General features: G+C 34.2%; 1 protein-coding gene and 1 long non-coding RNA gene across 2 annotated transcripts; both read left to right on the top strand.

Annotated features, from left to right (window-relative positions):
* Positions 1–44688: 44688 nt before the first annotated feature.
* On the top strand, positions 44689–49393 carry LOC102668804 (uncharacterized). Its single transcript, XR_415656.3, has 8 exons — positions 44689–45091; positions 46154–46219; positions 46811–46925; positions 47646–47697; positions 48316–48390; positions 48486–48533; positions 48709–48783; positions 49058–49393. It is a non-coding gene; the product is annotated as an uncharacterized lncRNA (long non-coding RNA).
* Positions 49394–52852: 3459 nt separating this feature from the next.
* LOC102669463 (uncharacterized) lies at positions 52853–53776 on the top strand. The gene has a single exon (XM_006586444.1). The coding sequence runs from the start codon at positions 52853–52855 to the stop codon at positions 53774–53776; it is 924 nt and encodes a 307-aa protein (XP_006586507.1).
* Positions 53777–72089: the final 18313 nt, after the last annotated feature.

The following is a 72089-nucleotide window of genomic DNA, read 5'->3' as shown; positions in this document are numbered from 1 at the left end:
AATGGCAAAGAGAATAAAGAAGGATGCTACCCAATATTTCCAGCAAAGGAAGTGTTGATCCTAGAACCGGAGCTCTGATTACCAAATGATATGAACCCTCATGGCACAAGGGCTGACTTAGGATCGTCTAGGATTAAACCTTGATGGAAAATGCGGAAATTGATTAAGGAAAGGATGGAAAATAAGGTGGTTAATTTCGTGGGTCTTAATAAGGTGGTTCTTGGCATAAAATGGATGAATGGGATGGTAAAACGTAGGTTAAGTGGTGGCTGGACAGAAATATAGAAATGGCAATAACTGAAGCTACAAGGCTCCAAATGAGGTGATTCTAAAACGAGGTGAAAGGTCTCGTTTTGAAATTCAATTTAGGCTCAAGAATCACTTAATTTGAGTGCGTAAAATGGGAGTTATGGCCACGAGATAATTCTGGGCAGAAGTGGATTTTTTGGAATTGTGGTTTGAAAGAACAAGGGTGAAGATGAAAGGAAGGAAAAAATCACTCTTTCCAGCGAGGGCAACACACAAAGGTTGTGAAAGTCCTTTGATACAGCCAAGGTGTTCTTGAATCACTCAAGAATTTAGGAGAATCACTCTCACTAAGATAAAAGAGATAAACTCCAATTTTCTGAATAAAACTCAACTTGTCTTTATTGATAAAATGGTTCAGCTTATATAGAAGCTTTACAGCAGATTTTAGTAATGACCCACTAACCTAAAATTAAAATAACTTAATGCCATTAACCTAGGGAATTAAAAAAAACTTAATGGCTGAGTGTAACTGAAATTGTGGCAACCAAAAGTCACCCCCAACAGCCAACAAGTCAGCCACCATTTGGTCTCCCAAAAGGCTGATGCCTAGGTTGCCAATTGGGCCCTTATTACAACTTGAACTAAACCTAACTAAAGCCCTTTTAGTTAATTAACCCAAAACATATTTTTGGTCAGCCAACTTTACAAGGATTGGGCCATTATTTAGACAAACTAAACACTCTAAAATTGAAACAAAGTGGTGTCATTTAGTCCTCCTCCATTTGGGCCATGATACAACTCACAACCTTGGACTTTTCTCCTTGAAACTTGGGCTTGTATTCAAATAGTATGGACAACACTTGTTGAAGAGCTTCCTTGGCTTTCCTTGCTCTAGTCCTTGTCATAGGCCCTCCAAGTCCTTCAAGTGAATCCTTACCCTTGCTCTTGGTCATGTCCTCATCAGTCTAGCTAGGGTTGGAATCTTTTTGTTTTGGGGAAAATTTAAATTTCCTTATGGATTTATATTTCATCGGTAAAATTTGTTAGAAACATTTAAATTTCTGACAGAAATAAATCTGTGCTTTCCATCGGTAATTCAAAAATTTCCTACGAAATTTAATTGTTTGGTAAATTTTATCAAATTTAAATATTTTTGATGAAATATTTTCTATGAGAAATAATTCGTCAAAAACAACGATTTTTCTTAGTGTTAGAGTTATCTTATTCATTACAGGTGTACAATATTTATAGATGGTTATTGGATATCTAGTGGGAAAGTTAGTTATGGCACACATGTACTCATTATTTGTGTTTCATATCCTACGTCAGTGGTTTCGTGAACACCGACTTATTTACATACATCAACCTAAACATATTTAATACTAGGATAATCCCTGTAACAGCAGGCCCCAAGTCGACTTTTCTTCGTTGAAGTAATACCGACTTAAGGGTGTAGAAGCAAACATCTTCCCCGTAACGATAGATCCAAAGTCAGTTTTGCAATCCCTAGAAGTAATATTGACTTAAGAGTATAGAAGCAAACACCCTCCCCGTAACATTAAATTTTGTTGTTATGAATATGCTATTATCTACAAATTCAAACTAAATACTATTTTATTGCAAGTTGTAACAAAGTTATAGTATTTAAAATTTAAAATACTATATTCTAATTATACTATTATCTTTAAATTTAAATGAAATTAAGTAATATTTTTATGCTAATTTACTTCATTAAAAGAATATAATAAAGTGATTTAAATTTATATAATTAAGTAATTTTATATAAAAATATAAATATTTATTGCATGTTTTACTGCAGTTAGAAAGAAAGATACAAAACCTGTCTTGTACACTAATTTAATAATTATTTATCTAGGAATTCAAAGAAATCTATTCTCTTGTTTTTTGTGATATGATATTGTCTTGTTATTGGTAGAAGCAAACGAAAAGGATACAAAAGTTTGAAATCTGAGGAATAAAACACTGGAGAGTGGAGAAATATGATATCTAGGTAGTTTTGAAGTTGACTAATTGTCATACATGTGAGTACTAGTTATGGATGGTGAAGGGAGCCGTGTGAAATTCAGAAACTTGTTTAGTGGGTGGTTGGACTTTGGATTTGGAAGTTCCTAGATCCGAATTTTGAGTTTCTGGCACTTTGGTAGTTTGGTTATATTTTTTCTATAAAAAAAACTTGCCTATTACATATTTATATTCTTCATAGCTAGTTAAATCACAAATTGTATTCCAAGTCTTTGATGGAATATTTGGGCATCGATGCTTAATTATCTCATCCCCGCTGACTTATCCATTGACAAATAGAATAATTGGCCTATTTTTTTATTTGTTTATTTTGAAAGAAATAATTGGCCTATATGCAAAGCAATATTTTCTTCTCACCCACATGTTAACTTATTTTAATATTAAAATATATTTTTTATTCTCATAAATATAAAAATATTTAAAATTTATTTTTATAAAATTTTAGTATGTTTTTCGTTTACAACAAAATTAAAATATATTATTTTTTAACTCGAATATAAGTTAAGGTAAATCCGAAACTATGATGATAATTTTTTATATCAATTATACATATAATTAATATAAAATATAATGTAAAATGTAATGTTTTTACATTGATTGTGCATGTAATTAATGTAAAAAAATTATTCAGATAGGTTCGGACATCCAATCTTGTTCCAAGTCAAAGAAAATAAAACATTTTAATTGAGAGAATAAAAAATATACTAAAAATTATACATTAATAAATTTTAAATAATTTTATATTTATAAAGAAGAAAAATATATTTTAATCTTATTTTAAATATAAAGCTGATTACAGTAATCAGCACTAGCAGGTCTCACTTAAATAAACAGCATTTTTACACGCTCAATGGAATTTAGTAGATTTGAGAATCATATATTGCTTGAACATTATATTGAAATATCCTCCTCGGGTCCTTGTGTTTGTGGAATAAAAATCCACGGAATTCACTCAAGATCCAAAAGGAAAGAATAACCGTAGTGCTTGCTTTTTCCTTTCTTTTCCCATCTCTTTTTGTTTATCGTTGTTGGCTGGCCTTGCTCCCAAGCAGATAGTGACACAAAAAACTAAATGCATTTTATGTGATTTCACTTTTTTATATGTCAACCAAGAAACATTTAAATGTAAAATAAAAAAGTCCAAATGCTGAAAAATAACTGGTTTGAACATAAAAGAATATATTTAAACGACTTAACAAAAAACAATTATATGAAAACCAAGATCATGGCAAGTCTAGTCCAAAAACCAAAATTTGGTATAAGAATAAAATATAAAATATTTAATTCGTTTGGGAAACCAGTTTAGCGAAAATAGAAATGGCAATTTACCCAACAGCCGTGCAAGCTGGCTAGATAATAGTATATATATGTTTCAGCACACATAAGGATGATTAATTACCTTTGGCATACCATTCCTTTAACATGCAAAATATAGATGGCTGATAATCCATGTGTGAACATGCTGAAATGTGAAAGAAAACACTGTTGCGTAGGCTTAATTAGAACTACAGTTGAAACTGATTTATAATTAATGATAATGATATGTTCTGAAAGACAGATTTAGAACCATTTATTCAATAACAGATAAACCAAGTAGGACAATTCCTCACTATTTCAAATCACATGACATTAATTATTATTTCAGGTACCCAATATAGGCTTTCCAAATCCTGATAGCTGGAAATTGGCATTCATCTTATCTCTAGTATGAAGAGAGAGCAAAGCAATATAAATATTTGTTACGATTAAAAAGTAACATAATCCAATATGTAAGTCCAACAAAGGATAACATCTTGCCTTAATGGCTTTCAATTATAAGGGGTGTCTTATGCTCAAAGTATTCAAATATAAGCTAACCGGGAGGGTTGTAGGCTGAAGTTCTCAGTACCATCATCACCCAGGAAAGTTTCACCTTAGGAATGAATAAAATTTATTTAGTTGATCATTGAAAATCTTTATATAAATTTTTTAGGAATCAAACACATATTTTTATTGATTATTTTAATTATTTATCACATTATATAATTTAATTAAGAATAACACGATATTTTCATTATAGGAAAAGAAAAATAAACTTGAAAAAGTAAGATTTTCACCTTTCCTATAAAAAAGTTTTTGTGGGAAATTGATTAAGAAATATTCTCAACAATGTTATTTTTTTAAAAATACATACTAAACATGTTGAGAAACTAGGGTTCCAAACTCATACATTCTCAGAAAACAAAAAACTTATCTCCTACCAAACACTCCTTAACGAGACTCTTCCCAAACCATGATTGCTTGAAGCCAAACTGTTACAATGATTCCTACCACCATGAATGCTTTTAGCTCCTCTTCAAAGACAATGGCCATTGCTGCTATCACTTCTACAAATTGTTGACTCTCTAGCTGATTTAAAGTAACGTTCTTGGTTGGTTTCCTAGAATAAGATGGAAATTAGAATAGCAATACGATACTATGTCAACACTACTACAAAAATGACCTTCAACAACGTTGGTTTAATGACGGTTCTACAAAAACCGATATAGTAAAAAATATGTTGGATTTCCCCTATAGTTGCTTTTTGTTTCACTTTTTCTTTGTTCAAATATATTCAAGGAAAATCCAGTTTGCCGGAAAGCGCACCGGATCGTCAAGTATTTAAAAATTAAAACGGATGAATCCGAGTATCGAACACAGGGAACTAATGTTAGCCTGAATTAAGTTTAGAAATGAAGCATTGTTGAGAGAACATGTATGATTGAAAATTTCAAACAGAATTTAAACTAACTTTTATGCTAAAAACTATAAAATGCAAAGTAAGTAAAAATGACAGCAGTAGGTAGAAATGTTGGGTCTTTCTAACAAACAAGCTGATGGATATAAATATATTTCTCTAATCAATCATGCCCTTGTGTTCTATGTTGTAGCCTAAATTACTAAACCTCGATCCCTCGTCAGACCAAATCAATCCAAGCTTCGTCCTCAGATTCCTCTTGTTGGACTAGCCCCAATTGAGACAGTCCTCTTAGGTTTAGACTAACTTAAACTGAATTTTGTCCGCAGATCCCTCTTGTAAGACTAGACTTAGCTCAAGCAGCTTACGAAAGTTTAGCCTAATTTAGCCTAAGCTTAGTCCGCAGATCCCTCTTGTAAGACTAGGCCTAGACTAAACAACATTATTGTAACAACATAATTAAAACCAAAACTTAATCCACAGCTCCCTCTTGTAAGACTAAGTTTCGATCCTGCTTCGATCAAGTTCTAAGGCAACAATACATTTCCCAATGCTAAAGTCACCTAACTATGCACACAAATGGATGATCAGACCAAAAACATACAAACATTAACCATTGAAGGAAACATTGAAAACATAAAACATAATCAATTAGATATTAGGTATTTACATAAGTTGTTCATTAGAAATCCCCAACTAGGGTGTTTAGCCAACCATTACAGAAGAAACCCTAACAATAATAAGCTTACAAAACCTAGGTATCTCTGCAAAAGTTGCTCCTCTTGCTGGCTCTAGAGCTCTTTTCCCGAAGTAGGTACTGTGGTGTCTGTGGAATTCTGTGCCCTGGGCATTGTACCCTAATTCTGCACAAGACAGACTTTAAATAGGCTCTGAATTCGTGACGTTGCGCTTAGCGCCACCCTCGCACTTAGCGCGGGTAAGTGGATTCGGGCTTAGCGCTAGTCGTGCACTGAGCCTAGCTGAAGACACCTGCTGCGCTTAGCACACTGATCTCGCGCTTAGGGCGCGACCTTGATGCTGATGCCCTGCCAGATTCTCCTTCACGCTAAGTGCGCTGAAGCTGTGCTTAGCGGTGGATGCACGCTTAGCCCAACTGTTGAGCTAAGCTCAACTGTCACTTTTGGCACTTCATGACTTAGCCTCTTTTTCACCTAAAATTACACATATTTCAACATTAAATCCAATGGACATATTCTAGAGACAACTTTATCCATAAAACAAAATTTATTTACAAAAATCACTACAAAATAACCATAAATTGGGGAACTATACAAGTTTTGGAAAATGATTTCTATACAAAAGTTAGTTGTATAAGGTGACTAACAAACTCCCCCAAATTTACAGTTTTACTTGTCCTCAAGCAAAGAAAGAACAACTCACTTGTCCTCAAGTGACAAAGACAGTGGTCAATCAAAAGAAAATGGTGTTTGATTCATAAAGGAATTCAACCATATGAACTGAGTATCATGGAATGCTTAAATCAATCACTTTTCACAAGCATGCAGTTTTTCAAAGACAAGAGCATACACATTAGAGTCATAGCTGAAATAAGTTAGTAAGCATGATAGAAATCAAGGAGGGATCATCAACCAAAACCTCACAGTCATTGTTTCACTCAAGCTCAAGTATTTAGGCTTATTCCATCATAAACAACCAACACAAGTTCCAACCTTTGCATTTCATCTCATATCATACAACAATGAACACACAAAATTGAATTCGAAGGACTTTCTAGGCTTGTAACGGGGTTAGGCTGCCAACAATTCATGGTTTTTCTAGGATTCAAAAGTTTAGGTTCTAGGAGAGCATTCATCCATATATAAACCTTCACCTTTTTCATTCATTCCTAACCCCTACTCGCCCTTTATTTAGGCACTTAGCTTTCATTATTTTGCAGCATACACACTTATTAATTTTATTTGTACTTACAGTTTTTTTAACACAGAAGACAATATATACATAAACAGTGTGTATACTATTTTCTTTTGATCATTTCAATCCTTACCCAGTGCCTCCCCCAAATTTGGGACAAATTTACCTTGATAATAACTCCCCCAAATTTGGAACAAATTTGCTTTGAGCCCAGCTTCTGTGGATGATGCTCTCCTACAACCTAAGATACGGTAGCAAAAGATACAACTGAATAGGCTATAGGTTCAATCAATCAATCAATTCATTCAGCTTAAACTGGGTGCAAGGGATAATTCATTCAAATATATGGTCAGCTTTTTGGTTAAGTGGCTATTCATAATCAAGCATGACCTTCATCATCCTCAAATTCATGCATCCAGTCCATACTTCAGAGATTCACACAAAAATAAGTACTAAATGATAGTCCTTTCTCTCAAAATTTAAGGATCACACTCTCACCAGGATACGGTTAATGCATTCCTTCACAATCAATCTGACAACCAACTAACATTTTCAGACATACTTCCAATCACATGCTCATTCTCTTCTAATGTCTGCAAACTTGATCAAAACAATCATCCAATCATCCCAATCCATTCAATTCATACATTTGCTCAATCAAATCATTTTCAAACACTCATTTCATACCAAACAAGCCACTACATACAAAGTTCAACCAATTCATTGTTCAATCAAGCTTTTTGTACAAGCAAACAAACAACTACGCTACTGAAATTTAAATGCTGAAATTTAAAGAATTGAAACATAAAAGCTGAAATTTAAATGACGTAAATCATAAAATAACTAAAAATAAACTAAAGTGTTTAGAATGCAAAAATTTAAACGTCTTGCTCCTCCTGTGGCTGGTTTTCATTAAGATCCAGTGCTGAAGCTGCTAATGAATCCTGTATAGGTTGCTCAGACTCAACAACTGGTGCAACATCCTCAGGTATATGTGCAGGGGCTGGAGATGGCTGAGGAGTCTGATCTGGAGTTGTCTCCTCCTCTGCTGCTGGTGCTGGTGCTGGTGGTTCCTCAATGTTAGGCTCTTGGGCTGTAGAGGCCCCACCCCCTCCAGAAGAAGAGGGCTAGTCTCCTGGCCAGGCCACTTGAGTCTCAAACTCCTTCATGCTCATAATGGAGGGCAAGCCCAAGCCCTGAAGGCTCTGCATGATGATGGATTGTCCCTTGTGGATGCTCTGGAGCATGGAGTGAAGCATCTGTGGTGTAAAAATAAAATCTGTTGGTTCTGCAGATAGAGGAGCTGGAAGTGGTATCTGTGTGGGTGCAGGAGGAATAACTGGAATCTGAGTGGATGAAGAGGGAGGTACTGTAGAAGAAGAAGGTGTTGGTGCCTCTGATGCTGAAGTGGAAGGGGCCTCAAATCTCTTACCCCTGGCCTTCTTGGGTCCTCTGAAAGTTACTGTTGGATCATTAAGATTTCAACAATTCTTCTTAATATAAGCCAAACTAATGGCAGGACTCAGGCTCTCCAGGGACCTCGAATCTGACTGAACTCCCCTAGCCTTACATGAAGCTGTGATCAAGGCAGGGAATCCTAGTCTGGATGTGTCATGCTGTGCTATGAGGGAGATCTGGTGGGAGATGTGGTACCCCACATTCATATGCATCTTCATAATGATGCCATAAATGAGTTTGGCTCTGTCTAGGGTGACATTAGATGTGTGGGAAGTGGGGACAAGGTTAGAAATGAAAAGAACGCTCCAAGTCTAAGCAAGCATGGTCATGTTCTTCCTTAGAATCTTCAAAGGTTGCCCATCAGAATTAAGCTCGAATCCCCTCCCTAGGATACAAAGCTTAGCAACCAACTCCTGAGGATCAGGCCTCAGGAGTGCAAATCTGGAATATGCACAAAGTGTTTCCTCCTCTTCCATTACAACAGGGGTCTTCAAAAATGTGTTAAGGGTATCCTCATTAAACTTAATTAGATGACCTCTCACCCTCACCTGCTTAGGTGATTTGTCCTCGGGGTCATAGAGGTTTGCATAGAATTATTTTACAATGGCAACATTAATATTGTCGTCCACAAAGTCAGTCAACTCCTCATCCCAATGGCACCTCTCAAGTTCCTCCTTGAACTCATCAAACTCTGTATAGTAAACCACCACATTCCTCTCTGGTAAAAGCTTACAAGGAACCACAACGCCAGTGTATCTCTCCCAAGCCTCTTGGGAAGTGAATCTGGATCTATCAAATCTGGCTTGGGTAGGTGTAGAGGGTGCCTTTCTTTTCCTAGAAGCCATTTGTAAAATATAAGACAAAACACAAGAGATTAGTACAGGTTTATTCTCAAAAAAATAGAAAAATAAAACTGAAATAAGAGCTAGGTGCTTAGTGCAGCATGCTGAGCTTAGCGCACCTTATAAAATTAACTTAAGCGCTAAGCGCAACAAGTTGGCACTTAGCTCGAAGACACATAAAACATTTTTTTTCTACAGAATAGGCTTAGTGCACAGCTGCGCTTAGCCTAAGTCTACAATTTTAGAAACAGTAGAGGACTGGGGCTTAGCACAACATACTGGCGCTTAGCTCAGCCTCAACAGAAAGACACTTAGGCTTAGCGCACAGGCGTGCTTAGCCTTATTACAAAGATAAAGAAACAGAACCTAAGTGGCGCTTAGCTCAGCAAGCTGGGCTTAGCGCCTGAACTACTCTAAGTATCTCAGTATACTATTGACGCTTAGCGCACAGGTGCGCTTAGCGTCTGCATCATTTTGGTTCAACAGCCATGATGAACGCGCTTAGCGCGACATGGTTCGCTTAGCGTGATCATCAGAAATTCTAAAAAAATTAACAGTTGCGATGAACAGGCTAAGTGCAACAGGTGCGCTTAGTGCGTTCATCACAATTCCCAGAAATACACACAGGGGTTTTCACCCCTTTCAGCCACATTGCCCTTAATGGGCTTCTAAACTACCTAAAGTCCTAAAATACTTAACCCTAAAACTAAGTAACCTAACCTAACAACAATACTAGTCACTAAAACTATAAATCAACTATCCTAAGGTTTGAAGCATGAAAAGTAAAAATAGAAATGTGCTAACTTACTTGGATTGTGTTTGAAATGAAGCAAGAATGAAGCAGAGAAGCAGTAGAAACACAACAGAAAGCAAAAGAAATGCTCAGAGATGAGAAGGTGCAAAGGTTTGCGCTTAGTGCCACCCTCACGCTTAGTGCGGGTAAGTGGATTCGGGCTTAGCGCCAGTCGTGCGCTGAGCCTAGCTGAAGACACCTGCTGTGCTTAGCATACTGATCTCGCGCTTAGCATGCGACCTTGATGCTGATGCCCTGCCAGATTCTGCTTCGCACTAAGTGCGTTGAAGTTGCACTTAGCAGTGGATGCACGCTTAGCCCAACTGCTGAGCTAAGCTCAACTATCACTTTTGGCACTTCATGACTTAGCCTCTTTTTCACTTGAAATTGCACATATTTCATCATTAAATCCAATGGACATATTCTAAAGACAACTTTATCCATAAAACAAAATTTATTTACAAAAATCACTACAAAATAACCATAAATTGGAGAACTATACAAGTTTTGGAAAATGATTTCTATACAAAAGTTAGTCGTATAAGGCAACTAAGAAAATATGATGTCATTTTTGTAATTAATTACAACTTGTTAACGACAGTTATCACAAAACCATTGTTGAAACCACATTTCAACATCAGTTTCTTCAAAAATCGATGTTGAAAGCAAGAGTTTAACATCAGTTTTGCACAACCATCTTTGAAAGGGAGAAGTTTTAAATGATTGCACTCTCATTGTCTCATTGCCTCACTTTCGCATACTCTTACTGCTTCTCTCTCACACCCTATTCACTCTCCTTCTGCCGTTGTCTTTACAATCATCTCTCGCACTCTCCTTTTATCTGTTGTCACCGTCGAAGCTATCTCATACGCCGTCAATGTCTCCACTTGAAGCTCTTTCACTCTCTGTGAAGGTAAGAACACCGTTGAACCCTCTTTCTGTTTCTCTCTTGAATATATGTACCCTACTCTTATGCCCCTTCGCAATCAAGTCATTGTTTTTGAGGAAGGTAAAAACCTTCATTGTTCATGACAGATCCACTGTCGGAACAACGTAGTAGCTTGCGTTCATGGAGGATGGTGTAGCAGAGGAGCTTAAGGTGTTCGAGGTCGTGGATGGAGTATAGGAAGCAATGAATGGATTCAAGGAGGGAGGCAACAGATGGTTTCTAGAAGGGGTGTAGGGTGAGGGTTCAGGTGTAGTGGATGATCCAACTGGCGGAGTGGTGAGTCAAGGCTTTATGCAACGACCCTCGAGGATTTTGGAGAAGTGGTAGATGGCTTTAGAGTGGAGGCCAACATCTAGGGCGACAACACGAAGATGAAGGAGGAGCTTTATATGGGCGAGAATTCGGGTGACAACTTCAAACTCTGAGCTTGAGGTGTCATGCTCTCTAATGGCCAGCACACGCTTCTCACGATGAAAGATTTCATTGGACTAACACACGCTCTCGCGACGGAAGGCGACAGTGGCTAGGCGTTTGCCGGTTTGGTGATCTGGCATCTTGAATGGCCATGTTTAATTGTGCTGTTTTTTTTTCTTTTCCTTCTAGGTGAGAAAGTGAAGAGAAGCAGAGAGATCTTGAAGTATCGATCGTCAATGGCAGTCAAAGTTTATATTGTGTATGCACTTTTCAACCCTTCTTGTTTTCACTAATCATTCATTCTTTGTGTGATGTTCGTTACAAAAGACTACAACATTGACTTCAATAGTTCAATCATCTTGTGTTTTATAGGATATCTAATGGTAAATGACAACCTTAATGCTCTTAATAATATTATAATTATATTTTTGTGATAAGCATTTCCCCTTTCTTTTGTATTATTCCCAATAATGTTGCTCCTTAATTTCCTATTTTCATTTTAATCTCAATTGAATTACTTAGCAAGTTTCTGCGAGCTTAATTTACAAAGTGAAATTTTTATCATTACTTTGATAGGTACTACACAGTGCATGGGCATAAGGAAAGACTAGCAAAGGCAACGGTTAAAGAGGTTAACTATATGGAAGGTGTTAAGGCCAAACTATGGTGGACATGTGTTTAGGAGTTCTAATCCAATTCATTCATTCATTCCCTTTTTTTCTTTGGATGAAATTGAAGCATTGTTTTTAAAGTATAACTTAAAACCATTAATGTTCTTGCTACCTTGTCTTATGTCTTAAGCATTTTGTTAGCCAATGCTTCTTCATTGTGACCATATATATTTTCCATGAAGTTGCTACCTTGTATTAGCTAATCAGGAATAGATTAAAACAAAATGTTATGCAGGTAAGATATTTTTTAATTTATGTTATTCACTTATTATCTTCAGGTAAGATACTATGGTGCAACAAGTGGAGGCTTGAATCAACAAAGAACTGGGGTAATTCTCTTGACTCTTGAGATTATTATTGTCAAACAAGGAATAGTTCATTTTCAACTTACTTTTATGTACCAAATCTTAAAGTGCATGCATCTCACTATAAGTTGACAAACATTTAGGATAAATAGTTATTGTCATGAGTTGTTTAAGTTTCCTTGTAAATGCAATTAAACAACATGCAAGTGGGGCCATGACTACCATTTTTAGTGTGATTTTTCAGGTTTCAAGAATCAAAACTATGTACTCTTCTTCTAAAAGTTTTTGGAAGTACACTTGATCACTACTAAATTCCAGCTAGAAGTCTCTTTTGGGGAGGATTTTGGGAAAACTTTAGTGCTAAAGCCTTGTCGCAACCTACCTTATGACGGGATGACGAAAGCAAATAAAAGAAAGCACGTTTGTCTCCTAGGGAGAAAACAAGTGGGATTTGCCACCAACGTTTATTCGAGGAAAAAGTTAGAAAAACCATAAGAGATTTGCAAATTTTGAAAAGAAGGGTTCGAGAGGTATTTACGCATAGGGAAGGTATTAACACCCCACGCCCCCGTCACGAAGAACAGAAAACTTTAATCGAGTGTGCAATAAAAATAACGTGACTACAAAATTAATTATTTTTCCAAGAGCGGTGAATTTCTTTTCTTTTACTATATTATTTTTATTTATTTAATATTATTATTATTATTATTATTTTGAATCAACAAGGGTGTTGCCCTGGCTCCTACGCATCCTTAGGTACAATGAGGAAGTCAGACCTACATAGTTCTTTAAGTCTAAATGTTTGTGTGTTGAATTGATTTTATGTTTTTTTAAGATTTATTTTAATTGCAAATAAAGAGTCATTAAGGCATTGGACCTTGAAATGACGTTTTAGATTTTGAAAAATGAAGGGAGTCGTTAAGGTGTTGGACCTTGAAAAGATCTCAAGTGATATTTGAATAGAAAAGATTACATATATAATATCAAGAGGGATACATAAGGGTACAAAGATTACATCAAAATCTTAATAAAAACTAACCGACTGTTGCACAGGGTACAAGGCTTGCAAGAGAAATGATGTAGGAAACGATCCACGGTTCGATTCGGCAGTGCCTCGACTTTTCTTTTTTTCTTCTTCTCTTTCTCATTTCTATGTTTTTCCCCTCTTTCTTCAATTCTCAGACCCTTAAACCCTTCCCCTGCTGGAGCTCGCCTAGGCAAGCTGGTTGTTTAAAGTTGAAGGTATCAGCTCGCCCAGGCGAGCTAGAGCTTAACCAAGCGAGTGGCTTTCTTAGAGCTGAAGAAATTTCATGGCCTAGGGGAGCCAAATGGTAGCCTGGGCGAGTTTAGGTCCAAAAAAAATCTAGGAATTGACCATTTTGCCCCTTCCTTGTGGCTTTTATTTCTAGAACTAACAAACAACCATCAAAACCCTACGCGACCCTTGGCCTTGCACTATAACCGGTTCCAAACACCATAATTTGATTAGCAATGATCAAAACATCATATTCGAATGATAAAAACATTATACCCGGATGACATTAGGGTCTGAAAGTTCTCCCTCTTTACTTATCTTTTATTGAAAATAAAAGATAAGTAAAGACAATGACACTAATTTCATTCGAGCGATCTGGCTATTCAAAACCGGATGCTAGAGAAAAAATTGAAACTAAAAAAACAAAAGGACATTGAAGTCCTGTAACACCAAATAAAGGACCTTGAAGTCCTATAAAACATAAAATGGAAGACAATGGAGTCCTATAGGGCATAAAAGAAGAGGACATTGACATTGAAGTCTTGTAAAGCGTAAAAACAGAAGACATTGAAGTCTTTGAAAAGCATAAAAGCATAAGACATTGAAGTCTTGTAAAGCATAAAATAGAAGACATTGAAGTCTTGTAAAGCATAAAACAGAAGACATTGAAGTGTTGTAAAGCATAAAATAGAAGATATTGAAGTCTTTGAAAAGCATAAAAGCAGAAGACCTTGAAGTCTATGAAAACATAAAGACATAGGATGTTGAGTCCTATGGAAGATAAAGGCAAAGGACATTGAGTCCTATGAAAACATAAAGACAGAGAACGTTGAGTCCTATGAAAACATAAAGATAGAGAACGTTGAGTCCTATGAAAACATAAAGGCAGGGACTTTGAGTCCTACGAAAGCATAAAGGCAGGGACTTTGAGTCCTACGAAAGCATAAAGACAGAGGATGTTAAATCCTATGGAAAGATAAAGGCGAGGACGTTTAGTCCTATAAATGCATAAAGACAGAGGACATTGAGTCCTGCGAAAAATAAAGATAGAGGACATTGAGTCCTATGAAAAATAAAGACAGAGGACGTTGAGTCCTATGGAAGATAAAGACAGAGGACGTTGAATCCTATGGAAACATAAAGGTGAGGACGTTGAGTCCTATGGAAACATAAAGAAAGAGGATGTTGAATCCTATGAAAAATAAAGTGGAGGACATTGGAGTCCTATAGGGCATAAAAACAAGGACATTGACATTGAAGTCTTGTAAAGCGTAAAACAAAGGACATTGAAGTCTTTGAAAAGCATAAAAGCAGAAGACATTGAAGTCTTCGAAAAGCATAAAAGCAGAAGACATTGAAGTCTTGTAAAGCATAAAATAGAAGACATTGAAGTCTTTGAAAAGTATAAAAGCAGAAGACATTAAAGTCCTTGTAAAGCATAAAACAGAAGACATTGAAGTCTTTGAAAAGCATAAAAGCAGAAGACATTGAAGTCTTTGAAAAGCATAAAAGCAAAATACATTGAAGTCTTATAAGGCATAAAATAGAAGACATTGAAGTCTTGTAAAGCGTAAAAACAAAAGACATTGAAGTCTTTGAAAAGCATAAAAGCAGAAGACATTGAAGTCTTTGAAAAACATAAAAGCAAAAGATATTGAAGTCTTGTAAAGCATAAAATAGAAGACATTGAAGTCTTATGAAAACATAAAGATAGAGGACATTGAGTCCTATGGAAACATAAAGATAGAGGACATTGAGTTCTATGAAAACATAAAGATAGAGGACATTGAGTCCTATGAAAACATAAAGACGAGGATGTTGAGTCCTACGAAAGCATAAAGACAAAGGATGTTGAGTCCTATGGAAACATAAAGGCGAGGACGTTGAGTCCTATGGAAACATAAATACAATGGATGTTGAGTCCTATGAACAATAAAAGCGAGGACGTTGAGTCCTATGAAAAATAAAGACGGAGAACGTTGAGTCCTACGAAACAAAAACAAAGGACATTGAGTCCTATGATCATGCCAATAGGTACTAGTACCCAAGGGCTCAACCTTATAAGAAAGCAAAAGGTTGACTCTTTAAGAGAAAGACAGAGGACATTGGATTTTGGAAATTAGTATATAAAGAGAAATCTATGCACTTATAGCCTGATGTGAAACATGAGTTTTGGAATGCAGAGGCATGCAACCTTCATCTTGAAATGCAGTAAATGTGGACTTTGTATCTAGAATTGTAAAAGGTTTTGAATCATGAAAACTGGGCAATGGTCATGACATTCTTTCCTTTTTTGTGAATTTGATTTTTTTTGCCTTTTTTTTGTGTGTCAAAAAACACAAATTGATTGTCTCTTTTAGAAAGACGTGATAACTCATGCGACCTCATCCTATCTTTTGCAAATCTCTTTGGGGACTCCCTCAGAGTGTACGTTTTGTTTGATTTAGTCACTTGACAACTTTGGATTGACGACAGTGGAGCCGTTTGATATTTAATCAATCAATTGAAATATTGATCCTAGGGTTCGTCCCTTTTTTTTGTTTAAAAACATTGATTATTTTGCACAACAAGAAAATATAAGGCTTTGGGATCGATCATATACACCATTAAAGGATGACAATGGATTTTTACACTGGTATACGACCAAGTGAAACTTTCCTGATTTAATATCATAGAGTGATGCCAAGGGTATGTCGATCCCGCTGAAACTTGATGACATGGGCTGATCCTGAAAGAATTTATATAACGAAGGCTACCCTTGCATGAGAGACTAACATCAGATGTACCCTACTATCACAATTGTCTTTGGGCATCTCCCATGAGCTCCTGGTCAAATGAGTTGTCTTCTCAAATGTGCAAGTGCAAACCTCAGGGGTTTTTTTTTTTAACAATCACAAGTGCGTGCGGGTTCTATTCCAAAATCCAAACTCAAAAGCAAAATTAGTCATTCCTTGATCCACATGGACTTTATTGGGCTTGTAACATGATCAGGGGTAAAAAGGCTATGAAAGAAAGGATCAGAGAGGCTCAAAGAGTGTTTCAGGGTTATATTGAGTAAGAACCTTGAGAGCCTTGCTTGTACTTTTATTCATTCCAACTTTTTTTTTTGGGGGTTGGGCTCTACTCCTTTTGTCTTATTCATTAATCTTTATTACACTTTTGTGCCTTGTAAAATTTAGAGATATATTGTCTCTTTTTTTTTTCACTCACCTTTGGCGGATTTGCTTTATGCTTTTTTTTTCTTAAGGAAAAAGTGATAAGCTTTCTTGATTCGAATATTTCTTGCCCGTTCAATGTTTGCCACTGGATATTAAAATCCAATTAGATGCACAATTGCTGAATGAAAAAATAACATCAAACAGTACAAAAAAACATCAACGAACCATGAGAATGAGAGTCTTGCAATCCTTTGAATCTCCTAAATCCAATGGGTACTTGACAATGTGCTAGTTCTATTAATACAAGTTAACTTGAAAATTAGTTCTGAAGATTGTATAAGTTTGGCATTTAATCCTAAAATTTAAAAGAAAAAAAACCCTCTGTTAGTCCCTAAGTTTGCGAAAAGTCATTCAAATTAGTCATTTTGTAGTTTATTTTCCATTGTTGGTTTGCACCAAATAATATTCAAGTGAAAATATTTTGCAAAGCCAAACTAATGAAGGATTTTTAAATCTCAGGAAATGAAATGCCAAACACATACAATCTCAACGACTAATTTGGAAATAAAGTGTTAGTCAATGCGTATGACCTAACTGATTTGCATACAAAACTCACAAGAAAATGAAATAGGTAACTACAGTGGTAAAAACACAAAAAATAAAAATAAAAAAAGGTTACTACTATCTCAATAACCATTAAGCCTAGGTAGCTTTTTTTCCATTTCAAAACCATTGTACACAGGAGACTCTGATGTAAGCTCCTTTGGAGCTTGTAGGCCTAGGATCTTCTTCATTAATGGATTCCTTTGCTTTTTGGAAGATGAATGGCAGCAGAATGGAGAAGGAAGAGAGAGAGGAGACGCCACTTCAAGGAGAAGATGAGTCTAGAAGAAGCTCACCACCTTAGGAGGCCATGGATAAGAGCTTGGAGGAAGAAGGAGATGAATGAAGGGAGAGGAAGAGAAGAGCACGAAATTTTGTGCTCTAAAAGAGCTCTGAAATCTGAATTTTAATTTTCAAATGATCAAAGTTGAAAAAAAAAATGCACACACAAGGTCTCTATTTATGGCCTAAGTGTCACACAAAATTGGAGGGAAATTTGAATTTCTATTCAAATTTCACTTGAATTTGAAATTGAATTTGTGGAGCCAAATTTTGGAGCCAAAATTTCACTAATTATGATTAGTGAATTTTAGCTATGGTTTGGCCCACTAATTCAAGATCAAGTCCAAGATTCTCCACTAAGTATGCTTAGGTGGCATGAGACATGTAAAGCATGAAGGACATGCACAAAGTGTGACTATATGATGTGGCAATGGGATGTAGCAAGCAAATGCTCACCTCCCCCTCTAAAATTTAATTGGATTGGGCTTCTCCTAATTTAATTAAATTTATTTTCCAACACACACATCAAATATTCACTTAATGCATGTGAAATTACAAAACTACCCCCAATACAAAAATTAGTCTAGGTGCCCTAAAATACAAGGGCTGAAAAATCCTACATTTCTAGGATATCTTACCTACATTATGGAGCCCTAAATACAAGGCCCAAAAATAATGAAACCTTAATCTAATATGTACAAAGATAAGTGGGCTTATACTTAGCCCATGGCCCCGAAATCTGCCCTAAGGCTCATGAGAACCTTAGGGCCTTCTCTTGCATCTCTGGCCCAATCTACTTAGAGTCTGCTATCCAATGCCCTTCCGGGGTAGGATTGCATTAGACTCCTATGAACCAATTGTATTCATAGAGATATATGATCACTACCCTTTCTCTTCTCTCCCCCACCTTTTTTCACGTCAGAATTATTAAACAAAAGCCTCAAGTAAGCCATGTTATGATCCAAAAAGACAAGGAAAAACACGAGTTATCATCAGTACAAGAAAAAAACCAAATCCAACTAGGCCCTTGAAGAGAAACATTATTAGCCAAAAATTAGATGAGACTCTCTAGAGAAATTGATCAACCAACTATATAATTGAAATGATAACTGTTTATTTCTTCCTCTACATTCCTCTACCATCGTTGTTGGAATCCATTACAATGGTCAACCTGCTTGTAGTTTTGGTAAAGTCATTGCAATAGCATCAAAGACATAATCAACATGCTTGTAATTTGAACCTCTAAGATAGGTTTTGTATTTGCAACACAATAGGATATAGTGAATTTGCGTGCATTTGCGTGTGGGACTAAAATGAACAACTTGAGTCAGCAAACAGTTACTAAGAATTATTGGAGCATGACACTTTAAGTCATCATGTATTGGAATAAAATGGACAACATATTAATAACAAAAGGGAAATAACCAAAATAGTTTTAAAGATCGTAACAGAAATTGTAATGGACTTTAATTCATCATGTTTTGTTTTCTTTTTGCTTTTTATTTTTCTTAATATTTTGGCTTGGTCTTACACAAATAAAGGCAAACAAAAGTGTTTCAATTTGTCTATCTTAATTATTGAAATCTTTAACAATTGGTTTTGGTTGTAGGTACACATTTTTTACACAAACTTATTGGAAGTTTTTTTCAACCAGTGTACTTGAGTCAACAACTTTGTATTATATAGCACTCTCATCATTGCACTCGTTGTTGTTGTTAGTGAGCATCTTTCGAGATATGTATTTGTTTGTGAATCTTGAATTGTCCGTTTGGACAATTTGAGAAGAGTCATTTTTATAGAAGATTCATACGTATAGGATAAGTCTATTTTCTTAAATTTGATGAAATTTTGGTATAGTGCATTTCACTTTGTTCTTCAGGTGCAAACTTGAATGTGGTCGATGATGACATGAGGTCACTTTCATGTCGTGTACTTGAAGATCAATGCAAAATGCTGCCGAAATTTTGTCAAATCTAAGAAAACATAGTTAACCTTTACGTATGAATCTATTATAAAAAATGTCTTCCTGAATGGGATAGGGCCACACCTCTAATGAAAAAGTGAGGTTTTCATGCATGTCGGATAACTTAATGAAGTTTGACAACAAAGGGAAAACATGGATCGAAGTTGGATAAATTCATCATGCATTATCGACAACTATGAGAATGGGGTTGAGCAATTCCTTCAATTTACCAAACATAATGCACAATGCCTGGGTGAAATTTTTTTTGTCCATGTGTTAAATATGGGAATGGGAGATGCCAATCAGTAAATGACATAAGATCACATCATATATGTCACAGGATCATTCTGAAATACACAAAATGGATATGACATGGGGAATTTCTAGACAAGCTAACAGTTTCTCACACTGAGCCAGTAGATTTAGAGGTCGAAGATTGTACAGAAGACATGATACACGATCTTAGGCAAGATGGTTTTCAGCAAGCACATGCACCTTTCTATGAGAAAATAGAAAGTGATTCAAAGAAGCTATTGTATTCGGGGTGCATAACTTTCACAAGGTATTTAGCGGTGTTAGCGCTGGTGAACTTGAAGGCAATATTTAAGTGGAGCAACAAAATTTTCAGTGAATTGCTTGTGTTATTGAAGAAGATGTTTCCTAAAGATAGCACGCTGCCAAAAAATCACTATGAGGCAAAGAAGATTTTATGTCCTGTGGGAATGGAGTAACAGAAAATACATGCATGCCCTAATGATTGCATATTGTATAGAAATCAGTTTGTCAAAATGCACAAGTGCCCCACATGTGGGGTATCAAGGTACAAAGTGAAGGATGACGAATGCAAAGATGATGCAACCACAGATAGTGGTCGTCTAGCAAAAATGTCCTGGTGTCTTCCAATAATACCAAGGTTCAAGCAATTATTTGCTAATGGACAAGATGTAAAAAGCCTTACATGGCATATAGATGGCAGGAAAACAGATGGATTGCTCCGACACCCAACTGATTTTTTGTAATGGAAGACAATTGATCATTTGTATCCAGATTTTGGGGACGAGCCAAGAAACCTAAGGCTTGGTCTTGCTTTGGACAAAATGAATCCTTTTGGTAACTTAAGCACCAACCACAATTCATGACCTATTTTGCTGATGATTTACAACCTCCCTCCTTAGTTGTGCATCAAGCTAAAATACATTATGATGTGTATGATGATAGCGGGTCCAAGACAGCCATGAAATGATATTGATGTGTATCTGACTCCGTTGATTGAAGACTTGAGAAAATTGTGGGAAGACAAGGTTGATGTGTGGGATGGGAATCTTCAGCAGACCTTCAGGTTGTGTGTGATGGTATTTTGTACCATTAATGTCTTTCCAACATACAGAAATTTGAGTGGATATAGTATCAAAGGACATCACTCATGTCCTATCTGTGAGAAAGAGACGAGCTTCATCCAACTGAAACATGGAAAGAAGACAATATATACTAGGCATCGAAGCTTTCTCAAACCTTTTCACCCATATCGATAATAGAAGAAAGCTTTTTATGTAAGCCAGGAGAATGACAGTGCGTCGAAACCCTTAGCTAGAAATGAAGTTTATGATCGGGTGAAGGACATCGTAACTATCTTTGGGAAGACCCAAAATAAGGCATCATCTGAAAAGAACATATGAAAGAAAAGGTCAATATTCTTTTATCTTCCATACTGGTCTAGTTTAGATTTGCGACATTGTATAGATGTAATGCATGTTGAGAAAAATGTTTGTGATAGTTTAATTGACACCTTTCTCAACATTAAAGGCTAGTCAAAGGATGGTTTGAAATTTCATCAAGACTTGATTGACATGGGTATGCAAGAGCAGTTGCATCCGATATCACAAGGTCGGCGAACGTATCTGCCCCCAGCATGTTACACAATGTCAACAAAAGAGAAAAAAAAAATTGTCAATGTCTGCAAAAGGTAAAAGTCCCACAAGCATACCCTTCAAATATCAAGAGCCTTGTATCTGTCAATGATCTCAAATTGGTTGGCTTGGAGTCTCATGATTGTCACGTGTTAATGCAACAACTATTAGTTGTCCAATTCGCGGTATTTTGCCTGATAAAGTTAGGGTTGCCTTAACTCATTTGTGTTTTTTCTTTAATGTTATCTGTAGCAAAGTCATTGACCCTCGACAGTAGCAAGATTTGGAGAATGAAGCTGCCATTGTCCTTTGTTAATTGGAGATGTATTTTCCTCCATCTTTTTTCACATAATGGTTCACTTAATTGTTCATCTCGTGAGGGAGATCAGGTTGTGTGGTCCTATTTTTTTACAGTGGATGTATCCAGTTGAGCGATACATGAAGGTTTTAAAAGGTTATACCAAGAATCAATACCGACCAGAGGCTTCCCTTGTTGAAACATACGTTGCTGAAGAATCTATTGAGTTTTGTTCCCAGTACATTGAAACAGTTAAATCAGTTGGGTTGCGTGAAACTCATCATCACCAAACACAGGGAGGTAAGGGTACATGAGGATTCAATGTTGTAACAATGAGTCGAGAGGAGGTCTCACAAGTGCATTTGTATATTATGGATAATACACAAGAGGTTCTTCTGTACATACATACTCACAAACAATATCTGACAGCTACTCACCCAAAAATGAACATGATAAAGGTGTTGCAAGAGCATAATAGAACTTTCATAAACTGATTTAAAGAAATAATCTTTGCTTCTCACAATGCTTCCAATACATTAAGATTGTTAGTTGTTGGGTCAAATCTCAATGTCCCCACTTGGAAGGGATATGATATCAATAATTATTCCTTCTATACAAAGTCACAGGATGATAAAAGTAGCATGCAAAATAATGGGGTGAGTGTTGAGGCTGATTCTAAACACTTTTGTAGTGCATCAGATAATAACTTGGTTCGAGCATCGATGCCTTACTTTGGAGTGATTGAAGAAATCTGAGAGCTTGATTATAGTCAATTCAAAGTGGTTGTTTTTAAGTGTAAGTGGGTTAATGAAAATACCGGTGTGCATCAAGATCAATTGGGATTTACTTTAGTAGACCTTAATAAGGTTGGTTACAAGGATGGGCCTTTCATAATGGCAGAACAAGCCATACAGGTGTTTTACATCCAAGATCCGTGAGATTCAAGATTGTCAGTGGTTGTACATGGAAGACCAACTAGTATTAGTCACCGAAATTATGAGTCAACAGTTGACATTTGTGAGTCGCCTGGTTTCTCTGCACGAATGCCTTCTATAATTAAAGAACACGAGGTCGATGATGTACATGCAAATCATAATGATCATGATGAAGGTTTATGCAAGAACAATCCTACGTAACTGCGCTGTATCAAAGTAATGTATAAGAAGGTTGACTTTAAGAAACTTGGCTCTACATTCAGATCCCCTCTACATGGGAACATCACTGCAGTCCCCTCTACATTCAGATCCTAATTCAGAGTCTACATCTAGGAAGTGTAGACAAACGACAAGGCTAAGAAGGTTGACTTTAAGAAACTTGGCTCAATCCAGACCAATGGTTAATGTGAATGTTGCAACTGGGAGAGGGTCAGGCTCACATAAAGAGAAGTTCCACAGCTATCTGGGGGTCGTAGCTCAAGAAAATATTCCTATTGTACATAGCACTTGAAAACATGTACCAGAATCTTTGAAGGACCTAATATGGGATGACATTTTGGTATGTTAACTTAACATATAGGTGTATTTATGTTTTTTTTTGAATAATTGAAAATGTTGACATTCACTGACTATTAGACAACAATCTGTTATGCAGGGAAAATTTGATATCCCAGAAGCATCGAATGCCAAGAGGAAGGTGATGTCAGCTATTGGCACTAGATGGAGGCAATTTAAGTCTTCCCTGACCAGTAATTTCGTATATGCTGGAAATGAAGGTCAAGGCAAATAGGATCCTATTGTAAAGTATGGTTTTGATCCACAAACTTGGCAGCAATTTGCTGCAACCCGCAAAACCCTTAACTGGCAGGTTTGATGTCGATGTGTTTTTCTTTACATTTGAATTGAAACATATCATTTTATTAGGATTAATTTGATGGAAATTCTATGTAAATTTGCTTAGGGAATAAGGAAAAAGACTCAGGAAATTCAAAAATACAAAGACTGCCCACACATATTGTCTTATAGGGGTTATGATTTACTTAAAAAGAAGCTAATGGAGGAGAAAAAGAAGAAAAGACAAGAGACAATGCTAATTGAGAATACACCATTGATTGAGGACCCTCCATCTCCCATTGAAAGACATGTCAAGTGGAAGTTGGCCAGCTCAAAGCGATATGGGTAAATGACATCTACGGCGGCACAAGAAATATCCGATAAAATTGTTAAATCATTAGAAGAACGGACGACACAGGACAACTTTGTTCCCCATGGTTGTGACGACATACTCAATAGTACCATTAGGCAACCAGAGCATGCAGGTCGTGTTCTTGCAGCGGGGTCTGGCATGACCATCAGTCGGTATTTTGGAAAGACACCACGTGCCTCCAGCAGTTCCTCTACATCCATCAACCAACAACAGTTGGTTGAGATAATTGGAAACCTTAAGGAAAAGTGGAGAAATGAGATAATCGAAAGCCTTAAGGAAGAGTGGAGGAATGAGTTAGAAGAATAAAACAAAAGAAGTCTAGAGAAAATGAAACAAGAGTTAAAGGAGGTCATCAAACTTGAGTTATCCCAAAAGGGATCACAATAGTCACCCCCGATTGAGGCGAATATACATCTATTAGCTGCACGTGTGAGCACTAAGGGCAGCAATGCTGAAACTACTACCAATCCATTAGGGGAAGAACAGGTTGATGATGTGATGTCGACTATGGGCTTGTATGTGGAAGGTGATCATTCTACACACCAGGTGGCCTTGGGAAAAATATATGAGGGGGGGACTACTATACACAATGTGTCTTATGCAGATGATGTGGTAAGGGTGAGTGTCGATCTACCATACACAATGTGCCTTATGCAGATGATGTGGTAAGGGTGACTGTCGAAAAAGTTTATGACGGTGACGCTTAAGTCCTGTGGCTGACATCAGAAATTCAGTATGTGAGGCAGGCCCTTCACACATTTATTGCATGGCCGACAAATCTTGTAAAACTTGTGTCGCATGAGGTATTTATTTTTGTTTAACATGTATTAAGGCAATCGTAGTTTGTTAAAAATTGGTTAGCAACATTAGCTTAATTCTTATTTTCATTAACCAAATAGGATTCACAGATTCATCCAAAGAAACTGGTTAAAGCAATCCAAAGGTCGAATGTCATTGTTGCAGATGATCCCTTGCATGACTTGATTAAGAACATGTGTGATATTTACGACAGGCCTGTTGAGTTGTTGTGGTATGGTCCTAAATTTGGGATTTCAAATGTAGAAACATCCTTCTTCTTAACATATCCTGATGTAAATGAAATAATATTAGGTGACAAATGTTTGAACATTTATATTCTACAGTTGTGGATGATGTAAGTAAATTTCATATCATTGACTAATAATTAATATTCCTTATCACATCCATCATTATTAATTTTCATTTCAAATGTTCAAAATAGGTTTATGGATGAGTAAAGTACAAGGTTGGGACATGGTTTGGTGTATGGATTCCTTGAGCCTCAGTCCATACACAATGCAAAGGATAGACATATTGAATGTCAACATTACATTCAAACATGGGTGAAGGAATCACAACAAGAGTTCTACCTAGGAGCTTATTTGAATCAGTAAGTATAATTTATGATAATCTTGTAAAGAATGTTTGCATTATACTTACCTAATTTTTTTCGAATTCAAGGCCCATTGGCAGCTTGTTGTTCTATGTCATATGAACAATGTTGTCTGGTTTTGTTCGTTGTATAAGAAGCCTTATATTCACATCAAAGTTGCAATTAACAAGTTAAGTTTTAAATTAGAACTCAATGAATGTATTCTACAGTTGGATAGATAAATAGTTTTATCCTTTTTTACACCTTTATGTTTTTTTTCTAACCAGTGCAATGAAGACATTAAAGACTACCTTAGATGGTAAAACTGATCAAGCTGCACCACATTGAATTGAAGTAATGGTTAGTCATTTAATGAATGTTTATTTCCAAATGGTGATATTTTGTAACTTGGTAATCTAATAATTTAAATATTTTTCATATTCAATTTAGAGTCATGTTCAAAGTGGAGGCTATAAGTGTGGCTATTATGTCAAGCATTGGATGTGGAACATAGTAAGCAAGGTTTTGAAGAATGATTGGAGCATGGTATATTCACTTTAACAAGTTGAAATTATTAGTTTACTATAACTTTTTAATCATTTTACGTGTACGTGACTAATTTGTATATTTTTTATTTTGTAGTGGTTTGGTGATGGCACACCATTAGACATCGAGACCATAACAACAATTCACAAGAAATGGGCAGCTTATTTTAGAAGTTAAAAACATGCGATTTAGAAAGGTTTAGAACATAATAGGACAAACCACTATGGTGTATTTCATGTTTACTATAAACATTATAAACAAGTTTGTATAATTATTGACAATTATTTGAGAATAAATATACATATTTGTTTATTTCATTTTGTATGCACCAAAGCCCTTGGAAAATGCATTGTATTAGCAATGTGTAGTTGTGTCAACAGGATAAGTTTTTTTTGTGCTGTGAAGTTGCTCATTTTGCATGTCATTGTCAAGCAAAGGATTTGGATAGTGCTGATGATAGCCCAATTCGCATCAACCAACTTTAGGTTTGACAAATACCCTCATGTATGTTGATCTAAAGGTGTTGTTTTTATTTTGTTTGTTTCCAATTTTGAAGTAATTAATACTATTCACTTGCTTCTTAACATGTCATTGCTGCGTGATAATTTGCAATGTCAACGGGAGGGTGGACCCATGTCTGAGCGCTTCAAACTTCACCAATTGTGTCATTGATCATATGTTGATTTTGGTGTTGCTTCTAAGTGGATCAATTATTTAGCAGGTACAACTTTGAGTACATATCTTTTTAGAATTTAGACACACTGTGAATTTGAAGCATCCGACAGTTACATTTAAGATTTACGCATGTGTAAAAGTTCCTGTATTTTCAACCCAATGTAACTGACAGTGACAACAACTGTAGCAAAACACTTTACTTTACAAGACTAGTGTTTTGATTTTGGTTTGAATTTAATTAGGAAAAGAAAGATCATTTGCGAGTTACAAATGAAGAATGAGTTCATATATCTGAGTGAATCATAGCATGAACACCCCTCTAATTTCTCCTCATCCCCCACAGTACTTCTGCAATTGTCATTTTCATCAGCATGTTAAGGTTATCTATCCATCATGATCTCGTTTCTATTTCTTTGTAGATAGACTCATGATTTATTATTCTTATTAGAGATACACAATAAAGTAAGCCTTGTCGGATTACATGATAAAGGTTCACTTGCAAAAACAGTTTCTACTTAATGATCTGTTGTGCATGTGTTTACTCTACAGTTTTACTTTCACATGTTCTTTGGCTAATGAACATCATGCATGTGTACATATTTATTTATTTAATATTCCTTTTTTCTGTTCCTTAAAGATTGGATGTCATTTCTTTAATTTCAGGTAAAGCATCAAATTAGGAGATTTTTCTACAAACATTAAATAATGTTTGTACATAGAAAATAAGCACTTGGCAAGGTTTTTCAAATAGAGAATGACACACACACACACACACACACACACACACACACACACACTACTTGTGCAGTATTCCCTTCACTGACTTGTTACTTTGGTAAAGTAGGGACACTGGTGCTTATTAAACTTGGGATTTTCTGGCTGCTATGGCACTAATTCTTCAAAGAGAAAAATCTCAAAGGATCAACATTATAACATTGATGAAGATAAGAAAGTAAATGGCAGGGAAATGGAGAGTCGGTGTTGGACCTCAGCCCAAGATCCACTGCCAGTGGCAGCGTTGAGGACATCTACAGCGAGGATCGTGCCACTAAGGATTAACTTGTTACCCTATGGACTTTCTCGGTTGTCAGGTCCTACTCACATACATCACATGCACTTCATTTATCACTTTTTATACCCTTCATGGACTCACTGCATGCTCATGCTTATATTAATTAGATTTGATCAATAAAATTTGATGTGATGACTTGAGTGTAGTTTCTTTTTTATTTTTTCATAGAATGAAATTATGCGTGTTACTTAGATGATAGCTATGTACTACTAGTTTTATTTTAGTATGAGTTTGATTTCTATGCATTGTTATTCAACAAGAACTTTTCATGGGCTGTGGTTTTAAGGTAATTATCATTAAATTTCAGCAAAGTTACTTTAAATACTAATTTCTTATTAGATGGTGTAAAAATTGTTGACTTAGTTATTAGATAGAATGGAAATACCTCTCTGACTATGAATTTGCTGTGCATGTAGTATGATAGGAAGCAACAAGAAGCCCAACAGAAACTAGAACTCATTATTTTGGGCGTACCATTCTCCATGGGGTGCAAAAGTATGTTTCTTGTTATCATTTTGTTTTTGGTGGGAAGGTCAAATGTATAGTTGTTCCGAGTGACTTAGATTTGTGTTTGACTTTTTCCCATAGTATCGTGGTACTGGTAGATGCTTTGTTGTCCGCCACATAAAGTTTGCTGAAAATTATATACTATATTCTAGGAGCCACTTTGTCAAAGCGTGAGTAATATATTTTGTTGATTTATAGTTTTTTGGTTTGTTTGGTTGAAAGAAATTGCATTATATTGAGTATTAATTATGTGCAACACAATAGGCTTGAGGTGGCATTGCTTCTTATAGTTTATATCACATATAGGTAACACACAAGAGGTGTTGCTACATATGTTTTGCTAACTCTTAGCAGATGGTTCATTGTCATTTCTTGGCTTTTTGCTCCTTACATTTTCAACCCCTCTGGTTTCAAGTGGCAAAAGTAAGTTGACAGTTGTTTTAATTATGTCTATAAGTGTTAATGTTATATTCTCTTGATAGTAAACACCTATTTTGGTCCTACTAAAGCATAAATGTTACTGTATTTTATCCTCTGATGATTACTAAATCAGAATGTTCCTTCAATGCTAACTTTGGATATCAAACCAATTGTCTTGGCAGACTGTCAACAATATTAGTTGTTGAAAGGACTTACTGTAACATGTTTTGTCTTGGATGACCATACATAGTCTTTATTTATAATAAGCAAATAGAATCAGTTTTGATTACATAGGATTATTCTAGTAATGAGTTATAAGTACTAAATCCCTAATTTTTATCTAATAATAAATAGGAGAATAAAATATAATTTGATAGCATTCAATGACTAATCTGAAATTAAAAAAATATATATATTGACACCAAAAGACACTTTGATGTCTTTATTATTGAAGGAGAAAACTACGACAATTTTGTATTTTGGGAGGACCAAAATGAATGTTTTTTATTTTGATTTGATTGCAGTTAGGCTTTTAAATCGATCCTTTTTCATGTTTTTGGAAAGATGATGAAATTATGAATTGTGTGAACAAGTGGTTATCTTTCTAATCTGATTAGTTGGTAAACAGGACTGTGGAAGATTTTGAAGATTGGACAAGTTGGCTTCTACACAAAGGAGGAGTAGGAGTAAAAGAAGATAATAGTTGGGAGTCTTGGTGGGACAAAGAACAGGTTAACAGTGATTTTTTCACTTGATTTTTTGTATGTTTTGGGATCAAAATGGAGAAATACTTAAATTGATTGTTTCTTGCTATATTATTGTAAGGGAGTTTCACTTTTTCAACCATATTCACATTTATAATCAATGTTATTTAATTTCTCATTGACACTAGCTCTATTAATTTAATTTCTAACAAGTTCTACTATTTCTGTAGATGCATATCCAAACTTTAAGGGGTCGTATTTTTGGAGATAATTTTGAGTGCAAGGTTCTTCTTGTTTCAATATGGTGTTGTGTATAAGTTGCATCTTACCGGAGATGATACATCACTTGCGGTAAAAAGAATCGTCTTCATCCGTGAATTAGATTATGATCATGTATTTAGTCCTAACAAAAAGCATAAAATAAAATTTCTGCTTTGGTCTTGTACTAATTATATGTTCTGCCCCTATTTATGTGAAAAGGCTTATAACTTCTAGTATTTCATTGACAAAAGAGCTTATATACGACTCTTAAAGATTCTCATAAATTTTTGTAGATATATGGATTCTCATGGGCTTGGAATTGTCTTGATATTTAAGGTTTGGGCTTTTCCTAATAATTTGACTTTATTTGTATTTTCTGTTGTTGTGGGCAGCTTTTTTTTATCTTTTCACTTTAAGCTTTTTGAAGCACGTCTTTTTTTTTTTTGGATTCTGATATTTCCTTGCTTTGCAGATCTTTACCTACAACCCAAAAAAGTCTGTTGATTTTCAACTAGTGTTGCGATTTTCACAAGGAGTTGCATCTATAGGCCTTGTTGCAGTTGTGTGTCTTGTTGTTGCCTTTACTCCAGTATCGATAGCTGACCTTTTTGCAAGCATCCTTGCATTTATCCCTACTGGATGGGGAATATTATCCGTGAGTTCTGATTCATAGACTGAACTGTGAATGTTATATATTGTAGAACATTCAAAGTTATTTAATATTAGGTATTTTTAATATAATTATGAGAGAGATAAATAATAGTAGTATTATTGATTTTTTCCTTGGACTTGCTCTATAGTCTTTAATTTTAGGTATTTTTTATTTTTCTCATATTTTTATATGTATAGTTACATTTTTTATTGTCATTCAACTCTTTTTACTATGCATTCATTGTATAAAATATATGCTTAATTAAAATAGTTAATTAAAATGTAATGTATGTCTGATAAGGAAAAAAAATAACTAAATGATTACTTAATATTATTTTGTTTTATATTTATTTTATTGGAAAAAAACAATTAAATACATGATGACATTTAAAAATAATTATAGAAAATAAATCATTTTAAGACGGTTCTTAGCCAAAAACCGTCTTAGAAGGGTACTCATCTAAGAAGGCTTTTAGCTAAGAACCGTCTTCTAAGACTACTCTTCTAAGACTAAGAACTGTCTTAGAATGATATGTTTTTCTAAGATGGTTTTTTTTAAACCGTCGTCAAAAGTCGACACTTTCAACAACATTGGTTTCAAAGACGATTAAAAATCGTCGTTGTATGCACCTAAAAACTATCATCATATGTCCTTTTTCCAAAGTGTCAAGAGAGAGAATTATGAAATATGATGTGGGATCCACACAATTTTCTCATCTCAATATATATTAAAACTATTATGTTATGTGTCACGTGTTGGCCGAACAATATAGGCTTAGTTATCAATTTGATCCCCAACTTAGTTTAAATAGTTCAATTTAGTCTTCAAATTTTTAAAAGGTTTAATTTAGCCCTAAAGTTTTTAAAATGGATCAATTTGGTCTTCAAATTTTTAAAAGGTTTAATTTAGTCCCTAAATTCTTAAAAAGGAATCAATTTGGTCTCTAAAATTTTAAGAACTTGAGGATCAAATTAAACCATTTAAAATAATTTGGGAACCAAATTGATTTGTTTTTAAAAACTTGATGATCAAATTGAACCTTTTAAAAAATTTGGGGACCAAATTGATTCATTTTTAAGAACTAGGAGACCAAATTGAATTCCAAATTAATTATTAAGCACATAATATATACTAATATATTTGGTTTTTTTACTTCTCTCGTTTGCTCTTTTTCTTTTTATTTTGGATTTTTGAAAAACTATGCAATTACATAGGCAGGGGAAGACCTAAATTGAGATGATAAGGGGACAACTACAAAAAGTAAAATTCATCTAAAAATATATACCATCAACTTTAATACAAAATATTTATAATTTGATGTTTTGATATGTTAGTTTCATTAATAACTTATTAAAATATCGAATGACTTCTATATGTCACAAAAAAAAAATAGTAATTGCTTATACTAAATTTTCAACAATGTTCTTTGCAATGTATACTAACAAATAGTCAATAAAAAATTTCGTCTATAAGACACTCAAAGAGTTAGTTATTGTGCAAACAAAAACAATAAATCTTTCTAATTTGTATAGGGTCAGTAGTAACTTGGTAGAAAAAAATATTAAAGAAAATATGAGTGTTCATAACACATAATGGAATAAAAAGGATTTATGTTGTATCTAAATTATATTTAAAAAGATAAGAGAATTAAATGCACACCTGTCGATCAGTCCTTGAAGCATAAAACTTTCTTTAATAGTGTGAAAATTTTACATGTATCCATACCGACACTAACCTTTGTTGTCAACTTCTTTGACAAGCAGAACAAAGATTAAAAAAACTTTAAAATATCTTGGTGCTTCCGTTCTGAGAGAATAATAAGATAAGAAGTATGTGTGTATTTCAATGTGCATTCGATGTGCAATCTATAACCTTTCTTATAGCACACATAAGAAACCTCTTTTCCTAACAAACTGAAAAAACTAATAGTCCTCCTCTCTCTTTTTCTATTTAATAGCCATTTAAAATTTTAAACTAACATGCTTTTTGTTTCTATCTGCTAGTTATTATCATATTTAAATTTAAAAACAAAGTCCCTTTTTGTTTCTTTCTGCTAGCTATTAGCATATTTAAAGATTGAAACAAAATTTGACCAAGTCCAACACTTGACATGTGTTTTCGGTTTACAAACGTAAACATGAAGTCCTCCACATTTCTCAATAACTTGTTGTCGCATGAAATGATCACCACATGTTCATTTTTTGTTTTTTTCACCAAAACATTTCAATTATATTTATATTATTTATATTTTCAGTGCTAGCAAACAATATAATAATATTTCACCTAGAAAATTAATTAATCATTTGATCATAATAAATTCTTTAATTTAATTGATCATCAAATATTAAAATAATTTCTTTAACAGAGATTAAAACACTCATTTGGTGTAACCCCGTAGGTTTAAAACTAAGTCGGTAATATATAAATCAATGTAGGCATCTGGCAACACACTTCGACGTCCAAGTAGCATAAAGTAATATTTATTACTTACAAGAACCAAATAGAAAAATAATGTAATATTGTCTTCCATCATTTATCGCTCTAAGTTAACTCTAGAGTATAATATTTATGTTAAACTCAAATAAGTTAATAAATTTACTTAGTGAATGACTTAAGAAAACTCATTTCTTCATTCATTCAATTGTCATGACGAGTATCCTAATTTTATTATAGAGCTTAAAACTCATTACCGAGAGTTAATGAATCTCATCTTGATTAGTCATTAACTCTACAAGTATTTAGTTATATTCAATGTCCATTCAACTCGTGCTCTAAAGCATTAGATGTCCGGAATCAAAATATAACAAATGACATGTTAATTACTACAATCTCATGTCAAAGAAAGTTTTACACTTCTTCATGATAATTTCCTATTAACCGTTTAAGGTAATATTATTCAATAGAAAATCTCAATTGAGTCGGTTCAATGATCACATCTCTATGCACATCATTTATATATATATATATATATATAAATTAATAAATTAGATCTATTAATATTCATCCAATGAATATTATCACATATATATCGATCTATCCAAATTATTAATGTCTTATTTATAATAATCCTATGATCAAGAACAATTTATATTAAAAGTATAAGAGACTTGTTTCTCTTTTTTATAATCTCTATTATGATAACAAATCTTTAATTTTAATCAAGAACTTTATGAAGTCAACTATTTTTATCAAACAATATAAAATAATAAAGAAATAATAATACTTTATTGTTGGAATTAGAATTGATTACATAATGTATTAGATCTTAGACATACACAATTATTTTCAACAAAATACTGGATTGACTCAAGCTTGAGATAGAGCTTGATTTGTTAAGGCTAAAAGTGATAAAGATAAAATACTTATAAGTTGTGATAAGTTAATGAAATTTGGTGGTTTATCAAGAACTGGATATAGTCTCACTGATCAAAATGAACCATTATAACTTTTTATGTTTGATCTTTGTTTATCTCCTATCTAATTTTAAGTGACATAGAATTTGAATTTGATTTTGATATTGAAAATCTCTTTTATTTTATAAAATAGATTTTCACCATTTGAATGTGTTTTTTTGAAGAACGTTTGTCTATTTCGTTAATGTTTTCATCCAAATGATAACTTTATTTGCTTTTAAAAGGCATTAAAAAAAAATTCTAAAATGACAATTTAACTATCTTTTGTGATATTTGTCTTTATACTATATCATATGAAGAGGGATCAACTTATACAAGAGTAATAAATCACAATTTAAATTACTCATATCATATGTCTAACAATTGATTATACTTTTAAAATTAAATTAATTGAACCAATAGAGACATACAACGATACACAAAAAAAGAGGTCCGAGATAATGCAAACCCATATTAAAATGGCAATTGATGTATATACCTCCATATTTCAGTAAAATACCTTCCTTCTATATTTTTATTTCAAGAAAAAACCATTTATGTTCAACACCCTGTTGTTCAATGTTCACATATACAACAGGCCCAAAGTAAATATTGTGAAGCATCAGACCAATAAAGTAATATTTTTTAGTAAAAACTTCAGGAAGAAACGAGAACTGTGGATGCCCGCGACTACTTACCCCATGCCTCCAATAGTGCTATTGTGAGTAAGCCTATTAGGGATTGATAAATATTATTAACAAGATATTCTAATCAATTAAATTAATAAGTCAATTATATTATAAAATAATTAATATTATTATATATAATATTAAAATTTATAATATATATTTAAATTTATATAATAAATTATGTGATAATTAATTTTGATTTAATAATTAATTTATTTACATATATATATATAAATTGTAAATAAAAATTATAAGTTTAATAAAAAAAATTATATATATAATAAAAGGATGATTTTGGAATTGCGCATCTTGTACGGGTGTATCAGCAAATTGACCGTGCCCAAAATAAAACCCCAGTTCTATGCGTGGGTGGGACCCATGAGTCTGTGACTATAGTTTAGCTCCACGACTCCACATGTGAAGAGAGTCTATCCCTTAGGTAGAAGGACAAATGGATCCGACGGACGAAAATACTTTCGAACGATCTAATAAGGCTTCCCACGCTAGAAGGCATAGTGAGATTAGGGTGTAAAAGGGAAAAAGTGGGATAAAATATTGTTTGAATTTTTTATTTGTTATCTTTAAAGTTAAAGGGACCCACCATAGAAAAGTAAATATTTGTTTATTATATAAAATTTTAAGAACAGATAATAAATGGATAGTTTGCTACCATCGAGGTGCGGGCTTTCTGCTTACACTGACGGCCCAATATTACTTGGGGGGCAGATAATTTTTTTTTAGTGCAAATATCAAGTGACTTAAGTAGTCGGGGGGTCATACACGGTTCCCTCATTGGTTGTCAAAAGTTTTTGGCAGTATTTTTATTAAGTGTTAGAAAAAAATATTGTTAAAAATCACATCATCTTCACTTAAACAATCTTATGACAGAATTTAAACAGAACATTTCTGACTTTGGGTTGAATTGTAGAGAACATGTCAAAGCATAATATTGAAGTGTAAAAAAATGCAGTAACCAATATCACTTTTCTGATATTCCACTCAAATTCTTGACCAGTAGTTAAAGCCTAAAACCATTAACAATCAAATTCCTCCTAAACTTCCAAAACAACTCTGTTATAGCAAAAGTGCCAAACACATAATAGTCAATTATAATATGCTTATAATTAGAGGATTTTAAATAATAACTTCTAATAGAATAACACTATCCCTAAAGTTTGATGGATCTAAAGTTGCATCAGCGTTATGATCCAACAAAAGTAAAGAATCTCCTTAGGTAATTCCACTATTGCACTACGAAACAAATGGTTGCGGATTTTGCCTGTTCATGGCATGAATTGTTCTAAAAAAAAGGATCTCATTTTGTTCTGAATTCATACGTGTGTGCTACTAAAAATAAAAATGAAGAAACTAAAACAAACTACCTATTTCTTATGTTCTACATGAGTTGCTTATAATGATTTGTTATGCTATTTTAGTATATGCATCAAAAGGAAAAGGTCTCAGCAACCAGGGGCGTAGACCAAGAAAAACCACTACATTTGAATTTTTGACTAGTTGATTAGTTGATAGAATAAAAACATAGCTATAGATCACACATGGTATCAGATTATTAGAGAGTTCTTCTCCTTTGTTCTATAAGCTGATTGGCTAACTGCCAATTAGCATAGTTAAGCTATGATATCATGTATTTTTTTTCTCTAATTATAAGATTTTTTAATTAATTTATGTTCCTTAAGAAAAATAGTTAATTTAATGGAACTCTTTTTCTATGAAAAACGGACACTCTCTTGTTTGAAGTGTCTTTGTGTCAGATACAAACATGACGGGTGCATAATCTTTCAAGGCTAAATTTGAAGGTTTTGACAAATGTTTTACTAAAATTTGAAGAGCCCAGTGGCTTTGATTGAAGCCAACCCTACCTATTGGGATAAATTTAGGTTGTTGTTTATATATATATGCTTTAGAAAATATATGAATACTAGAGTAAGCTTTCATGCAAAGATAGATATCAAACAAGAAAAACTGCACAAATCAACTCTGGGACATTTGAAAGCAAAGGAAAATATGGGTGACTTACAAATTACAATCCTAATCCATTTCCTCTTCTGAATGGCATATTTTCAGTATGTCCAACATCTTATTTTTTGCTTGTTCATTAGGCTGCATTTGCTGAAGCTCCTGAACCACATTTTCTTTCGTGAAGGATTCAGTGCAACGAAGACTATGAACGATCAAAAACTCACAGCAGTTCATAACAAACAAGGATCAAGATTCAGAGTATCTAGAAAAGCATGTAAGCAACAACCAATTTGCAAAATCATACAAATCCAATTGAATCATAACAAATTGCCAAAAAAAGCCTTGTCAGAATAGCTGGACCACTCAATATAGTAAAGTAGGCACAATAAATGCAAATGGAGATACATAGATACAAGCAGAGGAACAAGGTAGTAACACTACCAGAACAACACTCTAGACCATGATCAAGTATGTCTTCTAAAATAACATACAATGTCAAATTGAAATAATACCTTTCAAACACAACAGATGTAAGAAAGGAGATTAAAAAATGGAAAATGAAAGTAACATTTATCCTCTGAATGATTAGTTATTGATTGAATCAAAAACTTAGTAATTGGTGTAAGGTCACACAAAAATTAAAGCCCACTACAACAAAAACGACCTATACCTACAGACAAAAACTGTCACTATAAATAAAAAATCCATAGGTAAATGTATGATAGACTTTATCTTATGGACGTTTCTTCCATCAACTTTGAGGGGACATATAATGACGGCTAATTGTCTGTCACTATAGATTTTATCTACTATGTATAGTGTGTAGGTAAAAGTCATTAACTTCTACTTACATCTCCTAACTGTAGGTAAAAGTCTTTAATATGTACATATCATCTTCAACTGTAGGTAAATGTTTAGATCTTAGAACATACATAATTTATACCTTTAAAAATGAATAAAATTTTGCATAATTTATATATAGCCATATTTTTTTTGGAAGGCAGAAATTATATATTATTAATATGAATCATAGCAGTACCAGAGGTACTGGTGAAATATACATGAACAAATTTATATATAACCATAATTTCTCTTTCAGGTTATATTACTGCAACAAGAACATTAAGCTTCAGAACACCGGCCTGCTCCCCCCCCCCAGTAACAATGCTAGTTCTATTTAGTTTATATATAACCACAGTAACAATGCTAGTTCTATTTAGTTTAATTCTCAAACTTCATATATCTCTAAAATCACACACACAACAAAAAGTGTTGCAACCTGCTTACCAGAGCAGAGTTAAAGAATCCGCTAGACCGCTTATTTGGGGAACCGAACTCCACCTTATTGTCCAGCATCCTCCCATAGGGTGCTCTGTCTTGACTACTTGGAGATGACTGATGGCCCTATTAGTTGCTGGAAATTTCATACAAATATTAATTATGTCTCCCTGGAGGATGGTGCAGGTGAGTAACTGTGATCACTTGAGTCTCTTCTCCATGAATTCTGAACTTGGGCTGCAAACTGCAAATTCCAGAGAATATGTTCCACAGAAGGCCTTTCAGTTGGGTCACCAGAGAGACACCTTACACATATCTCCATCATGGTCATTAAGGATTTGTTTGACGAATGTCACTAGCATCAGAAGAGTAACTAAAACCTGTCCCTGTAGGAATGGAAAGCCTTGAAAGTGCAAAAGAATGTGATTACAAAGCCCATTTAATCTTGACATCTACATAGCTAATAGAAATGATAATAGAATGGAAGAATTTAAAAACAAAATCATAATAGAAAGAAGAAAAGTATAAACATATTTTTTCCCATGAATACTTCAATTATAATGCAGACCAACCTTTAAATAAGAGAAACATTAAAGCATCAAATTGGTTTTCAGCCTTGATGATAAATTTTATTTTCATCTCATTTCCAGATCCCAAAGAAATAAGATAAATCGGGGTGTACAATCATTCTCATTTTTAAGACCAATATAATTTTTTCTTTTAAAGTCATTCTCAATTAGCAAAACACTCCAGGTTGTCCTTGATGGTAAAAAAAACATGAAAAAGTTAACAGGTAATCTATCATGAGGGAGCAACACTTAGAACAGAAAACTTGAAAGGAATGATAGACAAAAAGAGGATGTAGATATAGTGAACGCAATAAATCATGAAAGGATAGGCTTTTGGAAATTATACAACCTTTCTGATGACCTGCTGATCGAGCCACTTTAATCGATCATGCAAGCAAAGAACATCACCCTCAGGCTCGGATCCACCTAACTTGCTACTTCCAGACTCATTAACATCTACAACATCTGCAGCAGAATCGGATGGCTGACTATCCATTTCTGTTGTCCAACTGCCCACATTACATGATGCTTTTACTTGGTTCTTACCTCTATAGATAAGCAGTGCCAAATCAAATTAACATGACAGACTAACCATTGATATTCATCCACCTAAAAGAAACATTACATTATATACTTACCTGTTAGGTGACTTTTGGACTTTGTAATTTAAAAAAGAGTTCCCCTTGTAGTGGTCATTCATCACCATTGAAAACTCAAATTCACCCTCCACCTTGGGGGGCAGAGGAGGGCATTATAGATATGCAATAAAGAACAGCTAAGCTAGCATAGGGAGTGCTCTAACCAAAAGCTAAAGCAAACAAGGCAACAAATAGTAGCAAAAGTTCAAAACACGATCACCATACCATCTGACCTTGTTTGGCACTTTTCTTTATCTCCAAAATCAGTTTCTTCTCCTGTGACTGCAAATCTAGTCTCTCTCATTCTATTTCTCTAACTGATTTGTCCAGCATTCTCTTATTTTTCCGCAAAAGTTCTGAAAGCCACAACTTTATTACAATCGCGTACAATGATATCAACAGAGAGTGCATTAGTATATGAACATTACATTGAATACCATCATGTCAACCTTAAAGTGTACACAATGAAGGCTATGTAAAGGTGTTCATCATTTGCATAAAATGGGCAATATGCCATATAGAAAATAGCTCAGTAAAATTCTGATTGTGATAGATACAAAAATTACAACACAACTCCTCAACGTGTTACTTTTCATGCTGTCAAAAATACATTGTACTCACACATGAATAAAATTGACGAGTAACTTGAGCAAACTTGATATTATGCCGAAGAAAATGTTAAAATATTAGATGCAAACTTTAATGACATAAGTAAAATTTAAGCAACAGAATCGAAAGAAAAAACACGAAAAAAATAGAATTTTTTATTTTATTTTTCTGAATGAATGTAATGAAATAGTTGAATTATAGGAGGAAACAAAAGAACCTACGGGAGTTTTCCTCTTTCCAAAGATGAAACTCATGATGCCTTAATCAAAAGATGAAACTCAAAGCACACGAGAAGACGCAAATTGAAATCCATGTACCTTGAAAATTGAGAGGAGGCAGTGATAGGATTTGAGAATGTGGTGTTGGTGGGGGTGGGGGTGGGGGTGGTGCTGGTGCTGTCACACTTGTCCTCACCACCCCATTGGCCTGAAGAAGAAGAAGAAGAAGAATGTTTGTGCTTTCGGTAAGTGTTGTTAAGATTCTTGGGTTTTGGCTTTGGGTGGAATATGCGACACAGGTTTGGTCTTCTGCAGGTGCTGCAGCCTAGTTTCACGGACACGGTGTTTAGAAGAAGCTTCTTTCTGGAGCCAGACATTGCTGTGGTGTCTGTGTTTCCGTGAGTACTTGCTAACATGAAAAAGAAAGAAAGGGAGCAGATCGAACAATGAGCTTAGTGTGGCTTTTTTATTTATGGGGATGGCTTGCTAAATGCTAGGAATGTGAGGAGGAGGGTCTTATTGGAAAAGTATGGATGGGCATCCAACATCCGATGAGTCATTATACACATAGCAATAGATAAACGAGAATAAAATATATTATAGATATTATGATGTGATATAATAATAATAATAATAAAATTATGAGTATTTGATTAAGTGTTTAAAAAGTGATACTTATGTATCATGCTTGGTCTTATTAATTGGGTTTGCATGTGACTTAGAGTTAAAAGGTCCCTACAATATGAAGGTTTAATTTATCTCTTTTTAATACTATTTTCTTTAATTGGAATATTCTCATTTCATCATATGAAAGAGGACTGATTGGCAGTCCAAAATATCGTTACGTTGGAATGAAAGAGATTAGAAAGTTTTGAAGGAAGAGATTACTTTACAAATGATCACTTTTTAATTTTTGGCTTGATTTTGACTTTATATAAACTCTAATATATCATCCTTATTTATAGTAATAATTTTTCCTAAACAAATGGTTAGAATTTTGCCAACTATCACTTAATCCAATGGCTACAAATAATTCTTTAAAATTTTCCTTATAAATACAAACTTACTTACTCATTCTAAAATATTTTATAAGTTACTTTAGGATTATCTTCTACAATAGATCTCTCTATAGAACATTCTTTTAGAATCTTATCTTAACATGTCTTTTAGAATCTTTTAGAACTTGAACTTTTTGATAAAAACCCCAAATCAAGTTTATATTTCAGTATGCTCAAGGTTTAATTTGGCCAATTTTTTTCTTGACAAAAAAATTTAGGGAGTAACATGGTGCTTTAATTCAAGGGGAAAAAACTTCCAAATTCAAACAATATTTATAAAAGAACTTATATTATCCTCCTTCTACTCTATTCATCACAATCAATAACCAGGCTTTTGCTTAATATATCAGTGAACAAATTAAAAGGAAACTTTTATTATTTAACTTTCTTTAACAAATCCAGAGAATTGTTTGAAGAAGCTAACCTGATTCGAGCAGAGTACAAAAGCATGAGGAACTTTGAAATTAATTTACGTGTCACTTGCAAACTAAAATCTCGAAATTCAGAATTTAGCTAAAGGCTAATTAAGAGATTTTTTTTCCTAATAAATATGTCCTTGCCATCCATAAGGAAATTGATGACTGACTCCACTTATTCAAGTGCCTTTGTCCAAATGTTGTGTCCTTTGCAAGCCTGAACCTCTTAGGAACTGCAATACGAAGATGGCCAAGGACGGAGTTAGATAAAAAAAAAAAAGAAATATAGAAAGTAGAAAAGTATATTTGCCCCAATTTTCAAAGTTGTCTGCTCTACTTACGCATCAAACTTTATTAATTGTCTAGTTGACTTTTCTACCCAAACTTACATATATATATATATATATATATATATATATATATATATATATATATATATATATATATATATATATATATATATATATATGAGTCTCGAGTAAGAAATCTATATATAAATATGAGTCTCAAGTATGAAATCTCTCTCTTTCCTCTCAATCACTGATAAGTATTCCATTACAATTAATTGTGCTCTGCATGGGATATATCCACCCAATAATGCCTATAAAAGGACAATCCAATGATTGTCTTTGAGTTTATACGTATATTTTATATTGAAGATTTCAGCTACTCGGATAAAAAAAAGGTTCTTAATTAGGTATGTTCTATAACTTAATTTTCCGTATTTAACATTCAAACTCAAATCTTTTTTATCAAACTAAACAATTTTACGCCAATTACTCCTAACTCAAATTCTAAAACCTTCTTCCTATTTCTTTTCACTCCATTTCTACGCAAATAAACAAACATCAATAAAATAACGATTTTCTTAACATGTGAGTGTTTTAAATAGACATAATAATTTGTGGACATTAAAAATTGGTCGTAGTAGTTTTGTTTTTTTGGTACAAGAGTTATGAAATACTCTGATATTATTGTTGCATTATAACTGCTAGAATTTTTTAAAATAAAAAAAACTAAATTATACACTAACAAATTCCTGAAAAAGGAATATCCTCAACCATCATGTCAAGTAACTCAGCAACATCTTGTACTCTATAAGCCATGAAATATTCAATTTAAGAACTCCAATGGAAGGTTTCACAGCTATTTAAAAATCTAACCTGTCATCAGAACTTGACAATGTCATATCAGAGCCACTGGATGTCCTATAATTAGAACTCAATTCAGCTCTATTGATGATTGCTTTGGAAGAGACATCCTGTGAAACAACAAAAGAAATGGATGAATGATGTACTTAGAAACTAGAAAGTACATAAATATCCTATCATTGGATTTCAGAGACACTCTTTATATACGAGAGGATGTCTTGGCTTTAATCTTCTGCCCCTCTGAGATCTTGAAAGTTATTTACAATTAGTCATAAATATCTTCTAACTAAATCCAGTGATTAAATACGAGTAAATTGTTAGTTGTGCAAGTGTCTTTTACAGCTGATTGAAGATAAACTGGTGTATATATGTCTAATTAAGGAGTAGGAAATAATATTATTGAATTATTTACATGAATTATGGAGCAATTAGTTACCTAGTTTTTCCAAATTAAAATAAAAATAAATAACACTATGGCAGAGAGAGTGATAAGTATGTAGCATACCACTAAAGGAGGTATATCTTCTCCATCTTTAAACTTCGACTGATGCTCTGTAATATGCTGTTCACACCAGAGAAAGACAGATACATAGTAATGATAAATCCTAGCCTTTTGAGGCTCTGTAAGGAACAATTCATTAAGCTGAAACAGTCTGCATAGGTACCAGCCATATAACAACCCATTCCTGTACTCATACCAGAAACAAAGGAACTGTTCTGCAGCCCTGAACTTCCACTAACTGTAGGAAGGAAGTGTTGCAATTGCAAATTAAAGATTTAAATAACAGCAGCATAAAAAAAATGTAGCTGATGAAGATGAAAATACAGCTCCTAATAAAGTTCATTTCATTTTTCATGCTCCTATTTTCGACTAAAAGATCAAAGATGACAAGTTACTATTTAGTTAGTTGGTGTAAGGTCACACAAAAATTAAAGCACGCTTTTGCAAAGTATGATTAATGAAACTCTAATGAACCAGTTCAAATACTTCAACTTACTTTGTAACATTGGAGGGAACAGTATCGCAAGTCGCATCGAGCACATGTGTACTGGGAAAACTGCTTCTGACACGTGTCATGAATTTCATAAGTGCTCTTACTATATACTATAAGAAATAAAGCTTAGAAGATAGAAGAAAAGAAGCCCGAGAAAAGATTAATGTTCATTGCAAATGATAACACCACATGGAACTCAAAGCAATCCAAAAATATATGTTTAATGTTCATCTCAGTATATAATAAAAAAAACTTAAATTTAAATATGTTTTTCATCTTTAAAAAATACTCAATTTTTGTGATTGTTTTCTCCTTTGTTATTCTTTTCTACAATTTAAATTTTTTTTGTCTCTACTTTACTGTTAGATTTAGTCAAATGTTTGTTGATGTGTCGTTTAAAATAACATGTCACAAGTCATGTGTGAAAAAAAATAGATTTTTCAACTTTTTAAATTAGTTATACTTAGAACCAAGGTAAAAAACTTATTATTATAATCGATGTAGAATAATATTTTTTACATCAATTCAAAATATAATCGATTTAAAAAGTTAAAAAATTTAATATATTTTATATCAGCATACATATTTATTTTTAATCAACACATCAGCATATGTGTGCACGTGACGTGTGTCTTAAGTAAACACAAGCAATCATTTGGCAAGAACCTCACACTAGGAAGTAAAGATAAAAAAAATTTAAATTATAGGAAGCAACCAAGGAAAAAAAATTAGAGAACAATTGTAATTTGAATATTTTTTAAAAGGAGAAGAAAATCACAATTAAACAGAAGATTATCTCAGATTACTTTGTACAACTGTAGAGCCTGTTGTCCTTTTCTCTATTTTGTTTCTATTCATAACTGTGTTTTGTTATTAGGATCCAGAATCTGCTGAGGTGTATGTATATTTTTTGTTATTCCCTTTTGTATCTTTTCTTTTCACAGGCTGTATATATGTACGTTCCCTTCTTCAATACGAGATAAGGAAAACCAATTCCATTCTTCTGTCTTTTAGTATTTCCATCATAGCCTTGCATTTTCTTTTATGGTATAAGAGCTTCTCCTTGGAGCTCTGCTAATAAGCCTTCCTCTGTCAAAATATCAGACACTTCCCACACAAGCAATCCTGATGTTGTCACGCACTACTAGAAAAAATACTTTCAACATCGCTATTTTAACATCGGTTTTTAATAAAATTGATGTTAACTAAAAAGCGGTGGCATTTTTGTAAATAAGTTGATTTGTTAACATCGGTTTTTTTTTTAAAAAACCGATGTTAACGTTACGATAATAATATTGATTTTTAAAAAATTGAAGTTAACAAAAATTGATTAACATCGATTTTTTTAAATAACTGATGTTAACATTACCACGAAAATTGATTAACATCGATTTTTTTAAATAACTGATGTTAACATTACCACGAAAATTGATTAACATCGATTGTTTTACATAACCGATGTTGATGTTGGAATACTAAAAGCCTCTTTTGCTGGGGTGTTAACCAAAATCTTCAAAACCAATCCCTTTTGGTTCTTCGAATCCCTTCGCCACCTTTATTTCCACCCAAACAGTACCACACACACGCTCCCTTGCACTCCTCACTTTCCAACCCTCAATGATCTAGATGCATTCACTGCCAGCCTATTCAAGTGGGACCCATGCACCGTCCTCCCACCCGCGGCACCCTCGCGACCTCCTCTCCTCGAATACGCAATCGCTCCGTCGCTAGTGACCCCAACGTTCCATCCCGCGAGCTCGGGTTCACGGTGAGCATGCTGGTGGGCATGAAGGACGAGGAGCTCGACGACATGATGAACAATCTCTCCTAGATTTTTCGTTGGGACCTCTTCATCGGCGAACGCAAAGACATCAAAGCCGCCGTCAAAGTCGAATAACGCCGCGTTGAAGATGACGACATCAAGCGCCTGGTAATAGTTCCTCCCCTAAAAAAAGCATCCTAAAAGATTAATGAAGAATTGCAAAATCATATCATATAATTCAAAAAAGAATGCGTTAATTCTAGACGAAGGGGAAAACTAGCGGGATAACAAATTCTAGTACTTATAAAAGAGCATGCAGGGAGAGTCAACAAGTTGGTAACAAATGTCCACCAAAGGGGGAAATTGAAGATATATTGTTCTTAAAAGAAGGTAATTAGCGATCCAATTGTTAAAAGTATTTGTTTATGATATTCACTTAAACAGGTGATAACAAAATATGAAAAATTTATTATTATATAACATTAAGTAAAAAAAATAATTAAAAGTTATTAGCAAATAGGATAGGTGATAAAAGTGTATTTAACATAATATTTTTGGGTTAACAGTATAATTTATTTCCCGATGAAAATTCAGTTGTAGTTAGTTAATTTGTATATAATTGTTTTAAGTTGAGATGTGTTTGGAAAGTGGGATGGTTTGGTTGAGCTGAGTTTGGAAAGTTAATTTGAGAGGAGGTGGGTCTCGATGCCTCACAGTATGGCGTGTTTGGATTAGCTTTATAATGAAATTTATTAATTAATTATTTAACAGTGGAAATAAAATAATTTTTTTATTATTTTTGTTGGCATCACCATAATATTTGTGGAAGTAAAATTGATTCTTGTGTTATTCATGCACAGTAGTAGCAAATGATCATGTGAGAAATTTATATTATGCACTCTTTTGTATCAACAAAGGCAGAGGTGGGTTTCCATAGGATGCAATCATGCTTGTTATTTATATTATCATATTACCAAACTTGCACAAATCATGATTAGAAAATTTTAGTACTATTTTATTTGTTAACTATGCATCTTATTTTTTATTGGGTGTAGAGTGTAATGCACGTGAAGAAAAATAATTATTGGTTAAGGTAATAAAAATGTTTCTTTTAGATATATAATGTAAACAAAAACTAATAATAAATTAACAGTTAATATTAATCGATAAAAAAAAACTGATGTTATTTTAATACTAACACTTGACATGTTTTTTTCCATTTTCTTGCAGAAGAAAGAAAATAGCAAGAGAAGGAAGGATGATCATAATTTAACTCGGAAAAGTAAAGATAAAAAGGTACTGCTTCCATTAGGACCCTGGGACTCCTAATTTTAAGTTTCAGCACATGCATATTTAAGTGAGAGAAATTAATCTTTTATAACCTACTTCTATGGGTAAATCCTACCTAATCATCTACAGATTGGTGTTTCCTTTTGTTATGTGGATCACGAGCTGACCTCTGGACTTCTAGAAGTTTCATTTCCAAGGAGCAAATTTGCTTGAATGTTTCATTTGGAATTTGAATTTTGCTTACATTATGTTCCTTTTACCCATGTAAGGATTTCTCAGCAAATTGCATGATGATGGTTTTATTGTTGTTTTAGTTTTTGAATAGACAAAATATTGTAAGTGTTAAATTTTCTAACCAGGAAGAAGCTAGCATGGCGTGTTGTTTCCTCATTTTTGGCTTGTTAAATAGGGGATGGTTTAATTAGCATCTTGGCTGTAAGAAATATGGGAAAGTGAAACAGAGCAAAAGTAACAAAAAGGAAGAAAGCTAACGGAGTATTAGTGCATTTGTGAAATACTGGAAACTCTAGGTTCTTTCTTTATTTTAATCATATTCAGTGTGACTTTTAGATGCTTAGCAAGTCTTTTTTTTTTCAGGAAAGGGTTTTTGATCCTGCAGTAAAGCCATCTAACTTCACTGCTCGATCCAATGTGTCCCCATATGCTCCCCCAATGATTACAATGGACAATGATGATGACATCTCTTATACAGGTTCAGTAACTTAGTTCCATACCTTGTGAATTTTTTCATAGCTTTGGATGCTGTGGTCTGCAAACATGGCAATGCAGGCTTCTATGTCTCAATGTCTCTTAGGCACTTTTTTCACCTTTAAAACATCTTGAGTACTTGCGTTTCTTTTGTAAATGTTCAAGCTTCTCTTTTTTATTTTTCTTTTGTAAATGTTTAGGCCTTGAATGAAATCTCCACAAATCTTTTCGCTTTCCAGGTGAATTGACGCTTGTCCATAAATTGAATTTCTGAATTATACTTCTTATTTAAGTATTTGTATCAACCATGTGGCTCTCAGTGTTGGGCAATTTATTTTTCCTAGTTCTCTTTTTCCCTACTTTCTCTCCACGTCCTTATTCTATAATTTATAATAATCATTATCAATGCATATTTTCTTCAAATAAATAACCCAAAAAAATGTTTATTTCCAAATCAATACTGAAGCAATGTTTATAAACATGCCTCAATTTTGAAATCAAGAACACATAATTAAGTTAAAATACCAATACAAAGAATAAAGTGTCATTACCTTATATTGACAGAATGAGAATAACATTTCTATGCTTAGTTTAGGACTGCTTACATAAATGTAGATAATTGTACCCTGAGTATGTTTATGTTTTATATATACTCATTGAAAATCTTACTTTTTTGTATGATTTTCTCTATTTTCAAGTAATTTTTGAAGTTGGTTCATTTCAGGAAAAATGATGACTACAAAGAGATAAATGTTCCAACTGGGAAAACTTATGAGGTATACGTACAAGGCTTGTGAAATTTATTAACTTGTCTTTTTTTATTATGATATTAGCAAGTTACGGTTGTGACCATACTTGAATTTTTATTTATACTGCACACATACAACTGCTAAAACAAACTATATTGAAGGCATTTTCCTCATTGATCATCAAAAGCCAAAGTGGCATAGTCTAGGCACACATTAACCATAAGACACAATTAACAAATCAATAGCATAGGGATGTGAATTGCAAAATGCAAACTACACAAAGGAAAGAGATCAACATTGGAGGTCTTGAAGCAGAACAGAGGAGATCACAAACCTGCAGAAACAGATTAGACATGGGAGAGTCTCAAGGCTTAAGTACCACTCAATGTGGGACTCCTAACAGCATTAGTAGAACTACTAGCATGATTGGCATTGTTGTCAATTTATTTAATTTATACATTATTTCTTTGCACACTTTATAAACTTTTTTGTCTTTGTAATTTGTGCATGATTTAGTGCTACTGTTATCTCATTTGGGATTTTCTACTGAATGAATCTATGACTCTTTTATTTGTTATTACTCAAGAAAATGTTTGTGCTATTTTATGATGTTAATATGATAGAAGTTTCTCTATCCTACTTCAGGTTTTACTCTCTGTTGATGCTGTAAACTCATACATTGCATAGGATTTTTCATTGGTACAAGGCAAGATAAATATGGTATTATTGTTGTGCTGCTGCACCTTGATTTCAAAATGTTATGATATTTTCCATTGGCGTCCCTTTGTAGTGATCTATCTTTTATTATTTGTCAGGATATTGGATTTAGTTTGGAGTTTGTAAGTCCTACTGGGGAAAAAACTGTAAGTTTGAATGATATTTCTCTTTTGTTATCTGTATCATATCCTCAATTGATTTCTCCATAAGCATTTCTGATGTTATTCTTCATCAGCCATTCTCATCTTCAATTTCTTAGGCCCTCACCCAGTCCATTTGATATGTATGTACTCATCTTAGTTTTTGTGCCTAAAATGTTAGGGGAACTTTTGCACGTTAATGGCTGGAAGCTATAAACTGATATGGGACAACACATACTCAACGTTTTTCAAAAAGGTAATGTATATAGGCATGTTGAAGAATTCAGTGAGATGCAAACTATCACATGATTAGATACTACTTTATCAAATTACATAGGAAATAAATGCAATGATGGAAGTTGGGGTTGAAGTGTGAGCACTCTAGAGAACCAATTAAGATGGTTGCAGTTGAAGTGTTTGGTGTTGCTTTGTGCAAGACAATGATTTAATTTCTAAAAAGACATTTGAAAAAGAGTTTTCCTTGAAGTATCAATTTTCACATATTAAATCATTATAATACTTGAATGTAGGTTTTATTAATGATATCAATCGAACCAGCTTCGACGCTTGAGGATGAGGAAAAGTAGACTTCACAATAGATGCAACTTTCGAAGGAAATACTTCACGTTTTTTGAACCATAGCTGTGATCCCAACTGTGTTTTGGAGAAGTGGTTAGTGTCAAATACCAACATACTCATCCTAGGCTGCATTATTTTCTCTCTTTAGAGATTCTTTTATCATCTATATAGTTTTCAAATGGAACAAATTACTATTAAAAACTGCTTTGCAGTATAACCTGATATTATGAACTGTAGTTTCCTTGATGTACTCAAATAAGATATGCTCCATAGGCATGATTTAGATTAGATACTGAATTGCTGGTTGTTCATTTTAATTGCTTAAACAGTGACTGGTCTAGATAATTGGGTCAGTTTGTTTAAACTTAATTGTTGAAATAAATACTTATTTTAATAAAATAAGCAGTTTTTTTGTTTATATAGTGTTTGTTTAAACTGCATTTGCTAAAAAAAAACAGTTTTCTACTTATTTTAAGAAGCAAATATTATCTTCTAATTAAAAAAGCACTTATTTTAAAATTACATTTTTTAAGTATAAACAAATTGGTCCAATATTTATGTGTCAATCATGTATCTTCTTTGTTAATGCAAGACAAATTGACATGGGATGCATTTCTTTGATTATTGGGTTTTGTTTGAGTATTGCAATATTCCATAGGCTTTCCTGAGTCCTGATGTGTTTCTAAAATACTGAATTATTTTTTCTTCTTATACAGCATTTGAGAAATACAATCCCTACAGTTACCATTTCCCTTCCCTTCATTACACTTTGTGTTAAAGAACGAATTTGTCGTCTTGGATTCCTCCTATAGGCTTATTTTGATGGTTCCTCAGTTGGTCTAATTTTCTCACCATATGGTTAGACCTACAAATATGCTTGTTAGACATGATTCATTTGATGTGAGGGCACCTAAGTCTAGAAGTAGTCCAACCAAAAGGAGTTGTGATGGGAATTGAGATCCAAGTGGGTTAGGAAGGATTCATAGATGGATTAGAGGTGTTTATTATTAGGAGTGTATGCAAAATAACTTCCTATATTAGCAATTTTGTATTAGATTCATATTAGAAACTGTTTGATGGGAGTTATTCACAGAAAGTAGCAGATGACAATTATTTATTAGGACTATATTATATCTTATAAGAAGGTGTAATTGGGCAAGCAGATTTAGTTACTCTTTATTATCATTATGATTACTTTGCTTCACAAACTAAGATGGAAAAGTAATGTTCTCTTAAGAATCTTAACCAAAAAATGGACCTAAATTCAACGGTTCCAATTAATTATACTTTTTTTGAAGTTTGTTTACATAGTTGGTACAAAATTCATTTTATGGAGGGGGATGAAATTGTATTAAATGTAGTGGGGGTGATTTGGTATCTTGGTGCAACTGTGCAAGTGCAACTTAAATTAATTGCTTGAGAGCCGATAATATCAAGAGAAAGTTGTTTTAGGCTTTTAGCAGGAAGTATCAAGGGAAATGAGGCTGTCAAATTTCCTTCGCAAGTGAATTCTATGCTCTCTTCTTTTTTACATGTGTTTGTTAATGCTTACGCATAAAATTCATCTTTCTTATACCCATGTTCTTGATATTGCATGTTGTTCTCAGTTTGGAATTAGGTGGTGTTGCTAATATACAATTCTTGACGTGATGATGATATCCATCAATTTTAGGCACTAATGATAGAAGTAAATCCTGAATTTATGTTAGTTATGATGTGATCGAGGTCGTACCCGAATCAAATAAACATTAAAATGTAGTAACTAGGAAGTGATCCTAGGTCGTTTCCCAACGAGCAATGATACACCAAATGTTCATGACAGACAGTAGGAAAATAGTAACGAATTGGGGGGGGGGGTTGTTTGCTTTTGTAAATTAAACAGCGAATAGATGTGAATTAGAAAATATCATAATTAAAACATGTTGCTTCCCCTTGATTCACAAGCAAGTCTCTTATCCTAGGTTACGAGAGTTTATCCTTATTCAGTTCAACCACTTAATCCAATCCTAAATTAAATTACTAAGCAAAATTTAACATAAGACATTCATTATGTGATTAAGCAACACATACACCAATTACTCATAAATGATCATTAAGCATGAACGTAAATTAAGCGCAGAGACAATTAATCAAGCACTAAGCATGCATGAATTAATAGCAACAAATTCAGAGTAATTAGTGAAGAGGAAAAACTGAACAGAATTTAACAGTGATAATAGAACCTCAAAGAGAACTATGCTTGATCCTCAAGAGAAAACAACGTTGTGGACTTATCCTTCCATTAATCAATAGAGAACAAAATTATAGATTGAAGAACGAAATTTTATTGCTAAAACGAAAAGTCAGAAACTGGAATTGCAAAAACGAAAAAAAAGGAGAAAGAGAAGAGAGCCTAAAACTAAAAACAAAAATAGGAGAAAAGAGAGAAGAGAGAGAAGAGAAGAGAGCCTAAACTTGAACCTTAGTGTTGTTATATATAGTTTTTCGGCCCCAAAGCTTACAGATCTGTTTTAAATCCAAGCCCATAAATAAAATAAAATCAAATCTAGATAAGATAAGATCTAGATGAAATAATATCTAGATGAGATCAAATCTAAATAATATCTTAGATAAGATAAAGTCTAGATAAGATTTGATAAAATTGTCTGCTCTCTTCAAGTCCGAGCCCAATTCTGGATTTAAGCCCAATTGCTTATAATTCTCCTGAAATTAAATTAAAAACACAAAATTAGTCCAATAGGCCCAAATGATAAAACTGCATGATTAATTTCACAATTAAGACTAATCAGTAATTAAAATGGTGCAAAAAGGGTTAAGAAATAAGAGAAAATAATGGCACATCATGATGCTTATAAGCCATATCCAAAAAAAGTTTATATTATTAGCCCTTAACTGCTGTATTGATGAGCGGTTTATAGTCTCTTGCTTAATTGCTTAACAAGTAACATCATTGATTAGTAGAATTTTTTTTATGAGAAGCTCCTGCTTTGCAGTTGATTGACATATGTTGTATAACTAGAATAAGTGGGCATATCTGTTGTAGATTATCAAAAGAATCTAGTTTTATCAAAAGAATCTAGCTTTGCAGTTTTTTGAAAAAATCGATGTTAACGTTTTGTATATTAACATCGGTTTTTTTTACAGAAAACCGATGTTAACGTACGTGAACACATACGTTAACATCAGTTCTTCCGAAAAACCGATGTTAACTGTCAACATTAACACATACGTTAACATCGGTTCTTCCAAAAAACTGATGTTAACTGTCAACATTAACACATACATTAACATCGGTTTTTCAAAAAAGCCGATGTTAACTCTCAACATTAACACGTACGTTAACATCGGTTTTTCCAAAAACCCAATGTTAACTGTCAACACTAACACATACGTTAACATCGATTTTCTGTAAAAAAAGAAAAAAAAAACCGATGTTAACGTACTTTAACATCAATTTTTTCAAAAAACCGATGTTAACTCTCAACATTAACACATTTTTTTGGGTGTAATTCTTATTATCAACATCGGTTATTTAAATAACCGATGTTGTAAATTTAACGTTAACATCGGTTTTTTTAAAACTGATGTTAACGATAATACATTCAACAACGGCACTTTCACCCTATAATCCTTGTCTTGACCCATCTAGCCCCTATTATATTCATCCTAGTGACAACCCATCCTCTATTTCCGCCACCCCAACTTTGATTGGCAGCAACTACCACTCTTGGTCTCACTCTATCAAAATGGCCCTAACATCTAAAAACAAGATGGGTTTTTTAAATGGCACAATACCTGTCCTAGCTACCACTGATCCCATTTATCTGTCGTGGGAATGCTATAACACCCTTATCATCTCTTGGTTGTTAAACTCTTTGTCACCATCAATTGTGCAGAGTGTTATTTTTCTTGACCGTGCCGTAGACATATACATAGACCTTCAAGAACGATTTTCCCAAAGTGATTTTTACGGTATCCGACAAGGCTCCCGATCGGTCTCTGATTACTATACAGCGCTAAAGTCATTGTGGGAGGAGCTCGACAATTTTCGTCCCTTCCATGTTTCCACATGCTCCACAAAACTTTATCATCAACAAGACTTCATAATACGTATTTTGAAAGGCTTAGATGATCATTTCTCTGTTGTTCACTCTCAAATACTTCTGATGGACCCATTACCGTCTAGTAATCGTGTTTTCTCCATGGTAGCTCAACAAGAGCGTCAACATTCTTCATCATCCACCATTGATGAACCAAATGCCTTCATCAATGTTGGACAGTCGACATATGGAAAGGGACACGGCATAAGAGGACCTAGCGGACCAGCAGGAGTCAATGCCCGAACCAATGGTTCTAACAAAAAGTGTATCTACTGTGGCTGTACCGAACACACAGTGGACGTCTGTTACTCCAAGCACGGGTATCCTCTTGGTCACCCGCATTACCCCGGACGACCAAGGTTTCACAACCGGGACAACTCTCCTTCCTCTGTTGTCGTCAATAGCGCTACACAAGAAGTAGATTCACACATTCATTCCTCGATTAGTCAAGACAATGATTCCAACGAGTTGGGCTTTAGCCTAACTAGAGCCCAATATCAAGGACTTCAAGGTCTCCTTCAGCAACAAAAACCAAATACAAATGCTAGTCCATCCACGGCTTCTCCTTAGCCTAAGCATGTCAATATTTCTCAAGTGTCCAAGTCCAATTCTAATGACTCTCCTGAAATGTTTTTTGGTACCCATTTTTCTTTTTGCACCACTACTAACCCAAGCTCTTTGTCTAATGCACACACTGCACATTGTTTTTCTAATTGCACCCCCTGGATTATTGACTCTGGGGCCACAGACCACATTACATGTTCCTTTGATAATTTTTTAAGCTTTTCCAAAATACAACCTGTGCGTATCCACTTACCCAATGGTTCCATTGTTTTTGCTCATATTTCAGGAAATGTGCAGTTATCGCCACATTTCATTATACATGATGTTCTTTATGTTCCAAACTTCAAATTCAATCTTATTTCAATCTCCAAGCTTTTGTCTTCACTAAAATACTCTCTCACTTTTTCCAATTCTCATTGCCAAATATAGGAAATGAAGTCCTTGAAGATGATTGGTTTGGCTAAATTGAAGCATGGATTATACCACTTGCAGATCAACAAGGATATAAACCAAGTCATTCCTAAAGCTTCCTTCATCAATAACTTCTCCACCCCACCCATTACCAACGCTAACCTTTGGCACTTTAGACTAGGTCACCTTTCCGGTAAACGTCTCAATGTTCTTCATTCCACTTTTTCTTTTATTTCTAAACATATTGAAGAAAATTGTGATGTTTGTCACTTAGCTAAACAAAAGAAATTGTCGTATTCTCCTAGTATTAATAGAGCTTCCAAGCCTTTTGATTTGGTTCATATGGATATTTGGGGTCCTTTCTCTCAACCTTCCATTCATGGTCACAAATATTTTTTAACTATCGTGGATGATTTTAGTTATTATACATGGATAGTGCTTCTAAGATCAAAAGGAGAAGTTAGAACACAAATTCAAAACTTCATCGTTTTAATTGATAATCAATTTCAAATCACAATTAAACGTGTTAGATCCAATAACGGTCTTGAATTTTTTCAACAAGATAACAAAATGGTCGTGTCGAAAGAAAACATCAACATATTCTTAATGTTGCTAGAGCTCTTATGTTTCAATCTCAAATTCCAAAATATTTTTGGTCATATGCTATTAAACATGTTGTTTATATTATTAATCGAATCCCATCACCCATAATTCAAAACCAAACCCCTTATAAATTATTACATAAAAAGAACCCAGATTTTTCCATGTTGAAAGTTTTCGGTTGTTTATGTTATGCATCCACACATCCTCCTTGTAAAAAATTTGATGCTCGAGCTAGACGAGGTATTTTTTTGGGTTTTCAAACTAGAACCAAGGGGTATGTCATCTCAGGTTTAAATTCCAGAGAAATTTTCATGTCACATAATGTTTTGTTTAATGAGATGGTTCTTCCATTTACTAAAATTCCTTCCAATGAACTGTTTCATAAACAAAGCCTATTACCAGCCACTAATTTTTCTGACTACACCACCCCACCTCAGCCCAACTCCACATCATCCCCACCTTCAGCCGACGACCCACATATCCCACAACCCTTCATCCAATCACCTCTTACCTCTCCTATACCTCCTTCTCCATGTAGCAGTTCCAAATCCACACCAACATCACCTCCACTGTCGAAGTCCCCACCAGAACCCCAGCACACCCGCCGCTCCACTCGACCTCACCATCGTCCCCATTACCTTGTTGACTATGAGTGCAACGCGTGTCCTCGTGTTCCCATCCATGGCTCAACACAATCAAACCAATCTTCTCCAAAGACATCATATCTTGTCCAATCTGTTGTTAATTACTCATGTATATCTCCTTCTCACAAGTGTTTTTTTTTATGAGTCTCTCTTCTGAGCAAGAACCCATAACTTTTCGCGAAGCCGCAAAGCACCGTTGTTGGCAGGAGGCCATGAAATCTAAGATTCAAGCTCTGAAGCTCTGGTTCGTAATCAGACATGAGACATTGTTCAGACGTCGCCGCATGTGAGACCTATTGGTTGTAAGTGGGTGTATAAAATCAAGCATGGTTTAGATGGGTTAGTTGAGCACTATAAGGCACGTTTGGTGGCTAAAGGCTATTCCCAGATTGAAGGCATTGACTACCTCGACATCTTCTCTCCTGTTGTCAGGATGAGCACGATTCGGGTTGTTCTGGACATAGCTTCCGTTTCTCATTGGCACTTGCAGCAACTTAATGTTAGTAACACTTTTCTATATAGGGATCTCAATGAGGAGGTGTATATGACTATCCCTCAGGTGTCTCTGGATATCAACCATCTCAATGCTGAAAACTGAAGCAATCTCTTTATGGCTTAAAACAGGCCAACCGCTAATGGTTTGCCAAGCTATCCAATCTACTGCAGCATTATGGATTCATGAAGGCTCACGCTGATCACAACCTTTTCACAAAGGTAACAGGTCATACCATCACTAGACTTGATTTTAGATGTAGGTCTTTTAAACTCCAAACCATGTTCCACACCAATGGAAACCTCTCTTCGCCTCCACCATGATTCCAGTGAAGCTCTTGCTGATCCTTTATCCTATAGGCGGTTGGTTGGATGTTTGATATACCTAACCAGTACCCGTCCGGACATTGTTTTTGCAACCCAACAGCTCAGTCAATTCATGATTGCTCTTACTCAAACTCATTTTCAAGCTACCTTGAGAGTTGTTCGTTATTTAAAGGCTACTCCTGGGAAGGGATTATTCTTCCGAAGAAATAATTCTTTCCAACTATCTGGTTTTAGTGATGCAGATTGGGCCACCTGTGTTGACACTCGTCGATCAGTCACCAGATATTGTTTCTTCGTTGGTAATTCTCTGGTTTCATGGAAAACAAAGAAGCAATCTACAGTCTCTAGATCATCTACAGAGGCTAAATATAGAGCCCTCGCCTCAACCACTTGTGAACTACAATGGTTATTTTACTTACTTAGAGACTTACATGTTCCCCATTCCAAACATCCTGCACTATATTGTGATAGCCAAAATGCCCTCTACATTGCTACAAACCCAGTGTTTCACGAACGGACTAAACATCTGGAAATTGACTGCCATCTAGTTCGACAAAAACTTCTTTCTGGACTCATGAACCTCCTTCCGGTTTCCTCTTCCCACCAACTCGCAGATATGTTCACTAAAGCGCTTTCCCCAAAACTGTTTCAATCAAATCTTTCCAAGCTTGAGCTTCACGATATCTTTGAACCTCCAGCTTGTGGGGGGGGGGCTAAAAGGAGAAGAAAATCACAATTAAACAGAAGATTATCCCATATTACTTTGTACAGTTGTAGAGCCTGTTTTCCTTTTCTCTATTTTGTTTCTATTCATAACTGCATTTTGTTACTAGGATCCAGAATCTCCTGATGTGTATATTTTTTGTTATTCCCTTTTGTATCTTTTCTTTTCACAGGCTGTATATATGTACGTTCCCTTCTTCAATATGAGATAAGGAAAACCAATTTCATTCTTCTGTCTTTTAGTATTTCCATCATAGCCTTGCGTTTTCTTTTACTTTTTTAACTAAAAATATATTTAAGCATAAAATTAAAGTATAATAAGTTACAGATTATCCGAGTAGGGTTCAGCGAGGGCGTAGAAAATTTGCCGGAGGTAACTATATTATCAGCCGACCATGTTCCAAATTGCTGTTGGATTTCGAAATATTCAGATAATGTTGAATTTAAATTTTACACATAGGCCTTCATTCTGTTGTATCTGCAAGCAGCGGATGAATAAACATAAAGTAGAAAAGGAATTTAGTGAAGTTAGTTCGACTGGGACAAAGAAAATAGCCCCTAAACCCAAACCCATCGCTTCTTCAATTAAGTAACTAACATTGCTTCTTGAATCTTTTGCTAGAAATTAAAATACTGGAATGAGTTGTGGCTCTCTTATTTCTTACTTATAGCATCTTCAATTAATTATTAGAGGTCTTTACATGAGTTATTTAACTTTAAGTAAAATTGTTTAAGTTTTTTTATTGGAGTATATAATGTGGAGTTGCTTATATAAATATCTTCCATGAGAGGTCTTACATGAGTTGTTTAACTTTATGTAATATTATTTAAGCTTTTGTTTCCACCGGAATAAGTACCATTGTTTATATAAACAATTATTACTTAACAACATTATACCATAAATAATATATTGTCAACATCATAAGGCCCATAAAATTAATTTAAGTATTCACTTAAGCAATCTTAACATTGGAATATTTTATTTAAAATGCTTAAATCTATATGGAATTGTAAGGCCCACAAAATTATAATAAATAACCCATATAAATAACTATGCATTGTGGACAAAGTTATAAAAATTGGACCTGGTCAGTCCAATTCGTTCAGGACTAAGTGTCCTAGACGGTCTAGTTAGGTATAGGACTTGAATAACAAGTGACTCGGTTTAGCCCAATTTGACCCGATAGGGTTTGGTGAAACCCGATGACCTGAACCGAGTTGGCTCGATTTGACTCGGCTGAGAAGGTTTTTTTTTTTGTTATTTTTTTTACAAATCCTATAACATATTAAATTATTAATAGCTTATTATTGAATAACGTATAATATATTCTTATAATTCTATTTTTCTTTATTTTGATAATAATATATAATAACTAATTATTATATTGGTTATGATATGATTGAATATTTATGTGTTTTATACTTCTTCATTGTACTTGTTTATTGTCATCCGATAACTTTTGTATTTAGTCTTGAAAAATAAGAGTTTTCTTAGTTATTTAATTATAATAAACACAAAATAATTTATAATAATAAATGAATTTATAATTTGATCATGATAATAAACTTAATTTTGGAGTATAAAAATATAGATTGATCACATTTTGTTTGGTATATTACATATTTTAAATTTTTTTTAATATATATATATATATATATATACACACACACACACCAAGTCAGCGGGGTCAATAAGTGATCCACCAATTGAACCTCTGATCCACTAACTCAGTATATCAACCGAGTCCATGGTCGAATCAATTTTCACAACACTGATTGTAGATACTCTTAATAGTTAATTAATTTATAGATAAAATTAAATGAATACTAGAATATACCATTATTTACAGTAAATTATATTTTTAGTCCTTCAATTTTTCTACATTTATAGTTTTGGTCTTCAAACTTTTAAGCAATGAGTCAATGTCTCAAAATTTTTTAAAATTAAAATTAAAAAATCATAACTATTTTATTAAAATATAAAATTTATTATATTTTTTAGTTCTCAAATAAAAACCTTAAAATACACTAAAAGAAAAAATAGTATGAAAGTTAAATAAATAAGTCGTTATTAGTTTAATTACATAAAAGAAAAGAAAACTACTAGCTGTATTTTCTTACAAGTAAAAGTGTTTTATGAAAAGGGTTAGGATGGATTTATCGTTGATCTTATTTATTTTTAATTTTGATAACGCAATTTATTTGCGTGCGAACCCAATCCGATTAAAATTTAAAACATGTGAGACAATATCATGGCAATTCGATTTGTGGATATAATTTATCAATATTAGTACTCTATATAGTTAAATTATAAAATTAAATACCAATTATGAATGAAAAAAAAAAACATATTTCATATCAATAACATGATTATTAAAAAACTACTGAGAAAAATTCATTTTTGACGTGGTAAATCAGATAAAATTTCAACCAAAAATATTACTTTGAATATTTTTCTATAATTTTATAAGAAATTTGTACTCTAAAATAACATTTTCTTTTAAGAAATAAACTTACAAACACTTTTCATTGCAGTTTATACTTGTCGCTAAAATCGTAGTGTCTTCCTTAATTAACTAAGAATTGTCAAAATTAACATATATTTTTAAGTGTTCATTTTTAAAAATTTTGCTACCAATTCTACTTATTTAGAATATATTTGTAAAAATGAATCAATATTTAACATATATTTGTAAAAATGTAATTATTATTGAGAATGAATCAATTTTTTTCTACTTATTTAGTAATTTCAGCCGAATACTTATCTAACTTAGCCGATTGTCAAATTATTTTTATTCGAGCTCAATGGACAAAACAACTAACTAATTCAATTTTAATAACTACTTATTTGAAGACATAAATAATTGTCACAATTTTTTTTCAATTTCAATCCCGATTAACATAAAGGGGCAGAAACTCATTGTGACCAACAACAATAAAAAAAATTCTTCTTTCTACACTTACATCTCTCGTTTATTCTATAACTAGTTAAAATTATGTAATTATTTAAATTTAAATTCATTTTAATTAATTAACTGCAATTGTTTAAAGCTTTTATAATAAGAATATCAATTTAAGACTTTAAATCCAGCGGAATTTTTGGGCTGAAAGCCAGGTTCAAATAGGGAGTTGCTAGGTGCACCCAGCAACATTGTTGGTGCACCCAACAATTATGTGAATAGGCAAAATTGTCCTTCTTTAAAAAACGTGAGTACATTTCCTATGAAGATTTTATTCAGAAGAAGGTTCTTCCATAAGAAGATTTTCTTCATACGGAAGAAGATTCTTCCATAAGGTTTTTTTTAAAAAAAATTATTTGTGACAAATTAATTTAATGCATTAAATATTTTTTTATTTAATTCTGATTACTATTACAAAATTTAATGCATATTTAATTTGGGTTATTATTACAAAATTTAATGCATTAAATATTTTTTATTTAATTCAGGTTACTATTACAAAATTTAATGTATATTTAATTCGGGTTATTACAAAATAAAAAATATTTATTTAATATATATTAAATTTTGTAATAGTAAAAAAAATTGTGATAGTAGATATTTTTTATTGTTGAAAAAATATACGGATTAAATAATTCGTATGATTTATATCAAAATTAATTGTCACAAAATTTATTATTAAAATTTACATGCGCATTAAATATGCATTATAAATTTTAGTGTTATGTATAGTAACATTATTTATTTTATAACGTAATTGGCTCATTATCTCAATTGGTTAGAGCGTTATGCTAATAACCTGTATATTTTTTTAATCCGTATATTTTTTAAAAATAAAACATATTTACTATCACAAATTTTTTTTACTATTACAAAATTTAATATATATTAAATAAATATTTTTATTTTGTAATAGTATCCCGAATTAAATAAAAAATATTTAATGCATTAAATTTTGTAATAGTAATCCGAATTAAATAAAAAAATATTTAATGCATTAATTCGGGTTATTATTACAAAATATTTAATACATTAAATTTTGTAATAGTAACCCGAATTAAATAAAAAATATTTAATGCATTAAATTAATTTGTCACAAATAATTTGCAAAAAAAAAAAAAAAACCTTACAGAAGAAGTTCTTCCGTATGAACCTACGGAAGAACCTTTTTCCATAAGTTCATACGGAAGAAGGTTCTTCCGTATGAAGGTACTCGCATTTTTTTAACAAGGGCAATTTTGCCTATTTATATAATTGTTGGGTGCACCAGCAATGTTGTTGGGTGCACCTAACAACTCCTGATTCAAAATCATCACCAATTTAAGGGAACTACTATTTCATTACCACAATTGCTATTCCCACTAACTCTTTTTGAAAAGTAGTATGAATAGACCAAACTGCCCCTATGGCAGTTTCACCCCACCTTTTCCCTCCCTTCCTCTCAAACTTCTATGTCCCTTACTCTCATATGTCTTTCTCTCCTCCCTCTCATTCTCCCTTCAACTCTCTCTCTCTCTCTCTCTCTCTCATTTCTCTTCATTACTACCCCTAAAGGTAAGCACTTTATTTTTATTTTTTTGTTTTTTATACACAACAAAATTATGATTTCTTTGTGTTCTGGGTTAAGGAACACAATGAAATCATACTTTTGTAGTGGTTTTTTTTTTCTGTTTGAAAAACAACACAACAAAAATGTGATTATGTTGTAAAAGTGTATAACAAAATCTGGATTTTGTTATTAATTTATTTTCACGCCCAACAGCACAACGGAATCACGATTCCGTTGTGTTTTTGTCCAAGGGCTAATTTTGGGATAAACCAAAAAAGCATCCATGTGGGTAGTACCAATGGCAAAAATGGTAGTGCCAATAGAAACTCCTCCGATTTAACTTTCTTTAAGTTAACCAATCATCATAATTACATGGTGATCAAAACTTTTAAAAAAATGATTATCAAAATCAATCTTCAAGTAAATTTAAGAAAACACATTAAACTAGTCAAAAATCCCCCCAATTTAACTTTCTTTAAGTTCAACCATCGGCCTCTCCTCCTGAATATGAATCCTTCCTTTTGTTCGTCCTATGGGCATAATGATTTTAGGTTCATGGCCAATTGGGTTGTTGACCCTTCATTTTGAAGCATAGTTCAAAATGCTTGGTGTGACTCTCTCCCTTGGAATAATGTTGTTTTTGTGCTTTAGGGTCATCTCAGGGAATGGAATTATAATCATTTCGAGAATATCTTTAATACTAAGAAGAGGTTGATAGCTAGGATGGAAGGTATTGATCGTACATGAAGAACCATCACTTTGTTGGTTTGGGGAATTTTCACCATGAGCTTTGGAGGGAATACCGAAAAGCGCTCCACCATGAGGAACTTTTTTGGTATCAAAGGATGAGGAAGGACCGTTGCATTTTGGTGATAGAAATACTAGGTTTTATCTCCTATCAATTATAACCAGGAAGAAAGGGAAGTCTATTTTTTACCTTAAAGAATAATGGGTATGAAGTAAAGGGTGTGGTCATATTTCTGATTTTTATGAGAACCTTTACAAGGATGATCTACCTATAGCTGATTGGCCCTGATTGATAGATTTTCGAAGCTCCTTCAGGATGAGATTAATCTGATTCGGGATATCCTTTTGGATTTTGAGATTAAAGTGGTTTTGTTTTCTATGGGTCCTTCAAATCTCCCAATCCAGATGGATTGCACCCCTTCTTTTTCCAATCTTAGTGGGAAACTATATGTAGCTATCTTTGTGCTAGGGTAAGGGAAGCTTTTATTTACCCTAAGTCTATTTCAACTCTTAATGAGACTTTTATAGTTCTTATCCCAAAGTCGGATAAGCCTACACATGTGAGGGAGTATAGGCTGGTCAGTCTCTGAAACTTGGTTTATAAAGTGATCACCAAGATCATTGCTTTGAGACTAAAGTTTTTCATGGATATATTGATCTCCCCTTGGTAGAGGAGCTATACTCCTAGTAGGTAGGGTAGGAGCAATGTTATTTTGGTTCAAGAGGCATGTTGTTTTATGAGGCAGTCTAAGATGAAGCATGGGTTCATGGCTATAAAGTGGATTTGAAAAAGGCTTATGATAACCTCAAATAGTCCTTTGTCATTGACACTTTTCGTGACTTGGGATTCCAACAACCTTTTCTGGATTTGATTTTTCAGAGTTTATCCTCTGTATCTTTCTAGGTATCAAGTAAGGGGACCCGATCTCGTCCTACATCTTTGTCTTATGTGTAGAATGCCTCTCACACCTTATCCAACATGAGCTTGATGAAGGGATGTAGAAACCTCTAAAGTTTGCCAATGGAGGGTTGAGTATCTCTCATCTATTTTTTGCATATGACCTCTTGTTGTTTGAGGAGGCATCAGAGCACTAGATGCAAGTGGTGTTAGATTGTTTGGAGGCTTTTTCTCAAGCTACAAGCATGAGTGATCGGCTTATAGCCATGGGCTAGATTTAAGTTGACATTGGACCTTGGGAAGTAGTATATGGGAATTTTGTTATTGCATGCTAGGGAGACTACTTAACATTATCATCATATTATTTAGAGATCCCAACAACGCTTATCATCTTGGAAGGCTTCCCAGCATGCTCTGGTTGGGAGAGTAACCCTTACTCAGTCGATGATCCAAGCCATGTCAGCCTACACCATCAAATCAATTATGGTGCCCAAAGGGTGTGTGAAGAATTAGAGAAGCTACAACGTCATTTTGTTTGGAATGATAATCAAGATGGGAGAGGTTAGCATACAATCTCTTGGAAGATTATCTGTAGGCCGAAAGAGGATGAGGGGTTAGGATTCAAACCTTCATAACTTTAATAAAGCTTTCTTAATGAAAATGGTGAAATCCTTTGAGTCTTGGGTTCATGTTCTTCAACATAAATATAATCGTGGAGATGGTGTTATCCTGTGAGTTACTTGCTCTAATAATGATTCCTATACTTGGAAGGAAATAATGTTGGTTTGGAAGGATGTTGTAAAGGCTATTGGGTGGGTATTGGGAAAAAAAATTTGTGCACTTTTGGACTAATGTGTGATTGCCTTCAGGGAAAGTGGTCGACTATGTTAACCAGCAAGGAGGGTGGGATATAGATAGGATCTATTATTTTCTTCCTCCATTTGCTTTATATCCTTGCTTATCCTATGCCTCATTTGTTGAGAGGTGAAGATAAGCCTATTTAGGGTTTGATGCCTAATGGTCATTTCTTAGTTAAGCTGACTTTTGATGTTCTATCCAATTTTGCTTATATTAATGGGTTTAGTCATGAGTTTGTTTCAGATTGGAAAAAAGGCTTCATTGGGTAAGGTGCTTTATTTGGATGGTGTTGCAAGATGGGTTGAAGATGAATGTTAAAAGAGAGGAGTGTGGGTTGGTAGATGAGAACTTATGTGTGTTATGTGGCATGATAACTCCAAATTCTCTCCTTGTCCTATGGGATTGTTCATTAGTTGAGGAGGTTTAGACTGGGGTTGTTCAATTTGTATCACTTTGATATGATAGCGTTTTTCTTTGTTGGTCTATTTGATCAGGTAAAGGTGAATCTTACCAAGGACCCTGGTGATTGGAGAACCCTGTTTGGTATTATGCTATGGATCTTATATTTAATGATGCTCCTTGGAGGGTCAATGATATCATTAATAGAGCTATCTTCACTAGTATGCAAACTGATCAAGCTATGCAAGTCTTTGTGCATAAGCATCCTTCTTTGGAGGGTAGGCTTGTTGCTTGGCAGCCTCCCATTGAGGGGTGTTTTAAGTACAACATGGATGCATCTATTATTCAAGGTGGTGAGAGGGGTGCTTATTGTGGGGTGCTTCATAATGCAAATAGTCGGTAGATTAATAGGTTCACTAGGAATTTGGGATGATGTTCTATCATGGAAGCAAAGATTTGAGGGTTGATTATTACTCTTAAACATGTGTGGGAACTTAGGTTCAAGGAGGTGTGATTGGAGACTAATTCCATGTCCGCGACTAACTTCTCGAATCATGGGTTTCTTGTTTCCCATCCATATTCAGGGCTACTTAATTATGGTAGGTTGTTATTGAGACAATCTTAAAACGTGAAGATCAACCATGTGCTATGTGAAGCCAATGTTATGGCGAACAGCCTACCTTCAAAGTTGCACCATTCTTTGTAAGGGTGGGTGTTTTATGATAACCCTCCTAAAGAGTGTAATTTCTTTCTTTGGTTTGATTTTGTAGGAACTTTGTTTCCTCTAACCAGGTCAAGCCTTAAGGAAGGAAACCTAGCACAAGAGCATTCAAGTGTCAAATGTAACCTAACCTCCTGGGTTTAATTGATAAGGTACATATAGGTGTGAGTTACAACTAACATATTTGATGCTTTCGGGAGAGTTTATTCTATCATGATGTAACTAGCATCCCCAAATTCCCTAGGGACATCATGTGTAACTTAAGGACTAACCATGTAATAGACACACACAGAGGTTGTTGCTGCCTAGTAACCCTAATGAGTTGGTCGGGTATCAGGTTTAAGTGCATGGTGACAACTAAGGTGGGTTGAGGGGGTACACAATCCTCCAGTCTTTAGTGCATAAGCACAAAAAGACTAAGGGTGAGTGTGGTTGTCATAGGGCCAACCGATGTGGACCGAGGGGTACATATCCCCCAATCTTGAGTGCATAAGCATGAAAATAATAAGGGTGAGTGTGGTCGGCGATGGGGTCGAGGAGGTACACAACTCCCAACCTTGAGTGCATAAGCACAAAAAGACTAAGGCAAGTGTGGTTGTCACTGAGCCGACTGAGGTGGGCCAAGGGGGTACACAACCCTCTAGTCTTGAGTGCATGAGTACAAAAAGACTAAGAGCAGTGTGGGCAACCGAGGTGGTGCACACCAAGAAGTGGAAAAACTTGGAATTTTGAAATTTGATTAAGGGATGTTAGATCAAAGCTTGAAACCCTTAATTTTAGTTTTAATTTGATAATTTTGCAATGCCTAACATGTTTAATAGATGAGGCATTTATATTGAGTGTTTTAAGACTAGGCATTTGTGAGATATAGTCTAAGTCTTTTTCATGCTTAGTGTTGATCAAATATGAAGTGAATAAAGTATTCAAGTTCTCTAAGTTTCCTAAGAACATACTTCTACTTGAAATTTGGCTAGAAGTATCAAATTAATTGATTTCCTACCTTGGTAATTGAGTGTCCAAGCCAGTTTCAGAAGAATGAATGATCTATAACTTAAGATAATCGATTGTCTCATTTGATAATCGATTATCCAACACTTGGAAACAAAGAGAAACTCTCTGTGTGATTCTATAATTGATTACCACACATGATAATCGATTACCTAGACAACACAGAAGAAACAAAGATACTCAAACTGAAACAAATTAATCGATTACCCTATTTGATAATCGATTATTCAGTTTTTGGAAATGTAGAACAAAGAATATTTTGACGAATTAATCAATTACTTGATTTTATAATGGATTAGATATGTTTTATCTGTCAAAACTTATGAATATCCCTATGTGTTTTCTTTATTATAGACTCTTGATCTGTTTAGTCTTGGAGAAAATATTTTAAGAGAGACTTCTAAAAGGATTGCACTAGATTTAGTTTGAAGATTGAAGTTGATCAAAGAATTATTCATTCTATTATCATGAATAGATCACATTGTGAATAAAACTTGAAGATATTGAAGATTTACACATTCAGGTGTATTCAATCATTTATCTTTCATTCATTTGGATTGTGATTCTTGATTAGGGTTACCAAGAGGTTCAAATAATTGATAGAGTTTCCATTCTAAGTCTTTATTTTGTAGGTTTCAAGAGAAAGACTAGAGTTTTATTAAAGAATTGTGTGTGCATAGTGTTTGAACTTGTTTTCTCTATGTAGAGGAAGTTCTAAGAGAACTTAGAACAACAGGATGTAAATCCTGATTGGACTGAACCAGCATAAACTCTTGTGTGATTCTCTTATTCTCTTAACTTTTAGTCTTGAATTCATCTTGGTATTGGAATTGATCTCAAAGGACAATAAAAACTGTTTTCACACATGTTATAATAATTGAAGTTTCTAGTTTATAATGATCTTTTTGATATAATTTGTTGAAGAAACTTTGATTAATTAAAATGAGTTGTTTTAATCTAATTAAAGAAAGAATTGGTAAAGATTTTGCAAGAATTTATTCACCCCCTTTCTAGATTCTCGGCTGATCCAACAGGGGACATGTTGATGTGTTGTTTTGGTAGGCCTTGAAAAGTCATGATTGCTAGTGTCTGAATGGCATCAAGCGTATGAAATGTGTCGTACAGGTGTCGCTTTAGGAATGGTAAGGATTTCCCTAGGAACGAGACATTGGGTCTTGAAACATTGTGTGTGGGGTGACGCATCACTTTGTAATGATTGCACCTCTTGGTCTCCCCCCATTCACTCACCCTTACGGGGTCTATAATTACCCCTATGTTTAAACGTACCCCTCACACCTCTTTAGAATTCCAAGATTCTTTTTTCCTCTCTTGCGTTGTCTTCTCTCTGTGGTGGTTTAAGGTGATTCTCGATAAAGTATTACAGCGGTGAAGGTGGTGTGGTTTCAAGAAAGGGCAGAAATTGGGGGTGAACTTGTCCAAGGAAGAAGGTATGCGCACCTACCCCTATCTTTTGGTTAATTGTTCTGATTCTTAGGGGTGGGTAGAAGGAGAGTGGTATGGGAAGGGTTTGAAATAGAGGTAAATTATGAGAGCTTGTACCCGTGAGCCAAGCCATAGGTGGTGCAACAGAAGTGGATATATATCGATTGGCCCATATTGGTACGAGCGAAGGAGGAATTACTTCTCACCACCAACGGCGATGATGACATGGTCATCGTGTAACCATGTATGACCGGGGAGCCCGTATGCACTGGTCTGCAGGGGATGAAAAACCCATTTAGTTCTTTTATGAGACTATATTTGCTAAATTAAGGCTTAGATTTCCCTTAACCGCCTTCAAGAAGTGGGTGTTGAGGAAGTTGAATGTCGCGCTGGCGTAGCTTCATCCTAATAGTTGGGCATTTGTGAAGGCATTTTAGACTTTGTTTAAAGCCCTAGGTTTGATGCCAACCCTAGGAAAGTTCTTTAATTTCTTTGAATTTACCAACACAAAGAAGACCATCTGGGTGTCTTTAAATAGCATCGATGGACAAGGGATATTGACGTTGTATACAACGTCATACAAGAATCTTAAAGGTAGGTTTTTCAAAGTAAGGGCTACGAAGGAGATGGTGGTGGAACTATTTGACGGGTTTCCAAGCCAGTAGACGAGTGAACCTTATAATCATGGTAGGTACGAGTTGGAGGCCTTATCGGTCATTGACCCAGAGGATATTGAATTCAAGAAACAATTAACTTTGTTTGCTACAATGTTCAAATATTCATGTATCATCGAGTTGGAGTATCGATCGGTGAATCTAAGGGTGTTCATCAGTAAATATCTTAGGCAGTCACATAGAAATATTGTCACTTTTTTTTGGCAATTGTTGGTCGTTCCTCACTCTTTTGTTTTTGTCTTGTAGAAAAGTCGTCCAAGAAAAGTATGGCACCTTCAAGAAAGGTGATGGCTCACTTGATTGCGAAGAAGGAGAAAGCCAATTAGGCCGCCGCAGTTACTGCTACTGCTGAGACAACTCTAGTTCAAGGCATCTTGGAAGATTCGTTCACAGTTGCCGTGGAGAAACCCTGGTCTCTAGAAAAAAGGTTTGGACCAAACTCGGAAACCCACCATTAATTGAAATGGGGTTAAAAGACAATCGTCCTACTGTATCTGCAAGGATAAAGGACAATCACTAATGAAGGAGATGGGGAACAACTAGAACCCCATGTATTTTGGCAACCCTCAAAATGAGGGGAGCTCATTTTTGGATGTTTCCTTCCCCCACTCCGTTCCCAATTACACCCATAACATGTCAGAGGCCGACCACCTAGATTTAGAGAGGTTGACCTTCCGTAAATGTGCCAATGCTGAGGTCAATTGACTTAGTGCGATTCTTTACGTAGTTAAGGATCGAGGTCGAGATCTGATGAAGGCGAAGGAGGCTCTCAATGTCCAAAAGTCGCGTCTGGCAGCGGAGGTCAAAAGGCTTAGGAAGAAAGCGATGGATGCTAAGGCCAAGCACATTATTTTTTACCAAGCTAAGGTTAATTTAGAAAAAGAAAAACAGCTGCTCACTGAGAAGGAGAATGAGATCCTCGGCAGCCTCGCGGTGGTGAAGAAGGAGAATGAGGGGATGGAGGTTAAGGTAAATCCTTGGAAGTGGAATCCAAGGCTACTGTTGATGAGGTTCTCAAATTGAAAGGCAAAGTGTTGGCGGTTGTCGCAACCTACCTCATGAAGGGACGGCAAAAAGAAAAATAGATGAGTCAAAGCACGTTAGTCTCCTAGGGAGAAAACCAGTGGAGTCGCCACCAACGTTTATTCGAGGAAAACATTAGAAAAACCAAAAAGAGGTTTGCAAATTTTGAAAATAAGAGTTCGTGAGTTGTTTACGCATGGGGAAGGCATTAGCACCCCACGTTTCCGTCACAAGGGACGGCGGCCTTTAATCAAGTGTGCACAATGTGACTTCAAAATTATTTACTTTTCCCTTTTTATATTTTTTTTTATTTTTTAGGGGTCGACAAGGGTGTTGCCCTTGCTCCTATATATCCTCAGGTGCGATGAAGAATTCAGACCTACATAGTTCTTTTAGTCTAAATATTTGTGTGTTAAATTTATTTTTATGTTTTTGAAAGATTCATTTTAATTGCGAACAAAAAGTCGTTTAAGGTGTTGGACCTTGAAATGATGTTTTAAATTTTGAAAAGCAGAGAGAATTGTTAAGGAGTTAGACCTTGAAACGATCTTTTAAATTTGAAAAGCAGAGAGAATCGTTAAGGCATTGGACCTTGAAATGATCTCAAGTGATATTTGATAAAAAGAATTTAGTCATGAGTTGGTTTTATCTTGGTTTTGTTTATTAACTTTCAATCTCTTTAAAGACAACTTTACAACACTAGTGATCGATTAAGATTGAACTTTACAAAGAAAAACGAAATCTCCAATGATAGATGGAGAAGATGGATGTGCACATAATAACAAGGGGGACCCCTAAGGGTACATAGATCACATTCAATCCTCAAAAATAAAACTAACCGACGGTCAAATGAAGAACACAAAACAAGAAAACAACGTAGGGAATGATTGCAGTCATGATTTGGTAGCGCCTCAACTTCGTTTCCTTTTCTTTCTTCTTTTTCTTTCTTAGTTCTCTCAATTCCCTCCACTTTTGAATCTTGGAAACTTTAAAACACCCCTAGGATGCCTATTTATAGGCAAAAGGCCACCTTGGGGCAGTTGCAGCACACCCAGGCGAGCTGAAACCTAACCCTGAAGCAGTGAGCTTGCCCAGGCGAGCTGGAGCTCGCCCAAGCAAGCTAGTCACTTAGCCTTGAAGTTATTTGGTGGCCCAAGTGAGCCAAATGTTGGCTTGGGCGAGCTGGGGCCCAGGAAAAACAAGGAAAAGACCATTTTGCCCTCATTTCTTGGTATCTTTTGTCTTCCTGATCGAAACACCGAATGGTTCCTTCCTTTGTATTGTAACTGGCGTTCAACACCATAATTCGACTAACAAGAATCAAAAGATCAACAAATGATAGTTCCCAAACGAAATTAGGGTATGACAGCGGCCAATATGAACCGGTGATGTAGTTTATTGCTAGTTTTGATGTCGCTATAGAGCAAGTTAGGGTTATTGCTCCAGATTTTGATTTCTCGGTCATCAATCCCTTTAAGGAAGTGGTGAATGGCCAAATTGTGGACGTGGCCAAGTGAATGTATGTTTAGATTGTTTTAGTGTGTTGGTTGAGGAGCCCTACTAGTGTTTAGCTTTTAATGTTTTGATGTAATTGCCAGGTTGGCGAAATATTGATGAAAATATCGTATGCTTTGTTTTCACTATCTTGAAAGGTATTTGCTTAGTTACGAATGTCTTGGGTTTGCGTATTTAGATGCAAAGGCGGATTACAATACTTGACCGTTGATGAATCACTTAAGAACAATGTGTTAAGTTATTAATAAATCAAAGATTGATTACGGCTTGTCAACTGTTGACTGTTGATGAATCACTTTAAGAATAATGCACTAAGTTATGAATAAATCAAAGGTTGATTCCAACTAACGACAATCGACCAATGATGAATCACTTAAGAATAATGAATTAAGTTATTAATAAATCAAACTTTGATTCCAACTTGTCAACTGTTGATTAACTTCAAGGTTTTGAAAATAAACTTAAGCAAAGGTCCTTGGTAATACTAGTTGTGTATGAATGGAATTTAAAGGTTTTATTGTTGTCAACCATGTACAAATGATTGTTTTTATTATTGTCGATTGTGTACAAATGATGATCTTTAATATTGTCGACCATGTACAAATAACGGTTTTATTTCTACCAGCCATGTGCAAATGACTTTCTTTATTATTGCTGACTATGTACAAATGAAGGTTTTAGTGCTGCCAGCCATGTACAAATAATTGTCTTTATTATTGTCAACCGTGTACAAATGATGCTCTTTACTATTTTCAACTATGTACAAACGACAGTTTTATTGTTGCTAGCCATGTACAAATAACTATCTTTATTATTATCTACCATGTAAAAATGACAGTCTTTACTGTTACTGACCGTGTACATATGGCGATTTTATTGCTATCAACCATGTACAAATGATTGTCTTTATTATTGCTGACCGTGTACAAATGGCATTTTGTGAACGCAAATTAATATAAAAGAAACTACGTATGAGTGAATGCCTTGTTTTATTAAATGAAAACAATCTCAACAAATGAAATGTGTGTGGTGGGTGGTCGAACTGGTGTTTAGAAATCCCAACTAGGTCGGGACCTCTAACACAATCAACATTCAGAGGAGGAATTCCAACAAGGTTGGCACCCCTCATCTGAATCAAACCCTACTTTATTGAAATAAAAGCAATATTGAAATGATCAAAGTTATGAAAAAACGGGCGGGCATTCACCTATATATGGTGGGGCCTAGTTGTAGTAGAAGTGAAGACTTGCAACATTTTATGTCCTCGGCATAATAGCTCTTATCAGCACTCGAAGTTTGTATGCCCCTCTACTTACTACCCATT

This window comes from Glycine max, chromosome 8, assembly GCF_000004515.6.
Source record: "Glycine max cultivar Williams 82 chromosome 8, Glycine_max_v4.0, whole genome shotgun sequence".
Classification (NCBI taxonomy): domain Eukaryota; kingdom Viridiplantae; phylum Streptophyta; class Magnoliopsida; order Fabales; family Fabaceae; genus Glycine; species Glycine max.
This window is presented reverse-complemented; position numbering and strand designations above follow the sequence as displayed.

Bases quoted from the DNA above. Each gene is read 5' to 3' on its own strand.
- LOC102669463 (XM_006586444.1), top strand. From the start codon at position 52,853: ATGGCCCTAACATCTAAAAACAAGATGGGTTTTTTAAATGGCACAATA.